Here is a 72,089-nt window from a genome sequence, read left to right on the forward strand (position 1 = left end):
AGCGATTAGTAATCTTCGCTGATTTTGATATCTTGCCTTTAATCACAACTTCTAGTATGATGACGTCATCAAATTAGAAAACATCGACATGAACTTGATAGACAATTGAAGGGGTCGATGCAATATAGTGCTAACCCACACAATGTTCATTTTGAGATAATCGCTGTTGAATGTTTGGAAAGTCCATACATTGTATATTGATAAAACATGAATGCATGCATTTTTTACCATCTTATTGGTTGAATTCAAATATGATATTTTCACGGAGGTTAGAGTGAAGGATAAGGATTATGAAAATGCTTAATCGTGTCATTAATTCCCAATCAATGACATCCCTACTATAGGCATATCATAATTTCTCATCTAAAATCAATGGTCTATAGGATTCATGCACCATTACTTGTATAGTGCATAAACTTTGCTTTTTAAGCTTTGAGTGAAACGTGTCATAGCATAATTCTGTAATTCCATCAGCAGTGATTGACATAATGAAGAAGAAATATATATCACATTGAACGCTTAGAACCTAACGGGGGGGGGGGGGGTATTATAGCATGATACTCGGTTTTTTACTGCCCAGCTAGATGCCAACAACATCCATCACTCACGGCTACGCATAGAGAAACAGCCATGGCGAAAATAAAACTTTGCTTTCTCATAGGCACAATGACACAGAACCCCGTCAAACACACTTTTCTTGGCAGGGATGGACATGAAAAAGTTCATTACTAATACTAAACAGCGTATGCATTCCATTCATGTGGAGCTAGATACCTCTATAGCAACATAAAGCCTGTCTTCAACTCCGTTGATAGAACAATGACAACCTGAAATTTCAAAGAGATGAGCGAGACGCTATATACACCTGGCCTAGAGTTAATTTATTCAGTTCTCATTCCTACTTCAAGTTGGGTTATGTTATTGTAATCATTCCCATCTGCAGTATAACAAAACCAAAGTGAGGGAAAAGGGGAGAGAAAAACGAGAGGTGGCAAAAGGAAAACTGCATGCACAACTGCAATCCATAGCATTGCGTGTGACAAGTGAAACAAATGTTTTAGTTGTTATAGCAGTGTTTTATGAGCATAAACAGACAAATAGACAGACAATGTCAAATTTAAAAACCATCAATTTAATGTCAGAGAAGATGGTAAACAAGATGCATTGAAACCGTAACTAAATCGAACATATTCAGATATAACATTCTTGAATTAAAAACAAGATAAAGAAAAATAATGTCCACGTCAGGATTAAAAAAAAAAAACGCCGCACGAACATGCATTATATTCTTGATGCAAAGATCCAAGGATTGTCTCATTAATTTAAAAGCAATGATTCCCTTACCACCACCAGCACCACACCACAATGACGTCTCTAAAATCAATGGTAGCACATATCATTGTATCTTGCATTGAATTAGCTCCCTTTTCCTAAACTACCAGTGAAACGTGCCATATTATATGGTGTAATTCGATCAGTAGTGATTGACTTTAAAGAAGAAAGATAATGCAACAAATTGAATGCTTACCACATTGCTTATAGGGCTATTCCAGTTTGGTACTGATCTGTTCTATTCTCCCAGATGCCAACAACACATATCACCTATGGCTAAACTAGTGAAACAGCCATGACGAAAATAAACGACAGAGAACCCTGTCAAAATCACTACACTAATTGGAAAGGTATTGCCCGAAATTCCTCATATAATATGAAGCAATATCAAGTCACTTCCTTCCCTGCCTGTCTTTAACTCCGTTTTTGTCAAACAATAACAACCTGGAATTCTAAACAGATAAGCGAGACGCCATACACCTGGACTAGAGTTAATTAATTCAGTTCCCCATTCCTGTTAGTTATGTAAACGTACACGTTCCTAAATATCCTGCTACAGTATAACAAGAACAAAATCTAAATGAAGAGAAAAGGAAAGAGAAAAAGAATGATAGCAAGCGTGGCACTGTTTCAAGGGGCAATTTACAACATTACGCGTGACAAAATTAATGAAGCAAACCCAACCTCCAAACTCCAATACAAAACAAGGGAAATAGAGTAGCTGTGTTCATGACATCAGAGTGAAGCTGAACTGCTGAAAAAAAGAAAAGAAAAAAGAAATAAAAGGAAAAAGTCCTGCGGGACTCGATTAACTTCTCTCCTTCCGGTCGGGCATTATAAACACGCAGCGTGCTAAGCGATTCTGCCACACGGAAGATCCGAAGATCCTGTGCGAAACTTAAATCTATCTATGTATGCTATACACAACACAAATTTACATTGATATTCAGTTTTTTGGCGATATACGTCAAGTGACTGATAGCGCTGTTCAACTTCCCACGAGTGGCCGCGTGGATTCGATCAATATACAGTTACAAAGATAAATCGGGAATCGTTTCGACCAGATTCCATTCTCATTTTCAGTGATCGACAACGAAAATAATGTTAAGTAGCGACTTGAAGTATAATATAATATTGAGAAATATTCGTGAAGTCCAATTCTTTATGCAGTCCTACATAATTCAGATGAAATTGTTTCTGTCATGCAACCAATTGAAAATTTCGTGTGGTGTCGGCGTGTCCAAGTAAGTTGATTGGAAAGGATATGTGAATGAATATTTACCAATAGGTCTTTATATTGTAAAAAAAAAATCAAACATGGCCATGCGGTCTTTTAAGAGCCATCTTCACTTTAACATTTGTAATTTCAAGTCCAAGTTGCCAGTCAAAGCAATGTGGTCTCCAACACAAAACAAAGGGATATTGTGTGTGTGTGTGTGTGTGTGTGTGTGTGTGTGTGTACGTTTACATGAAAACGTGATTTCTACATGGACGAAGGTGAATACTCCATAAAAGAAAAAAAGCAAAAGATGTAAGTATTTTGTTTCGTGTTCTTATGGGGTTCGAACCCGTACGTGTGCAACCTCACGTATCTTGTGAAGTCGCCTTTATCCTCTCGGCCATACGTCTCGACGAGAAAATATGAGGAATGTAAACTTATGTATGTGAAAGATGAATCAGGAATCGTTTCGTCCACATTCCATTCGCATTTTCAGTTTTTAGCTGCAAAATTATCAACCTGATGAGGAGATTTGAAAAAATAAAATGCATGATTACTGCAGCTTATTGTCTGAGCTACCACATACTTAAGTTTCAGAGGAAATGGAGCAAAATCAGCTGAAATAAAGGTGGTGAAACGTTGTCAAGTCAATGCATGGTTTAAAAAAAAAAATCACCTCCCTTAGACATAACACGTCAACTTGTCTGATTTTGAGTCTTTACCTTTAATCACAATTTGAAGTATGATGGTAAGTCTTCTCGAACTAAGAGTGTGGAACGGAAGCTTCTACGTGAAAGATGAATCATGACGATCACCCGTGACCGACACATCTTTAAAGGGATCAGTTATTAGAGGTGGAAGACCTCGTGCCAAGATATTGTTTCAGCAATTCCAAAGCAATGATACCCTTACATTTAGGTATACCATAATTTCCCTCTGAAATCATTGGTATTATTCATGTACAATTGCTTGCCTTGTCCATAAACTTTGCTTTATAAACTTTCAGTGAAAGGTGTTATAACATAATTCTGTAACGCCATTAGCAGTGATTGACTACATAAATAAAGATATATCAAATTGAACGCTTAGCGCGTATAAAAGGGGGATTTTAGCCTGATGTTGTGTTATTCACTGCTCAGATACCAACAACACTCATCACCTACGGTTACGTATAGAGAAATAGCCATGGCGAAAATAAGGTTTTCCTTTTCTTTGGCAGATAGACACACAACCCCTTTGAACACACTATAATTGACATGGAGGGACATGAAAAAGTTCATTACTACTACTAAACAGTGATGCCTTCTACTCATGTGGCACAAGATACCTCTATAGCAGCATAAAACCTGTCTACAATTCCGTTATTGGGTCAAACAATAGCAACCTGGAATTTCAAAGAGACGAGCGAGACGCCATACACCTGTCCTAGAGTTAATTTATTCAGTTGCCATTCCTGCTCCAGTTGAGTTATGTAAATTATTTTCCGACCTGTCTTGTGCAGTGTAACAGGAACAAACGTAGAGAAAAGGAAAGAGAAAACGAAAGGTGGCAAGCGGGGCACTGTATATCAAGGGCAATTTACAACATTACGTATGATAAATGAAGCAAATCCAACCTCCAGCCTCCGACAAAAAAAAAAAAAAAAAAAAAAAAGGGAACTTGAGTGACTGTGTGTCGTGGGGTAATGACATCGGAATGAGGCTGAACTGCCAAAAGAGAGAGAGAGAAAAAAAAATAATAGCGTCCTGCGGGTCCCGAACATCTCGTCCTAAGGTAGTGCATAATGACCATGCAGCGCGCTAAGCGACTATAAAGCCACACGGCTGTCCCGAAGATTGGATGTGAAATTCATATCTTTATATCATTTACAACATGAAAAAGTTCATTACTACTACTAAACAGTGATGCCTTCCATTCATGTGGCACAAGATACCTCTATAGCAACATAAAACCTGTCTACAACTCCGTTATTGGGTCAAACAATAACAACCTGGAATTTCAAAGAGATGAGCGAGACGCCATACACCTGGACTAGAGTTAATCAATTCAGCTCCCATTCCTGCCAGTTATCTAAACGTACATGTTCCTACCTATCCTGTTACAATATTACAAGAACCAATGAAGAGAAAAGGAAAGAGCAAAGGAAAGGTGGCAAGCGGGACACTGTAACAAGGGGCAATTTACAACATTAAGTGTGACAAAATTAATGAAGCAAACCCAATCTCCAAACTCCAATACAAAACGAGGGAAATAGAGCAGCCGTGTTCACGGGTTACGTATACTTGGTAAAATAATACGATAAATGACATCGGAGTAAAGCTGAATTGCCGGAAAAAAAAAAAAAAAAAGAAAGAGAAAACTTCCGCGGGAGTCGAACTTCTCGCCTTCCGGTATGGCGTTATGAACACCCAGCGCGCTAAGCGATTACGCCATATGGCTGTCCTGGAGATTCTATGCGAAACTTAAATGTATGATTATACTGTCGTGACAGTGCTGACTGAGATGGCGCTATTCAACTTCCCACAAGTGGCCGCGTGGATTCGACCAATATACAGTTGCAAAGAACAATCGGGAATCATTCCGTACAGATTGCATTCTCATTTTCAGTTTTTAACTACAAAATTGTCGACCTGATGAGGAGATTTGAAAATATAAAATGCATGATGACTGCAGCTTATTGTCTCAGCTACAACATATTTATGTTTCAGAGGAAATGGAGCAAAATCAGATGAGGTAAAGGTGCTTAAACGTTGTCAAGTCAATGCATGGTTTGAAAAAAAATCACCTCCCATAGACATAACACGTAAACTTGTCTGATTTTGAGTCTTTACCTTTAATCACAATTTCTAGTATGATGACGTCATCATATATCAAAACCATCACATGGACTTGAGAGGCAAATGTTCAAAGTACAACATATCTGAATTTGGGATAATATTGAGCTTAAACAACAGAGATACGAGCAAATGAATGTCAGAAACAGTACCTCAAAAAAATCAATTCCACTTTTTTTATATAAAATGACGATTTGATGACGTCATCGCGTTTCTCTGGCAATATTGATACTTGGAATGTTATTTACAATTCATATGCTTTTGTAATATGCAATAGAAATATAGGGTCAACGGACGATTTAAAGAGCTATGACGAAATAAACAAAGACATGTTTTTTCACTATATTTGCAGAAAGACGCGCGTGCGGAATTTCAACTTTGACGCCTGTGCATTCCTTTGTTATGGGTCGAAATCGATCGGAAATCAATGGATACTGTTACTCAAAGTATCAGGAATCCAAATCAGTCAAAAAAATTGCATTTCCATGTTTCTTAAGCGCTCTGCGCGCGAAATTGCGCGGACGGACGCGCACGCGAGAAAATGTTTGAAACGCTTATAATTGTCTGAAACTTCGAGATTTCCCATTGGGAAGTCGTTTTGAGCCTTTTAAAATTTTGACGCGCGCTTACGCGCGCCTAATGATGACCTGAGTAACTAGCGTTAGAAAGTAAGATAGAGCGTGACCTGAACTTTATGTCCAGCGAAAATGATACAGAAATGATATCTAGTTATGAAGTTATGATTGATCATGTGACAAGGTCCGAAAATCACAAAATGGCGCCTAGATGACGTCATAGATATGTTACTGTCATGAAAACCTTATTGTGGCTAGATATTGTTATGAGACATGTTGACTGAAAATGTCATGTCATTCCGTGATGTCATTGTTGAGATATTGACGACACAAAATGTGGCAGAAAGAAAGAAGAATAAAAAACGAGACATGAAAACTCGTCACATTGAGGACGAGTTAGGTGATACGCTTGGGGTCATCAGATGAAAGTTATCTGTGATCGACAAAGAAAAGAATGTGATATAGGCACCTTGAAGTTATATTGAGCGTGCATGCGAAACCGTTTCTGTAACCACTCGGCCACGGGTCATCCACGGAAATGGTAAGACAAAAAAAAAAAAAAAACAATGTATAGATATAACAGGGGGAAAGTCAATGCCCACTCAACTAACGTGGCCGTGTGAACATCTATTGCATTGCTAGACGGAAAAGCGGCCTTGTAACGACTGAGGTCGCTATGCTATTTCTGGCAACTTGGGAAAAATACGTCCCGCAGACATAAAGCCTATAATCGGCTGGTTTTGATACCATGGCTTTAATCACAATTTTCAGTGTAATGACGTCATCAAATTACAAAACAATGACATCGTCTTGAAAGACAATTGTTCAAAGTACAACACCTCAGTCGTCGTCATTACATACTATGATCGGTTTGACAAAGTCAACCAGCAAAATTTTGCTGCAGTCGAAGCAATGTGGTCTCCAACACATACAAAAGAGGGATATGGCGTGTGTGTGTGTCTGTGTGTGTGTATAGGTGCGTTTATATACGAACGTGATTTCTACATGGACGAATATGTAATACAAAATTGAAGAAAAAAAAGTAAAATAGCTAAGTATTTTGTTTCGTGATCTTGTGGGGGTTCGAACCCGTAACCTCACGTCTCTGAGACGTCGCCTTTAACCACTCGGCCAGACGTCTCGACGAGAAAATATGGGGAACGTAAATTTATGTATGTGAAAGATACATGAGGAATCGTTTTGTCCACATTCCATTTTCATTTTCAGTTTTTAGCTGCAAAATTGTCAAACTGATGAGGAGATTTCAAAGAATAAAATGCATGATTACTGCAGCTTATTGTCTCAGCTACAACATACTAAAGTTTCAGAGGAAATGAAGCAAAATCAGCTGAGATAAAGGTGCTTAAACGTTGTCAAGTCAATGCACATTAAAAAAAATCACCTCCCATAGACATAACACATAAACTTGTCTGATTTTGAGTCTTTACCTTTAATAACAATTTGAAGTATGATGGTAAGTCTTCTCGAACCAAGAGTGTGGAACTGAAGCTTCTACGTGAAAGATGAATCATGACGATCACCCGTGACCGACACATCTTCAAAGGGATCAATTATTAGAAGTGGAAGCCCTCGTGCCAACATTATTGTCTCAGCAATTCCAAAGCAATGATACCCTTACATTTAGGTATACCATAATTTCCCTCTGAAATGATTGGTATCATTCATGTACAATTGCTTGCCTTGTCCATAAACTTTGCTTTACAAACTTTCAGTGAAAGGTGTCATAACATAATTCTGTAACTCCATTAGCAGTGATTGACTACAAAAAATAATAAAGATATATCAAATTGAACGCTTAGCGCGTATAACTAAGGGGGATTTTAGCCTGATGCTGTGTTATTCACTGCTCAGATACCAACAACACTCATTACCTACGGCTACGTATAGAGAAACAGCCATGACTAAAATAAGGTTTTCCTTTTCTTTGGCAGATAGACACACAACCCCTTTGAACACACTATAATTGACAAGGAGGGGCATGAAAAAGTTCATTACTACTACTAAACAGTGATGCTTTCTCCTCATGTGGCACAAGATACCTCTATAGCGAAATAAAACCTGTCTACAATTCCGTTATTGGGTCAAACAATAACAACCTGGAATTTCAAAGAGACGAGCGAGACGCCATACACCTGGCCTAGAATTAATTTATTCAGTTGCCATTCCTGCTCCAGTTGAGTTATGTAAATTATTTTCCGACCTGTCTTGTGCAGTGTAACAGGAACAAACGTAGAGAAAAGGAAAGAGAACACGAAAGGTGGCAAGCGGGACATTGTATACCAAGGGCAATTTACAACATTACGTATGATAAATGAAGCAAATCCAACCTCCAGCCTCCGACAAAAAAAGGGAACTTGAGTGACTGTGTGTCGTGGGGTAATGACATCGGAATGAAGCTGAACTGCCACAAGAAAAACAAAGAAAGAGAGAGAGAAAAAAAAATAATAGCGTCCTGCGGGTCCCGAACATCTCGTCCTAAGGTGGTGCATAATTACCATGCAGGGCGCTAAGCGACTATAAAGCCACACGGCTGTCCCGAAGATTGGATATGAAATTCATATCTTTATATCATTTAAAACATGAAAAAGTTCATTACTACTACTAAACAGTGATGCCTTCTATTCATGTTGCACAAGATACCTCTATAGCAACATAAAACCTGTCTACAACTCCGTTATTGGGTCAAACAATAACAACCTGGAATTTCAAAGAGATGAGCGAGACGCCATACACCTGGACTAGAGTTAATCAATTCAGCTCCCATTCCTGCCAGTTATTTAAAAGTACATGTTCCTACCACCTATCCTGTTACAGTATAACAATAACCAATGAAGAGAAAAGGAAAGAGCAAACGAAAGGTGGTAAGCGGGACACAGTAACAAGGGGCAATTTACAACATTAAGTGTGACAAAATTAATGAAGCAAACCCAATCTCCAAACTCCAATACAAAACAAGGGAAATAGAGCAGCCGTGTTCACGGGTTACGTACACTTGATAAAATAATACGATAAATGACATCGGAGTAAAGCTGAACTGCCGAAAAAAAGAGAAAAAAAGAAAGAACGGATAAAAATCCTGCGGGAGTCGAACCTCTCGCCTTCCGGTATGGCGTTATGAACAACCAGCGCGCTAACCGATTCTGCCACATGGCTGTCCTGAAGACCGAGTGCAAAACTTAAATTTAAATACCATCGCGAGTTTGTTGCCTTGTGATGGCGCTATTCAACTTCCCACAAGTGGCAGTGTGGATTCGATCAATGTATAGTTGCAAAAAAAAATTGAGAATCGTTCCATACAGATTGCATTCTCATTTTCAGTTTTAAACTACAAAATTATCAACCTGATGAGGAGATTTGAAAACATAAAATGCATGATTACTAAAGCTTATTGTGTCAGCTACAACATATGTATGTTTCAGAGGAAATGAAGCAAAATCAGATGAGATAAAGGTGCTTAAACGTTGTTAAGTCAATGCATGCTTTAAAAAAAAATCACCTCCCATAGACATAACACGTAAACTTGTCCGATTTTGCATCTTTACTTTTAATCACAATTTAAAGTATGATGACGTCATCAAATTTCAAAACCATGACATGGACTTGAAAGGCAAATGTTTAAAGGACAATATATGTGAATTTGGGATAATATTGAGCTTAAACAACAGAGATACGAGCAAATGAATGTCAGAAACAGTACCTCAAAAAAATCAATTCCACTTTTTTTATTCAAAATGACGATATGATCACTTCATCGCGTTTTCCTGGCAATATTGATACTAGGAATGTTATTTACAATTCATATGCTTTTGTAATATGCAATAGAAATATCGGGTCAACGGACGATTTAAAGAGCTATGGCGAAATAAACAAAGACATGTTTTTTCACTATATTTGCAGAAAGACGCGCGCGCGGAATTTCAACTTTGACGCCAGTGCATTCCTTTGTTATAGGTCAACATCGATCGGAAATCAGTGGATATTGTTACTCAAAGTATCAGGAATCCAAATCAGTCAAAAAAATTGCATTTTCATGTTGGTTACGCCCTCTGCGCGCGAAATTGCGCGGACGGACGCGCACGCGAGAAAATGTTTGAAACGCTTAAAATTGTCTGAAACTTCGAGATTTCCCATTGGGAAGTCGTTTTGAGCCTTTTAAAATTTTGACGCGCCCGTACGCGCGCGTAATGAAGACCTGGGTAACTAGCGTTAAAAAGTAAGATAGAACGTGACCTGAACTTTTTGTCCACCGAAAATGATGCAGAAATGACATCTAGTTATGAAGTTATGATCGATCATGTGACAAGGTCCGAAAATCACAAAATGGCGCCTAGATGACGTCATAGATATGTTACTGTCATGAAAACCTTATTGTGGCTAGATATTGTTATGAGACATGTCGACTGAAAATTTCATGTCATTCCGTAATGTCATTGTTGAGATATTGACGACACAAAATTGTCCAGAAAGAAAGAAGAATAAAAAACGAGACATGAAAACTCGTCACATTGAGGACGAGTTAGGTGATACGCTTGTGGTCATCAGATGACGGTCATCTGTGATCGACAAAGAAAAGAATGTGATATAGGCACCTTGAACTTATATTGAGCGTGCATGCGAAACCGTTTCTGTAACCACTCGGCCACGGGTCATCCACGGAAATGGTAAGACAAAAAAAAAAACAATGTATAGATATAACAGGGGGAAAGTCAATGCCCACTCAACTAACGTGGCCTGGTGAACATCTATTGCATTGCTAGACGGAGAAGCGGCCCTGTAACGACTGAGGTCACTATGCCATTTCTGGCAACTTGGGAAAAATACGTCCCGCAGACATAAAACCTATAATCGGCTGGTTTTGATACCTTGCCTTTAATCACAATTTTCAGTGTAATGACGTCATCAAATTACAAAACAATGACATCGTCTTGAAAGACAATTGTTCAAAGTACAACACCTCAGTCGTCGTCATTACATACTATGATCGGTTTGACAAAGTCAACCTGCAAAATGTTGCTGCAGTCGAAGCAATGTGGTCTCCAACACACAAAAAAGAGGGATATGGCGTGTGTGTGTCTGTGTGTGTGTATAGGTGCGTTTATATACGAACGTGATTTCTACATGGACGAATATGAAATACAAAATTGAAGAAAAAAAGTAAAATAAAAAAAAAAATGTTTCGTGATCTTGTGGGGTTCGAACCCGCAATCTCACGTCTCTGAGACGGCGCCTTTAACCACTCGGCCATACGTCTCGACGAGAAAATATGGGGAACGTAAACTTATGTATGTGAAAGATACATGGAGAATCGTTTTGTCCACATTCCATTTTCATTTTCAGTTTTAAACTGCAAAATTGTCAATCTGATGAGGAGATTTCAAAGAATAAAATGCATGATTACTGCAGCTTATTGTCTCAGCTACAACATATTAAAGTTTCAGAGGAAATGAAGCAAAATCAGCTGAGATAGAGGTGCTTAAACGTTGTTAAGTCAATTGATGCTTTTAAAAAAATCACCTCCCATAGACAATACACGTAAACTTGTCCGATTTTGCGTCTTTACCTTTAATCACAATTTAAGGTATGATGACGTCATCAAATATCAAAAGCATGACATGGACTTAAAAGGCAAATGTTCAAAGTACAACATATCTGAATTTGGGATAATATTGAGCTTAAACAAGAGAGATACGAGCAAATGAATGTCAGAAACAGTACCTTAAAAAAATTAATTCCACTTTTTTGATTTCAGATGACGATATGATGACGTCATATTTTAATTATGGAAATAATGATACTTGAAACGTTATTTTCAATTCATATGCTTTTGTAATATGCAATAAAAACATAGGGTCACCTGACGTTTTAAAGAGCTATGGCGAAATAAACAAAGACATGTTTTTTCACTATATTTGCACATAGATGCGCACGCGAAATTTCAACTTTGACGCCAGTGCATTGCTTTGTTATTTGTCAAAATCTATCAGAAATCAATGGATATTGTTACTCAAAGTATCAGGAATCCAGATCAGTCAAAAAATGTGCATTTTCATGTTACTGACGCGCTGTGCGCGCGAAAATGCGCGGACGGACGCGCACGCGCAAAATTGTTTGAAACGCTTAAAATTGTCTGAAACTTCGAGATTTCCCATTGGAAAGTTGTTTTGAGCCTTTTAAATGTTTGACGCGCGCTTACGCGACCTAGATGACGTCCTAGGTAATTAGCATCTGAGAAAGAAAGATAGAGCGTGACCTGAACTTTATGTCCACAAAAACTGATACAGAAAGGACCTTTAGTTATGAAGTTATGATCGATCATGTAACATGGTCCGAAAATCACAAAATGGCGCCTAGATGACGTCATAGATACGTTACTGTCATGAAAACCTTATTGTGGCTAGATATTGTCATGAGACATGTTGACTGAAAATGTCATGTTACTCCGTAATGTCATTCTTGAGATATTGACGACACAAAATAGGCCAGAAAGAAAGAAGAATAAGAAACGAGACATGAAAACTCGTCACATTGAGGACGAGTTAGGTGATACGCTTGTGGTCATCAGATGGCGGTCATCTGTGATCGACAAGAAACGAATGTGATATAGGCACCTTGAAGTTATATTGAGCGTGCATGCGAAACTGTTTCTGTAACCACTCGGCCACGGGTCATCCACGGAAATGGTAAGACAAAAAACAACAACAATGTATAGATATAACAGGGGGAAAGTCAATGCCCACTCAACACAAAAAAGAGGGATATGGCGTGTGTGTGTGTGTCTGTGTGTGTGTATAGGTGCGTTTATATACGAACGTGATTTTTACATAGACGAATATGTAATACAAAATTGAAGAAAAAAAAAACAGTAAAATAGCTAAGTATATTGTTTCGTGATCTTGTGAGGTTCGAACCCGCAACCTTACGTCTCTGAGACGTCGCCTTTAACCACTCGGCCATACGTCTCGACGAGAAAATATGGGGAACGTTATGGACTTGAAAGACAGTTGTTCAATATATAACACATTCATCGTACGTTGTCAGTTTGCTATTGACATGACAATCTATCGCACGAATATGAGGCAGATATTAGTACCTGTATGAAATTATTATAGGCATGGTTATCAAATTCCCCTAAAATTTCCTTATAATTGCCTTATTTTTACACACAGTTATGCTATCCCTTTAAACTCGTCACAGTTTAATTAGAATCATTAACATCATACATCAGTACCATATTCAGTTCCATAGCTGATCACGTTTGCTAATTAATTAAGATTATTTGTCTAGAATGTGTCATATGGCCAACCTGTATACACACGTATATACACACACAATGCTAAATGCATGTATCAAACATCTGTAACACAACTTTGAACTAACTGTAGGAATTATCGCTGCACTTATTATCCATACTTTTTATCACTATCTGAAACTCCACAAAAACCACTAATTGACAAATAATCATCAATACAGAAGACTGACTTAAAGGAACAATGCAAATACCTTTTTTACAATGTATAGCTTGTTACATGTATAAATCAGCACAAAGTAACCACGACTACATTGTGTTACTGAATTGGTATGAACAAATTTCATTTTGTTACAATATACTATATCAGTTTAAAAAGCCCAGCCTCCAAAATTTTGCAGCAGTCGAAGTAATGCAGTCTCCAACGCAAAACAAAGGTATACTGTGTGAGTGTGTGCGTATAGGTGTGTTTACATGCAAATGTGATTTCTACATGGACGAAAAGCCCAGCCTGCAAAATTTTGCAGCAGTCGAAGTAATGCAGTCTCCAACGCAAAACAAAGGTATACTGTGTGAGTGTGTGCGTATAGGTGTGTTTACATGCAAATGTGATTTCTACATGGACGAAGGTGTAGTACTCCATTGAAGAAAAAAAAAAGTAAAAAAAAATAATAATTATTTTCTTTCGTGCTCTTGTGAGGATCGAACCCGTACGTGTGCAACCTCACGTTTCTGAGACGACGCCTCTAACCACTCGGCCATATGTCTCGACGAGAAAATTAGAGGAACGTAAACTTATGTACGTGAAAGACGAATCAGGAATCATTTCGTCCGCATTCCATTCTCATTTTCAGTTTTAAATTGCAAAATTGTCAACCTCATGAGGAGATTTCAAAGAATAAAATGCATGATTACTGCAGCTTATTGTCACAGCTACAACATACTTAAGTTTCAGAGGAAATGAAGCAAAATCAGCTGAGATAAAGGTGCTTAAACGTTGTCAAGTCAATGCATGGTTTCTAAAAAAATCACCTCCCATAGACATAACACGTAAACTTGTCCGATTTTGCGTCTTTACCTTTAAACACAATTTAAAGCATGATGACGTCATCAAGTTTCAAATCTATGACATGGACTTGAAAGGTAAATGTTCAAAGTACAACATATCTGAATTTGGGATAATATTGAGCTTAAACAACAGAGATACGAGCAAATGAATGTCAGAAACAGTACCTTAAAAAAATCAATTCCACTTTTTTGATTTCAGATGATGATATGATGACGTCATAATGTATTCATGGAGATATTGATACTTGAAACGTTATTTCCAATTTATATGTTTTTGTAATATGCAATAAAAACATAGGGTAACCAGACGTTTTAAAGAGCTATGGCGAAATAAACAAAGACATGTTTTTCGCTATATTTGCACATAGACGCGCACACGAAATTTCAAATTTGACGCCAACGCATTCCTTTGTTATAGGTCAAAATTGATCGGAAATCAAAGGATATTATTGCTTAATGTATCAGGAATCCAAATCTGTCAAAAAATGTGCATTTTCATTTTGTCTACGCGCACTACGCGCGAAAATGTGCGGACGGACGCGAACGCGCGAAACGCTTAAAATTGTCTGAAACTTCGAGATTTCCCATTGGTAAGTTGTTTTGAGCCTTTTAAAAGTTTGACGCGCGCGTACGCGCCCGTAATAATGTCCTAGGTAATTAGCATTAGAATGTAAGATAGAGCGTGACCTGAACTTAATGTCCACCGAAAATGATACAGAAATGACCTTTAGTTATGAAGTTATGATCGATCATGTAACATGGTCCGAAAATCACAAAATGGCGCCTAGATGACGTCATAGATATGTTACTGTCATGAAAACCTTATTGTGGCTAGATTTTGTCATGAGACATGTTCCCTGAAAATGTCATGTTATTCCGTAATGTCATTCTTGAGATATTGATGACACAAAATTGTCCAGAAAGAAAGAAGAATAAAAAGAAATAAAGAGAGATTTTGACAATCACAATAGGTGATACGCTGATAGCGTATCACCTAAAAAGACAGATTTTGACAATCACAATAGGTGATACGCTAAAAGCGTATCACCTAAAAATAAAGAGAGATTTTGACAATCACAATAGGTGATACGCTGATAGCGTATCACCTAAAAAGAGAAATTTTGACAATTACAATAGGTGATACGCTAATAGCGTATCACCTAAAAATAAAGAGAGATTTTGACAATCACAATAGGTGATACGCTGATAGCGTATCACCTAATAAACTTAGGGAGAAATTAAGTTCAGAAGATTGGTCCACTGTATACTCTCAAAGCGATACTGATTTAGCATTTGAAAATTTTATGAATATTTTGACCACTAACTATGAATCTAGTGTTCCTCTTCAAAGACCTCACCATTCAAATTATAAAAAAGTACCTCGACAACCATGGGTAACAAAATCTCTACTCAGGTCTATTAACCGCAAGAATAGTCTTTTTCATAAATATCGCAAAGATCCATGCCCTCAAAATAAATCAAGATATACTCGATATCGGAATATATTGACATCCTTAATACGTGTTGCTAAGCGGAATTATTTTTCGCGACAGTTTGTTAAATATAAACACGATGTGAAGAGTACGTGGAAGGTAATTAACGAGACACTCAAATACAAAACCAATACTGATCTTCCCAAATATATTTCGGCGGACGGCCGGCAGATTAACGATCCGGTTAGCATGGCGGAATCTTTTAATAATTATTTCGCAAGTCTTGGTCCACATCTTGCCAGTAAAATCCCGAAATCCCCAACTGAATATCATAGATATTTAGGTAATAGGAATCCTCAATCAATATTTTTTGAACCTATTGTTGAAGAAGAAATTGTTGATATCGTCAAGAATCTAAACGATAAAAAAAGTTCAGGATATGATGGAATTACAAATTTTCTCTTAAAAAATGTTTTGAATCAAATCATTTCTCCTTTAACATACATTTTTAATCAATCTCTAGTTAATGGTAAAGTCCCCAATAAAATGAAAGTTGCAAAAGTTGTCCCTATCTTTAAGAAGGGACAGAAAGATTTGGTGAATAATTACCGACCAATTTCTCTATTGACTTCGATCTCTAAAATCCTTGAAAGGTTAGTTTACACGCGATTATTGAAATTTCTCACAAATCATAATATTTTATCAGATTCTCAGTTTGGTTTCAGAAAACATTATAATACAACCCATGCTTTACTCACTTTTATAGACAAGGTAGCTCATGCTATAGATAATTTTGAGCATACAATTGGAGTTTTTCTTGATTTCTCTAAAGCTTTTGATACGATAGATCACGAAATTTTATTTTCTAAACTGTATCATTATGGAATTCGCGGGCCACCTCTCGAATGGTTTAAGAGTTACTTAACTGATAGAAAGCAATTTGTTAACATTAACGGCTATGATTCGCAGTTAAAACTTATTTCATGTGGAGTCCCACAGGGCTCCCTCTTGGGCCCACTTTTATTTATTTTATACATAAATGACCTTCAAAAATCATCGCCAATTTTATCATTTATTTGTTTTGCTGATGACACAAGTTTGTTTTGTTCTCATCGAGACCCTAATACATTAATTGATATGATGAATACTGAGCTTAGGTCTGTGCAATCCTGGATTTATGCCAACAAATTATCCCTGAATATAGAAAAAACTTATTATATGGTATTCAGTAATTCTTTGAATGTTGTCCCACATGAGATCAAAATAAATGATATATGTTTAACGCAGGTCAATAACGCAAAGTTTTTAGGGCTTTGGATTGACCGAGAATTATCCTGGAAAACCCATATTAATTTCGTAAGTAAAATTTTGTCCAGAAATATTGGAATTTTAAACAAGCTTAAACATTTGTTCCCTGTTTATATTTTGCAGAGTATATATTCTTCTTTAATATCTCCACACTTTAATTATGGAATTTTGGCGTGGGGAAATGCAATCAATTTACTATTAGATTCCCTTCTTCGTATTCAAAAGCGTGCAATAAGAATTATAAACCACGCCGGATATTTTGCTCATACCAACTGTTTTTTTCATCAAAACAGAATTCTGAAAATTCCAGACCTATTTCAGTATAATCTTGGAATTTTCATGTATAAACTAACAACTAATGAGTTACCATCCGTTTTTATTCACATGTTCAAAAGAAATCGCTCTATTCATTGCTACCTCACTCGTCAGAGTGACGCTTATCACCTTCCTCGTACTCGCACTATTTTTGCAAAGAAAACAATTATGTTTACTGGACCCAGATACTGGAATGACCTCCCTCAAGATATTACTTCTTCCTTATCCTTATTCACCTTCAAACGCAAACTAAAACGGCTATTACTTAGTGGATACACACTACCCGGCTCTTAGCAACATTTTTTTTTTTTTTTTTTAATACCCCCAGTCTTTTGTCTTTGTCTGCAGCTCCAAGTTATTTGACGATACCGTTATAGCACTTTTTGTGTGAGTGTGTGTGTGTAAACACGGCGAAATATGTACAGTCTCGTTTAAGCGATACTAAAGTATTCATGTGGTTCGATAGTTCGTTTTTAATACTGATTTTGCACTGGTACAATTTAAGTTGGTCGAGATAAACATGTCCGTTCTCCGTATAATTTCACGCCTATAAACTCGGGAACCTACAGTTTTTACAAGCATCTTTGCTTTTATGTAGGCCCCATCATATTTCTGACATTTATTTGTGATATCCTCAGATGAAAATGACCATTTATATTTGTGTGTAATGTTTGTTTGTCTTTTTTTTTTCTTCAAACATAAGATATGGTTGTATATGTTTTGTACTTTTGTTTTATTGTCAATCATTTTGTAATCCCATCACTTAGAAATGGAAATATGAAAATAAACTTGAAACTTGAAACTTGAAATGTCAAAACTCATTGCTTGCATTACAGGGCCGGATCCAGGAATTCCGTAAAGGGGAGGCGCTTTTACAAAATTAAAGCTGCCGCAACCCGCCCCCATTTTTCCCTTGTTAGTTTTATTGTCTAAACTAAAGAGAGAGAGAGAGAGAGAGAGAGAGAGAGGGGGGGGGGGGGGTACCAGAGGGGGATGCGCCCCCTTTTTGATCCGCGATTGCGTCAACCACAAATGTCAAAACTCATTGCTTGTAATGCAAGGGCGGATCCAGGAATTACGTAAAGGGAGGGGGGGGGGGGGCACCTTTACATAATTAAAGCCTGGCGCATCCCCCATCCTTTTCTTATTATTTATCTTGTTTTGAAGAAAATAAAGAGAGGGAGCACCAGAGGGGGATGCGCCCGTCTCGATCCGCGATTGCGTTAACCACAAATGTCAAAACTAATTGCTTGCATTACAGGGGCGGATCCAGGAATTCCGTAAAGGGGAGTCGCCTTTACAAAATTAAAACATGCCGCTCCCCCTATTTTTTTTTTTTCATTTCATTTCTGTTGTTTTAACAACAACAAAAAATAGATAGGGGCACCAGACGGAGATGCTCCCCCTCTCGATACGCAATTGCGTCAACGACAAATGTCAAAATTAATTGCTTGCATTACAGGGGCCGCGGCGGCGGGTCCAGGAATTCAATAAAAATAAAAATAAATAAATAAGTTGAGGGGGGTTGCGCCAGCATTTCATTTTGAATAGACGTCTTTGCGGAATTCCTGGACCCGCCCCTGTAATGCAAGCAATGAGTTTTGACATTTGTGGTTGACGCAATCGCGAATCGAGAGGGGACTCATACCTCTCTGGTGCCCCCTTTCTATTTTTTTTTTTTTTGGTTGTTGTTGTTGTTGTTGTTGTTAAAACAACAGAAATAAAAAGAAAAAAAATAGGGGTCCGGTAGCTATTTTGTTTTTGTTGGAGGCGCCTTTACAAAATTAAAGCTGCCGTTCCCACCCCCATTTTCCCCCTTTTAAGTTTTATTGTTTTAACTAAAGAGAGAGAGGGGGGGGGGCACCAGAGGGGGATGCGCCCCCTTTTTGATCCGCGATTGAGCAAACCACAAGTGTCAAAACTCACTGCTTGTAATACAGGGGCGGATCCAGGAATTACGTAAAGGGGGAGGAGGAGCACCTTTACTAAAGCCTGCCGCATCCCCCCCCCCCATCTTTTTGTTATTATTCATGTTGTTTTGAAGATTTTTTTCTTTTCATCTATGTTGGGTTGTTGTTGTTTTTTTAAAGAAAGGGGGCACATGAGGATGCGCCCCCTCACGATCCATGATTGAATCAACCACAAATATCATAATTCCTGGATCCAGGAATTCCGTAAAGGGGAGGCGCCTTTACAAAATTAAAGCTGCCGCACCCCCTCCCCATTTCCCCATTTTTAGTTTTATTGTTTTAACTGAAAGAGAGAGAGAGAAGGGGGGCACCAGAGAGGATGCGCCCCCTTCTCGTTCCGCGATTGCGTCAACCACAGATGTCAAAACTCATTGCTTGTAAAACATGGGCGGATCCAGGAATTACGTAAAGGAGGGGGGTGGGGGCATCTTTACATAATAAAAGCCTGGCCCACCCCCCATCTTTTTGTTATTATTTATGTTGTTTTGAAGAAAAAAAAAGAGGGGGCACCAGAGGGGGATGCGGCCGTCTCGATCCCCCATTGCCTCAACCACAATGTCAAAACTCATTGCTTGCATTACAGAGGCGGATCCAGGAATTCCGTAAAGGGGAGTCGCCTTTACAAAATTAAAACATGCCGCTCCCCCCTATTTTTTTTTCATTTCATTTCTGTTGTTTTAACAACAACAAAAAAAAAAAAATAGATAGGGGCACCAGACGGAGATGCTCCCCCTCTCGATACGCAATTGCGTCAACGACAAATGTCAAAATTAATTGCTTGCATTACAGGGGCCGCGGCGGCGGGTCCAGGAATTCCGTAAAAATAAAAAGAAATTAATAAGTTGAGGGGGGTTGCGCCAGCATTTCATTTTGAATAGACGTCTTTGCGGAATTCCTGGACCCGCCCCTGTAATGCAAGCAATGAGTTTTGACATTTGTGGTTGACGCAATCGCTGATCGAGAGGGGATTCATACCTCTCTGGTGCCCCCTTTCTATCTTTTTTTTTTTTGGTTGTTGTTGTTGTTGTTAAAACAACAGAAAAAAAATAGGGGTCCGGTAGCTATTTTGTTGTTGTTGTAGAAACAACACAAATGAAATGAAAAAAAAATAGGGCGTGCGGCAGGTTTTAATTTTGTAAAGGCGCCTCCCCTTTACGGAATTCCTGGATCCGCCCCTGTAATGCAAGCAATGAGTTCTGACATTTTGTGGTTGACGCAATCGCGGATCGAGACGGCGCATCCCCCTCTGGTGCCCCCCCCCCCCTTAAAAAACAACATGAATAAAAAGAAAAACATTCTTCAAAACAACATAAATAATAACAAAAAGATGGGGATGTGCCACTCTTTAGTTAAGGTGCCCCCTCCCCCTTTACGCAATTCCTGGATCCGCCCCTGTATTACAAGCAATGCGTTTTGACATTTGTGGTTTACACAGTCGTGGGTCGAGAAGGGGGCGCCCATCCCCCTCTGGTACCCCCCCTTCTCTCTCTCTCTCTCTCTCTCTCTCTCTCTTTAGTTAAAACAATAAAACTAAAAAGGGGAAATATGGGGGTGGGGTGCGGCAGCTTTAATTTTGTAAAGGCGCCTCCCCTTTACGGAAATCCTGAATCCGCCCCTGTAATGCAAGCAATGAGTTTTGACATTTGTGGTTGACGTAATCGCGGATCGAGACGGGCGCATCCCCCTCTCGTGCCCCTCTCTTTTTTTTCCCCTTCAAAACAACATAAATAATAACAAAAAGATGGGGGGATGCGCCAGGCTTTAATTATGTAAAGGTGCCCCCCCCCCCTTTACGCAATTCCTGGATCCGCCCCTGTATTACAAGCAATGAGTTTTGACATTTGTGGTTGACGCAATGGCGGATCGAGAAGGGGGCGCATCCTCTCTGGTGCCCCCCCCCCCTCACTCTCTCTCTCTCTCTTTCAGTTAAAACAATAAAACTAAAAAGGGGAAAATGGGAAGGGGGTACGGCAGCTTCAATTTTGTAAAGGCGCCTCCCCTTTACGGAATTCCTGGATCCGCCCCATTAATGCAAGAATTGAGTTTTGACATTTGTGGTTAACGCAATCATAGATGGAGAGGGCACGCATCCCCTTATGGTGCCCTCCCCCCACTTCTATTTTTTTTAAGAACATAAATAAAAAGAAAAAATGGGGAGGTGGTGTGGAAGCCTTTGACTTTGTAAAGGCGCCTCCCCTTGACGGAATTCCTGGATATGCCCCTGTGACGCGTTATGACATTTGCAGTAAAATTTGGAAATTTTGACATTGACTTGAGGTTGACGCAGTGGCGGATCTAGAGGGGGCGCTGCTGTCCCTCCTCGTCTCTGTTTTTGTTAAAACAAAAGAAAGAAAAAAGAAAAAAGAAAGGGGAGGGGTTTTGCTGGCCTTTGAGTTTGTAAAGGCACCTCCCCTCTACGGAATTCCTTGATCTGCCCCTGTGACGCGTTATGACATTTGTGGTCGACGTGTTATGACATTAGTGATTAACCCAATTTTGACATTTGCGGTTGACGCAATCGCGGATCGAGATGGGGCGCATCCCCCTCTGGTGCCCTCTCTCTATATTATGTTAACGCAACAGAAATGAAAATAAGAAAATGGGGGGGGGGGGGGGTCTCGCCAGCCTTTGATTTTGTAAAGGCGCCTCCCCTTGACGGAATTCCTGGATATGCCCCTGTGACGCGTTATGACATTTGCAGTAAAATTTGGAAATTTTGACATTTGTCGTCGATGTGTTATGACATTAGTGGTTAATCCGATTTTGACATTTGTCGTCGACGTGTTATGACATTTGCAGTAAAAATGGAAATTTTGACATTTGTCGTCGATGTGTTATGACATTAGTGGTTAATCCGATTTTGACATTTGTCGTCGACGTGTTATGACATTTGCAGTAAAAATGGAAATTTTGACATTTGTCGTCGACGTGTTATGACCTTAGGCACAACAGAAAAACTTTGTTAGGGAGATATCTTCGTCGCGACGATATGAGACAAAAGATCGTCCCCGACGATCCAAATTTTGGGCCTCATGTGCTCATTACTGCGCTCTTTTTGGCTCATTATAAATATCAACAAAAGATGGTTCCGACGAGTCGGAACGAAGTCGTCTCTTTTCGTCGCGACTAATCAATTAAGGCGGTCTTTTGTCGATCGGCGAAGCGTTTCAGTGATTGTTCAAACGTCGCACATCGTCCCCGACGACTGCGTATTCAACTTGACTAACCGTTTTGTAAAGGTTTTGGTGATGGTTTCGCGTCGCTCATCGTCCCGACGATTGACCATTGAATTTAAATCACCGTTCCGTGGCGAGTTTGTTAATCCATAATTGTTCAAACGTCGCACTTATCGTCCCGACGATTGTCCATTCAACTTGAATCACTGGTCAGAGACGCGTTTAGTAATATTGTTAAAGCGTCGCGCATCGTCCCTAGGCTTGCCCATTGAACTTAAATCACCGTTTGATATGAGTTTGAAACGTCGCAAATCGTCCCGACGATTGCTCATTCAATAATAAAAATTGTTCGATGCTGAGGTGTTTATTTTTTCTAACATCGCGAGTGGTCCCGACGAATTGCCCATTGAATTGAAATTGTCGTTCAATGATTGCCACCAGGGTAATTCATCTTCTATGAAGCCTTGCTCTCATGTTTGCCATACTTGTCTGTAAACAATACAAAAACATCGTAACGAGATGCGATGGCTGTCAGACTCCTGAAATTCTTGAATGAATCATGAAAAAAAAAGTGATGAACGTACATTTATCTTTCCACAAGTCCAGAGCTTGAAAGAAAACATCCGGCATTTATTTTATCATCGTACGGAGTTGAATATCATTGTTATTCATTTTCGAACGTCAAAGCAAATTTCCGACACTTATATTAACATCTTTCAGAGCTGAATGTTATTGCTATTTACTTTCGAACGCATAAGCAAATATCCGGCATTTATTTTATCATCGTACGGAGTTGTATATCATTAGTAGTCATTTCCGAACGTCAAAGCAAACATGCGATATTTATTTAATCACCGTACGGAGTCGAATATTACTGTTATTCATTTCCGAACGCAAAATCGAATTTCTGATATTAATTTTAGCACCGTACGGAGCTGAATCTTACCGTTATTCAAATCCAAAAGTATAAGCATCCTTGGTATAAGCAAACATCCGACATTTATTTTAGTACCGTACGGAGTCGCATATTACCGTTATTCATTTCCAAAAATAAAAACAACATCTGACATTTATTTTAGCATCTTATACGGAGTCGACTGTTACCGCTGTCCATTTCCAAAAGTAAAGGCAAACATCCGACTTTTTTTGGGTGGCCCGACGTGCGTTTTTGGTGGCCCCGGTCCACCGAGCCACCGTTAGCGTCGAGCCCTGGTGTATACCTCACTAACCTCAGCTTGCTGGGGAAACTTATACTGCCATACGAGGGGAGATGCTTTCATCTCTTCTAGAGAGCTTCCCTATGAGCGAATGAAAATCTTTGTTTGGCATTTTCATTTCTATACTCCATAATCATTCAATTTCAATATCATAATATTTTTCTTAATGTATTCCATTTTCATTCCTTGACCAAAGTCAGTAAGTCCGCCACAAGTACGGTAATCGCTACGTTTCGCGCGGTGCAATATGTACCGAAGTGCGAAACACGTGGTTATCAAGTTCAATAAAACGCGCCGTCCATGCGTGCTTCTTGTTTGGTTTCATAGTAGCTCCATGGTTACGGCAAAGACAATAAACGGAGGAGGCACTCCGTGTAATGTTTTTCGTTTACGGTAAACAGTTTACATTCGATACAAATAAATAAATAGTCACGTCTTTTACTGTATGATGATCGCCAAGTCGGGAAGAAGTATCTAGAGGAACTTCTCAGTTGATATGTCCGTGATGTTCATTCTAATTTTCACACGCAGTGGTACGCAGATTTTATGAGTTTGAGATCGAAAGAAGTTTCAATATATGTTGCCATGATAATAGGCCTACTGATGTGTAATTGGGTAGGTATAGCTCTTACACTATAAACTTCAGCTTGTTGCAGCGGCATCTGGGAAAGCGATATTTTCTTCGGCATTCGGGACCTTTTTTATATTATCATTATTTTTTTTTGACACGTGATTCGATTGTAAGTATGAAGCGACGAATAACCCCTTTGTTTTGTTTTAGTGTTAACATTAATGTGTAATACACCAATACTGTTCAACGTGTGTGTGTGTGTTTTTTTTTTTTTTTTTTTTTTACTGTTAAAGAAGCCAAGATAAGGCTACATTTTAATAGAATTATGCCGTCCGTTCGTTCGGTTTACAGACTGCTTATAACCTGCAATAGTTGCAGTGCGCGCATTTTTTTTTTACCACCTGTTTTCGCAGAAATTTACACTAGAAAGGTTGTCAGTTTTTTTTTTTTTCTTCTGCCATCATTTCCTCTGATATGATTTGTCGTGGCCATTAAGTTAGTTTCAACTAAAAGACACGTGTCACGTAGGTCTATTGGTTGCCAGCACGCATTTATCTGACTTGTTGTGCGGTTAAGTCTGTTGTTGTTGTTGTTGTTTTCATCATTCATGGGAGGGGGCAAACAAGAGTGAGAAATGAGGGAGAGGTGAAATCAGAACAAGGGAACATCTGTTCATTTAGCTGTCACTTATGCCTGCAGTAGTAATTGTCATCACCATTGCTATTCAGATCAGTTTTAGTCATATCCTATAACATTCAATACACGACTATCATCATCATGACATGAGAGAAGAGAGAGAGAGAGAGAGAGAGAATGAGGAAAAAAAAAAAAAAAAAAAAAAAAAACGTCACCCGTTCCGTTCAAGGCGTAAACAAAGCAAACGAATCGCAAAGTAGATCAACCGGGGGGGGGGGGGGGGGGGGCGTTTCATCAACGAGTTCGTCGGAGGTTTTCATCGACAAATTTGCTATCAGCCAATCAGAGCAAGGATTTCAGTATCTTTTAACAGTTGTCAGTGTAAATCACAGACAAAAAGTTTCATGAAACGGTCCCCAGGAAGGTGGATTCATGTACAATATTCCGTATGGCATACCAGCAATACAAACAGACACGTTACTGCAAAATAAATGATAGAACACAGCAAGCGAGCAGGCTAGAATCAAACCTCCTTTTGTAGGAAAAGTCCAACAAAAGTCTTACAACATACCTGTAATAGGGTGTTCACACGTACACAAATTGGCATGTTACAGGACTTATTTTTTGTTCCCCTTTAGCAAACTCCAGTCTTTTGCACATGTGGACACACACACACACACACGCACACACACACACACACACACACCCACCCACACACACACACACACAACAGAAAATGGTGCGAACCAGTAGCGCGATGCATAACCTCAGAAATCTTGCTGATACAGTTGAACCTCTCGTATCCGGACAAGTCGGGACCGGGGCTCATCCGGATATGGGATTTGGCCGGATACGGGAGACTCAATGCTTTATACATGTACATACCGTATAATAGAGCTCTATGGTACATACACATACACATGTACTGATGTAGCCCATTGTAGTACCACATGTAGTAATGTGTATACTGCGACCTTTTCATTGTTACACTCAGTAACAGACCCCAAAATAGAGGTTCGTGTTTGCAAACGGAAATCATTTTCTTTTATAAATTCTTGGGATGATTAACTAAATAATTATTAAGAAATGTATCAAGTATATGTAATTCATGTGTGTTTCCTCCCGTAATTATTAAAAAAAGATAAAAAATCACGGCGAGATTGTGTCCGGATAATAGAGAGATCCGGATAAAGGGAGGCCGGATAATAGAGGTTCAACTGTATTCCATTTTCTGAATGAGCGCGGTATTTGCCCCGGCAGTACTTGAACGGTCGGGTTTTAGAAACTTGATTGAGTTCTTTTATTCCCATCATTAACAACAGCGTGCTCTCCATACCACTGTGAGGCACAAGAACAATAGTTTCATCGATTGGCAATTAGCGGGTTATTTTCTGTACGTGTGAACGGTTGCAAAAAAACAAACTCAAGTTTCCGAGGGTGGCTGGAGCGTCTGAGCCAAAAAGTGTACAATCCTCACGTGTACGCTCTTTTGTCTGAGAAGTTGGAAAAAAAAAAAAAAAACTCGAGTATTGGAGCATGTTTAGTAACGCGCTATTTTGCACATGTGAAGGCGGGTATTTGATATATCAGACTCAGCATGGGGTGGGGGGGGGGGGGGGGGGCTGATGAAATCTAGCATTAAAAGAATGAACTACACTGACATACTAAAAATGATAAAACTGGACGTTCATGACCTCTATCCGGGTGCCTCAGACACGGGAAGTACTATGCATGTATCTACAAGCTACATTAAAGTAAAGCATAATCATAAACGCTGCGATTCGAAGTGTTCTTCTGTTTTGCTTTCAGCAATAACCAAAACTGTATTTTTACGCTCGATTCACAGTGGAGCACTGAATAAATTGAGCGTATAATATCAATACTAACTCTTTAAGAAGCAGACCTGTGATTTCTCTATTTAGTCTGTTGAAGTATCTCATTGATATGTTGTTGTTTTTTCAGTCAATTGTGCTCCCCTGACTAAGCTATCAAGAGTATAGCTTTTGTGTTCGGAAACTGGATTCACGCAAAGCATACATTCACCATGTATATGCTCCAATATTGATGAAAGCGGTTTCGTGTGTGATACGTATTCCTCTTTCGGGTGAGTGTGCTGTGAAATCCGGTCATTTTGTTTTATTTTCAATTTTTGCAATAGTCGGGTAACGGGAAAACAAAACGTAAGGATTTGTGTTTGATTCGCACATATTCTCTTTATTTTACATATGTAGAGAAAGAAAGAAAGAAAGAAAGAAAGAAAGAAAGAAAGAAAGAAAGAAAGAAATGATCCCATGCTCGTCTAAAGAAGTTTAAGCTTTTCACGCTGCAACCTATTAGGTGACGTCTATTCGGTGCACATGGCGCTCTCTCAAAATGAGTACTATGGCGCACGTGGAGTTTTCCTGTAATGAGCCAGAGATGAAGGGGTGCACTACTCGGGTCAAATAGGGAAGTTATGTTATGACGGATAATGATTCCTTGGTGTTTTATTTATCTGTTCAGAAAATTTCAGTGTGAAAAAATAATTGTCCCAAATCACGGTTGCTTTGAGACATTTTTTTTTTTTTCCGTTACAATTTTTTTTTCCAACCATCGACTTTACGGTGCACTTTGCACCTATTGTTCTTGCCCGATCGTAGCCTTTTGTCAAGGCCCTCTCGCTGTAATGGGCGAGCGAAGCGAGCCCAGCCGACCGCGCCAGCGCGCAACCCCACTCAGCTACATTTGGGCTTTCTTCACCATACAGCGAGAGGGCCTTGACAAAAGGCTGGCCCGATCGAGACTCCGCTTCCGTTGTAGAGCATAAAGATGCTAATGAGCATTGCTCTTGACCCCATTGAAGACAAAAGGCATAGAGCGTGCAGCGGCGAGGGCTTTAGAATTGCGCAATACTGATGAGCTGAGCAAGACTCTGATCGGCGATATACACGCACCACATTTCATGAAGTGGTGATTGGCATGACGCACAATGGCGATTGAAATGTGTAGACACAAAGTACGATATGTATGTATATGTATACATATATATATATATATATATATATATATGAAGGGTTTGTTTGCAAAAACCGATAAGTCCATTTTTAAAGATTTTGAAGTACGATCTCTATCATAAAGTACAAAATAATACCTTTAAAATGATATATTGGTCACTACATATAAAGGTATATTTTTGAAGTTATGGTCTAAAGAAGCAAAAATTTTCTTATTATTCTCTTTATTTTTCTTGACCTTTAATTGCAAATATCTCCATTTGGCAAATATGGACTTATCGGTTTTTTCAAACAAACTCTTCATATATATATATATATATATATATATATATATATATAATGTGAGATATTTTATAACAGCTAAAACACAAAATAGCGAACTTACGACAACTCTCCGTGTGTACATTTACAAAGGTTATTGGCTTCATCAATAGATAATGCATTCAAATAATGAATAATCAGCTGTTCCCTACCATGTGACAGGCTGTTCAAAGTTTATCTTTGGAGATATACAAGGTTAATTTCCTTTTCGCAAAGACAAGTCGTGTAATAATTCATTCGCTGATTCGCCAAATGAATGTATGTGTACTTTTCCCAGTCCAAAGACTTATTGAATAAGTTATTGCCGGCAGGGAGAGAAATCGGAACAATAACTGATGCCCATTTTTAACTCGTGTTCTCTTTGTGAAATCTCTTCATCTGAACACTTTTAGAAGTAGGGCCTATTTGAGAAAATGACAGAAAGCTTTGTCGCTACACAAAATGTGTTTGTTCAATAAGAATGTTTTTCGTGTGTACGTGTACCTGACAGTTCAGAGGTTAAAGGCAGCCGGTCGTCGCAGGCGATTCGCAGCTCAGTAGAAAAGCACGACAAGCTGCTCCTCCCGTTATTGTACCCCCGTACGTACCAAATGCCGAACACGACGCTACGCAGCGCACCAGCGAAAACCTGATGGGGCACGAGCGCCGTGCGAGCTGTCCACTGTAATTTCAACATGGACGCCCGAATACCTACCGAATGGGGCCGAATGGGTGCATGCACAAAACCGCACAACAGCCATGCGCATGAAAATCTCTCCCGGTCCGCGACACAACAAGTAGTGAGAGCTGTGTAGGGTGTACGTACGTACGTATCTGGCTCCAGTCTCTGTTTATATGCACTATGGTGCCAATTTCAGCAATCTAGGCAATAATATTTAAAATTGTCTGAAAATATTATATAACAATATCATAAATTATTCATATATTACGTTGTTTAATATTTGGTATTTATAAATATGCTTTGATGAAGAAATATTAAAACTCTAAGCTTCATGTATAGCAAGTTGCAATGCATATGGCCATATGGCAGGTTGTTATGATCTCATCGTGCACTGTTGTCTGCTGCGTCAGCTGCATGTGTTATACGTACAGCTTACAGTACGTTGGGCCGGATCGTAACATAACAAAGTTGATAGAAAGTCGTCGGTACCGGTATGTCAGTATCAATATTGTGTGTGGTATGCGAGTACTGTTTGCAATAAAAAGTGCTGTACTGTTTCGGCTTAGCCTTGGCTTTGGTTTAGTAATGAAACCTCACAATGGAGATCAAACAGCCGTCCAACTCGAGGCAACGTATCTACTTGTTTGACGCTATCGACGAGTGAAGAACGCAGAGAGACGTGTTCTTAGCTGGAGGACAAGTAAGAGACCAGAGGGGGAGGCTCGCAGCGTCAGCGTGCCGATGAAAATTTTGCTTTCCACTTGCTGGAGTTGCATGAACAGTTTTGCAGGAATTTTTATTTAGAATGTGCAAATTCGTGTTACGACATGCACGGTGGAATTGTGTTGCCACGGCTTACGCCAATCAAGCAACCCCAGCTGGCCAAGTCAACAACTTCAAGGAATCCAGATCCAGATGATGTGTAAGTAGAAGTCTACACATGAATCAGTAATTGAAGTGGAATGACTTTTTCTAATCTAGTATCAGTAACTTTAGGGCATTTGCGTTTGACCGACAAGTACGCCTATTTTTCTATGTATAATTCCGCGTTCTCATTTATGTCAAATTATGATAATGCCGTAATTGAAATGACATTTGCTGGGTCAGTTTAATGTCATTAGTCCCATTAAATGAGAAGTTTTTCATATCAATCATGTTATGCAAATTCCCCAAGAATATGATTTAGGATTTGCAAATAAATTAAAAAAAAAATGAATAGATCTATCGCAAGCTCCATCATACATGTAGTCTAACCCAATAGATCTGGTAGAACTCTAACGTTTAAACAGGGGAACTAAAGGTTCAAAGATGATAGATCTAACAATAATAGATTCTAGTTTAGGCCCTACTTCGACTTGAAGGTATGTCGGTTGGTGCACGGCCCCCTTCTATCACGGCCACAGTTACACTGTGCAGTGCAACTGTGGTCGTTGGCCCTGCACGGGCACAGTCGCTTCCGGTCCCCGTCCTGAATTTACACACGCCAGGGCAAGTATGGTTGGACCTACTACTAATCGACCGCCTAATGTTTATCTGCTTGATAAGAATATTTAACACTGAAATTCACGTAAAAAAAAACTTGACCTACGTGATTGAGAAAATCCAGCTCTATCAAATGCCGTTGTTCCGTTTTCGATTCGAAGTTTCAGTGCAAAAATATCGCCGACGAACTTGCGTGGCCTCGTTTCAGCTCTCCGCGGTAAATCGCGTTAATAGGATCGACCGCTGTTTTTGCATTGACAATGCACGCAAACCGAGTTGTACTGAACACCGTGTTGTACGAAGCTTTTTAGAAGCCTTTTAGAAACTTCCATAGACATTACATTGTGCTGTCATTACGATTCGGTGAAAATATTCATTCGAAATTTTGTCCTTGATTAAAACCATTAATGAACAATGAATTATCGCGTTTTCCCACACCATCCTCATCTACATTCAAAGCCAATCCATTTTTATGTGCTTTGCGCGCAGAGAAGTGCGTACTAAGTGTTCAGTGCGCGAATTATACGCGGTCGGTTTCAATAAGGGTGGTATGGTCGATATGTAGTAGGGCTACACAAGACACAGGGTCTCCGACCCAATCGTCCGCGTTCAGAATGGACAACTCGGCGGTAATATCCGCTACCCATGACGATGTGTCATCGTCCATGATGGCCACCCTACCTATATATAATCTGATCTGACGATTACAGTGTAGTTAACGACTGACGACGATCGACGGTGCGATGAAGAGAAGGCGTAGGCCTACACTGTAGTCGTACAAGTATAGGCAGCTAGCTACTATAGCTCATGCGAACATTGCATCACACAGTACATACAGTATACCATACATTCAATTCACATTACACAAAACGTACTCCCCGCGCTCAGATCAATCAAGCGAGCAAACGAGATACTATAGCGCGATACATTGCTTTAGGGATGTCTTGCGCACACACACATTTCGCTTCGTAGCAACTTCGGAAGCGAGTTTACGTGCTGCCGCCCGCGGCTGAAATATGTCCATGTATCCTCGCGACTGGGTGTCTTTAAGTCTGCAAAGAATTTGCCTCAACAGCTTTGCGAAACTCGAATCAGTTGCCTGTATTGAAATGTGTAATCAAAATGAAAAGACTCGGACCTTCACGCCTTGTAACTGAGTACCACAGAACCACACACAACGAAATACACACACAAGAAAGGTGAGCTTCCTGCAATCTCAAGGAATGGATAATCAAGTAGCCATCATCCTTTCTTCGCCATTGATAGCAGGAAGTGACGTAATGGAACGATGCTGTTGGAGAATCGGCATAAATGTCTGCTACAAGTACTATGTAAAAAAAAAAAAAAAAAAAAAAAATTCAGACCCCCTTTGTGTTCATGTTTTGCCAAAACAAAAGAACCACAGTCAGTGAGACGCTAACTTACTTTATGTCCTATCATAAACTATGGTTACTATAAGTTGAACGTTGAAACTGCCTTTTGCCTCCAGGCTTTTATAATAGCATACAAAGCTTTTATTGTTTGCCTGTATAAAAAAGGCGGGAATACATGTACACCCTTCTTGCAATCATCCTGATCTGATAACAGAGTGATACATTTTTTTTTTATCTTTCCCCCGACCAAGACCGATGCCATTAAAAAAAAAACAAGATCAATGCCATTAAAATAATGACCAAACAAACAAATAAACAGATCCATGCATATAACGAACAAAATATGCGTGTGTTTCATGTTTGTATAGATTATCTCTTGATGTACAGTAGACAATTGTTTTTATACCGTTTCCTAATAAGTACCTCTAGCGAAAACCCGACTTTTTTGTTTCTTTTTCTGAAGGAGGGAAGTTAACTTCAACGTAAAGATAGCTTACAGCTACATGCAAATGGGGCAATCATACATTCGCATTGTCAATTGTAAATTTGTCGGATGACGCTTATAAACGTTTGATGATTTTTGTCTCCTACGGCATTTTGGTTATGATTACAGACGTATCTATTTACAAGACATAAGTGATGGTTTAAAGAATTGATCTTCAATTTAGCAAGGATTAGTCTTATAAAGTCATGAATTCCCTTTACCCATCATGGTTAATGGAACTGCGACATCGTTGAGGTGACCACACCTTTCAATTTTCATAGTTCAAACCTAAATCGTAACATAATCAAAACACAAGCAAAATATCTGAAAATGCTCAGAAGATGGCATGAATCAAAACTTTTTACGGAGATTGGATGTGGCAATTTTTATTGACCTATATTTAATACAGGTTTTCCGCAGCTATAATTTCCGCCTATAATAGCATTCTGATGATTTCCATTGCGTTTTGAACTCGTACCGAGCTATACTATCGAAACAGCTTTGACCTTTATACATGTAGTTCAATATGAACGAGTGTTTCGGACTCATAACCAACGTTCGAAATCGTAACCACACAGTAACAAATCAAACGAATATTGAGTAACGACTATCTTTATACATAGGCTGCCTAACTGATCACATGGTTTGACTACTACTTCAAGCAGGCTGAAAATAAAAGAAGAATGAATACACTTTTAATAATGATACGATGCTTTACAGCGTATTCACAGTATAATGTTTGCTTGCGTTTCTGTGTGCAATACGGACGGAAAATAAAATGCAGATGGATGCTATTAAATGCTAACACCCAACGCATCCCAGTGCTTTTGAAATACATTTCATTGTTTTACTATACTGTTTGAAACGTCGAATTTGCGAGTCCTTTAAAGGGTTACTACTCATATTATCAGGCAAAAATAAAAGTGTTAGGATTTCGATTTGCTCGCAAGACTAACGATGCTATGGCGATCGTTCGCAGCAGTGACATTCCGCTTCAATAGATCTATTCAATTATTCTGTTTTCATTGAAAGAGGAAGGAGAAGTCAACTTTAAACTTCATTAGCTTTCTCGCCTTTTAAACATGTTTTCATGTATCATGCGTGGTATCGCTATTCCTTCTCGTGGTAGTGCGTGAGATGGAGCGTGAACGTCGTCGCTAAGCAGGACTGCTATAGCGTTTCGTCCGAGAAAAGAATCAGGTTGTAAGCTTCTCTGATATACAATTCAATGCATGGTACGCGGCAGTTTCTTTTTGAATGGACTCCTTTATTATACTAACTACTTTCAGGAGATTAAGATGGCCACGCGCTTAACGTTTCACATAATAAAAGAACCTTCTTCATCCCCATCCCGACAATAGAAGGCGTCGCCTAAGCAACCACATCCTGTGTACCACCGATGCTTTTCGTCCCGTCTCTTTCGCGTATACTGTAGTACTGGGAATGTCTAGACCAAGACCAAGTCTTTATAGATCCGAGCATGAATCATAAGAGGGCTTGCTCCAGTCGATTTGAGCGACATCATTAGTCGTCTTTAAGATAACAATAGCCTTTCAAACACAAAGTTCAAAATTGATGCGCCCCTCTAGCCTGAAATAACTATCATTCTCATATTCTACACTGAGGTGTCCACCGCGTACAAAAAGGGGGAAATTTGGCTCTTGCATAAAAATTGGCAAATGGTGCAATTCTAAGCATACTAATTCTTAGTTGTAAACTTACTAGACATTTGATAGAATGCATGGTACTGAAGAAAAAAGCACTTTGAATATGTTTAATGTAACAAACCGTTGTCAAGAATAACTCTATTTAGTATCTAAAGTCAAGAATAACTCTATTTAATATCTGAAATGGCGCATGTCCATTTTGATACATAATATATATACTGAAAGTTAACGTAAAAGACGAAAATCGCAAAATTATAATTAAAGATTACAGGTAACAGTGTATCGTATAAGACTCGATAACTTATTATGATAACATCCATAAGTCGGCTTTCATTGCACACTATTCCGCTGTTATCAAAAAGAAACTAATCTAAACATGTAAAAAATACAGCCTCAGTATTGCAGTTTCATCAAATCAATGTGCTACATGCTGATAAACTGTCCGCATTTTTTTTTCGAGGGGCAGAGAAGCATATTCAAGGTGTTAAAGGGGATGGCTAGTAACTGATCAGTGGGAATCAGTGGGAATGCTGGAGGATGATTGTTCCAATCCTTGTGGGGTTCATTTAAGAGTACATTATATATCACATTTCTTGTGTGAAAATGATTTGCCTCAGAATGGTCTCATATTCAAGTAATGTGCAGTTTAATGTTTCCAGGTGAGCCTGGTCAGTGACGGGGCATTAATCTGCACATTACTTGAATATGAGACCATTCTCAGGTAAATAGTTTTCACACAAAAGTAGATATAATAATGTACTCTTAAATGAATCCCACAAGGATTGGAACAATCATCCCTCAGCATTCCCACTGATTCCCACTGATCGGTTACTAGCCATCCCCTAAGCATGAAATAGTATAATTGTTTGAGGTGAGGATTCAGCTATTAGCCTTTTTACAGATACAACGTACTTTGAAAAGAAAGAAATATTAAAGAGCATACAATTCTGACAGGAAATCAAATTTCATTTGGTGAAGATCGGTTCTGAAATGGTAGAGATATCCAGAAACAAAGTGAAACATCTCGATCCTTGTAAAAGGCGGGCACCTATATCTCAGCCATTTCAAATCGCACTTCTCTTTGGGTTTTGGATTCACGATGAGCCCTTCCTGTCATACTAAAAAAAATAATCACTGTCTGATTATGTCAATTACTATCGCAGTATTTCAAAGTGAAATGAATATCCCTACTAACTAGTTACTACCTGTAAAAGTGGAAATTTTCGCGGTGTTGAAATTTTCGCGAATTTCGAGGAACCAGAAACTAGCGTGAAAATAAAAGCACGTGAATATTTTTTGCTTGCTGTATGTTCCCGTGCGTGATGTCTTTATTCCGCGGAATTAAAAACACGCGAATCTCTTCTTACCCGGCCAAACACGAAAAATTAGTCGCGCGAAAATATCCACTTTTACAGTACATGACACAAACATAATGATGTCTTGAAATTTGTTGTGAAGATGATAGATGAATGTTACAAAGAGATAGGAGGTAGAACAATCCTAACCGCATTCATGCAAGACTAATGATATTGTAGCAATAGTACCCCCCCCCAAAAAAAAAAAACCGCAATAATCATAATAATAACAATAACGATAATAATGATGATAATTGCAAAAAAGTCTTCTCTATTTAGAGTAGCCTCTTCAATGCTATCAGTGCTCTAGCTGTCAGAGGGCCCGCCTGACATTATTGCCCTATATAGAGTTGCTATTTAGGACGGAATAGGACGTAATCGCTGCGGGGAGGGAATTGAACTCGGGTCCTTCGACTGGGAGTCGTGAAGCTTAAATATCCACCGTGCCACGGCGCCCTCGCCCCCCCCCCCCCAAAAAAAAAGAGGAAAACCAAAAAACACCCAAACAAAAAAAAAAAGAAAAAAGAAAGAAAACAATGTTATTTGGCATAAAACAGTCATGATTATGCTTGATTTTTATGGTTCATCCCTGCAATACTGAAGATTTGCGATTCTTAATATCATTAAAGTATCCGTGGCATAAATAATTATGCTTATTGTCACTGGCATGCAATGCATATAGTGTACGCAAAAACTTCCACTTGCATGCTAATCTCTTGGTTCTCGGGAAATTTGCAAAATTATCATGCACGCAATTATTCCTCATTTTACAGTAAACCTTGTGTTTGCATGCTGCAACTTAAGCCGTAAAACAATACAAAACCAAAGGCAAGGTTAAACTTCGTCTTCTTTACACATCATTCTTAGGATGATCACTGACATGACAATTTTGTGTGTCCATCGCTTCAGAAAGATTAACTGTCTTATAATTTGATCGACATTGTGGGATTAACATCTGCAGGAAGAGAACCTGAAGCATATTCCAAAATTCGGTTCAAATATATTAGGCGCCAAATCTTCAAATTTCATTCTATGTTGACGAATTCATATACACGGACGAAAGGAGAATGGTTAGCAATGTATACAAATTTCCGTCAAACTTCCAATGGCCCATTTAAAATATTACGCAACATGTAGGTTAATTGTCAGATCATCAAGTGATCAGTAACAGTGTGAATACCGCTGTGCCAGCGTGTAGCCATCACAACAAGCAAGAATAGCTTTTTCGTATAATGTACAAGCACGTCAACAGTACGCGGCAGTTTCTTTCAGGAGATTAAAGGGTGTGTACAGTTCTGGTCGAGGTGAAGATTTATAGCTTTTAACGTTTTGTGAGATATTCAGAAACCACTCTATGAGATATCAAAGAGCATGCAGTTTTAAGGGGTATCAAAAGTTTTTTTCGATGAAAATCGATTTTGAAATGGCTGAGATATCCAAAAACAAGGTGAAACAAAGAGATACTAATAAAGTTGGGGCATGTCGCCTTTTATGATTAGCACTTTTTTGGATATCTCAGCCATTTGAAAACCAATTTTCATCAAATAAACGTTGAATCCTTCTTAAAATTACATGCTCCTTCATATTTCATAAGAGGCTTTTCATTATCTCACTTAGGAATGTTCAAAACATGAATCCCTACCTCAACCAGTACTGTACAGTCCCTTTAAGTTTGCTACGCTGAACGTTTCACGTTATAAAAGAACCTTCTTCATCCCCATCCGGACAATAGAAAGCGTCGCCTACATCATCATCCCCATCCCGACAATAGAAAGCGTCGCCTAAACAACCACATCCTGTGTACCACCGATGCTGTTGTTGTTCTTTTAGTTTTGCGGAGCTCTCTGCCGGGTGTGCCGGGTGGGCAATTTACTCCAAAAAATATATTCAATTTAAATATACACTTAAATTCAATTATAGAAATCTACACTACTTCTAATTATTTACAAAATCTAATAATATTAATATTATTAATAGTAATAATAATAATAATAATAATAATAATAATAATAATAATAATAGTTGTTTTAATATATATATATATATATATATATGTATATATATATGTATATATATATATATATTATATATATGTATCAACATTTACAAACGAGATATTTACAGAGAAAGAAAGGGGACACGTTTTAAGAAAAGATATCGCCTGCCTATACTCCTGCACCGACATGCAGGGTTACGCCGTTCCCGTCGGCAAGCAGGTAGAGGACCCGCCCGCCGACGCCGGTGAAGTCTCGGCCTTTCCCGGGGGCAGGCGCCTCTAGTGTTAGCCTATATGATAGGCGGGGACATCATGGAAGAGGACGGGGATGATAGAAGAATAGAGGAAAGGGTGAGGACAGAACAGAGAAAACAGCCACCGATGCTTTTCGTCCCGTCTCTTTGTTGGGTATGTCGGAGCACTAGACCATAAAGTCTTTGTAGATCCGAGCATGCATCGTAAGAGGGCTTGCTCCATTCAGTCGATTTGAGCCGACATTATAAGTCGTCTTTAACCCGTTTAGGACGTGTCCCGAGTATACTCGGGCTGACGTTTTCCAGGCTGTGGACTGGTCCCGAGTATACTCGGGCTGAGAGAGTGAAATGAACACGCATTTTTAAACTTTGAATTTCACCAACAATACGATGCCTATGTTGAAAATGATTTATATTTTGTGGGACTACATACATCAAAGTTGCCATCTGTGAACATTTTGTGATGATTGGTCATATCTTATGTCTATAAACAAGCAAAATATTGACAAACATGAGTGCAATTTTCACGACATTCAGACCTTCGCAACGGTCGGGAAACTGACCAATGACGAGCGACCAGCCGCACGCTCTGGCGATCTCATTTGCATCGGTATGCAAATTGTCACACGGTCAAGACCGTTGCGTGCACGCACCTACCTTATTAGCACACATCTACATGATAAAGTATTGTAGCATACTACTTCGTGTTATATCAGGAATGCAATGTCGTACTTATGGATCTTCTATGAAAGCCATCTCGGCATGACAACCTGATTACCATTATTGGCATGAAATGTTGGCCTTCTTTCGCTGTCGAGTCCTGGGATTTACCAAAACTCGGCGAATTGAATAAATTCAAAAGTAAATCTTTTGCGTGTCCCTGCATGCATGTGATGTATGTGAATGTTTTTGTGTCTGTTTGTTATCATGACAGCGATGTTACTTGTAGTTGTTTGAAGAGTTTTACCGTCATGAATAATATTCTGATTATGTTATAAAATCGTAAAAAAAAAGAAACCACCTGGCCAAGAACAAACCGAGTAGGGGATGTACTGCATACAAACAACGCAGTCGATTGTGCTACTTCATCGAAGTCGTAAATTCATATAAATTGAATAGACCAGGTGGCCAGAGTATCAGGCTACATTGTACCTCCTTGAATAGACAGGATGTTGATACAAAAACATTCCTAAGACGCACTCGTAGACGCCATCTGAAAAGTCGGGGATTATGAGCATAATAGAGAAGTTCAAAGGCCGATTACAGACAGTCTCTTTTTTCTGCACCGGTCCATAGAATGCATTATAGTGATGTGCTTCGTATGTATTACGTAACCACTTTTACGGACCCCAATGATTATATGGTTGTTGGGAAGCGAATGTGCAAGTTCTCATGTGGTTGTAACCAACATATATGTATAGAATTTAAACTTCGACAACGAAATACGCTGCAATAAAGCGAGTAAACAAGACATATGGCATTTTTTTTCTTCTCATACGCTTAGCATTCGCCAAAAACTTGTAGATATAATTATGATGTTCGGTATTTGATGTTTGCAGCATTTCAAAGAAGCAGTCAAAATAAAATAATATCCCATATTTCGATGATACCGACGATGGTGATGTCGACTGTTTAGTCTTTTTTGTTCAAGTTCTGTATGAATTCCTCATAATATGCTAATATTCGGCTATAGTCGCTCTGTCAATTACTTATACATTTAGAAGTCTGAGGTGTTTCAGTCCACTTCTTTCGTAAGTTCACGAGTCAATTTTTTTTTCGATCATTGAGTTCAATCCATTTATAATCAGTCAAATATGACAACTTATACCGAAAAAAACCCCGATTTTTCTTTTTTTTTCTTTGTAGAAAAAGCGCTCCAAATTTGCGAAGTGGTGATTCAATTTTGCGAGAGACGGAGATGTGATAACCACATCGCTTCAATTGAACACTTTGTTTAGGAGCAAGGTATTTCGGGCAATAAAAACATGAAATTAATGTTCTTGTCTTATCTCATGTTTATCGATGAAATCATTTTTTTTTCATGTTGCTATTGAAGTAATTTATGCACTTATCGTGCCTGTGTATTTTTTTTTTTTATGTCTAGGTATATCTCTGCATTTAGGTATGCCTACATTCATTCATTCCATTAGACTTCGTGAAATCGCATTGAAGCATTTTCATATTCATAAACGATTGCAGCAAATGCTCGTTTCCCTTATACGTTATGCTTATTGAATGAGATTGTTAGTACTTCAGTTTTGTTTTTGTCTTTTATCGGGGGATGACTGGTATACACAATAAAAAAAAAAATATTGATTTACACTCATGACATAAGAGAAGATCATTTCAGCAAAATTAGCCGTCTGTTATGAGATATCAAAGAATGCCGGGAGAAATGTCGTTTATTTCTACAAAAATATTGTCTTTTCCTTATTTTCTGAAGTGATGTAATAATTGTAGGTCTTCAAGCCTGTTTGGCTTGTGCTTGCCATACTTCCATGATCATGTCGGCTTCTTCTACAGCTGCCGGATGGCCAACCTTTTTTGTTGCTAAATTGAATGAATTTCTCCGTCGAACTCGGGAATGCTCACCTGCGACCCTGTTTGAAAAGACGCTCTCTCATATTGAGACGAATTTGAATTCTCAATGGACATTCTAATTTGAATTGTGTTAAGGCTACGCAATTTGAAGTGATAGGATATAGTGAAAGGAAATTGAATGAACATCTTCATTGCGCGATCTTTTTTTTTAGGCGATTTTGAATTACCTAAGTAACTGTAAAATTAGAAGACAAACGTACGCACACACACACACACACAAATGACTGCAAAATCTTTGCATAATGTTGAACCATTTTGAACACTCGAATATGCCGTTTTGCTCTTCCTTTGTAATACATTTGCCTCGATTAGTGCTGCTTCGATTTATCTCATTGCATCTCATTACTTTCCTTTCCAGCTATCCACTTCTTCATTCCCATCATCTACAATTAATCGTTTAGATTGAATATCCTCATTGATGGTGGCGATCACCTTTCCAAGATACTTTGCCCGTATTATTATATATAATCTCATAAGATATCACCATAACACAGATTATAGGCAAACCTAGCCGTGTGTAATATTTCATTTCGTTTGCAAAAGTGTGTTCAGATTACCGTCCATGGAACTAAATTTAGAAGACCAGCCTATTTTTTTAACTCTTTATCTCTCAATCTTTCTTCTTATCGCATAGACTCCGATATATATATATATATATATATATATATATATATATATATATATATATACATATAACAATAATCTATCTCGTTTGCTGATGATTATCATATCACTGTGTGACATTTAATTTCAAGTGATGTGCAGTGAACAATACCTTCCCGCCATTACGGTAGAGTTGTAAGGGAATCATGATTGCACATAAAATTTGCAACATACAACCCGACAGTAAACTTACAAATGCGCTCGTTGATCTCCTTTATTCATCTCATGGAAAACTAAGTCATATAATTATGGTCGAAATCTGGAGGCAGTCATGATGGATAATTTCACAAAGCAAACGTCTTTATACAAAAATGCATGGAGTTCGCAGGTTTAGTCACCATTAGCTGTCAAAGATTGCAAGAAAGATGCAACGATTTATCTGAATATTGAACATCCCATCAGGCTCTTGTCAACATTATGACAATTGTTGAAACAAAACCAAGAAACAAACTCAAATGGAAGATTGGTTTGAGAAACTCAACTTCGATGTTGCTTGAAGCTTTTTTTTCTCTCTCTCATACTTATGAATGACAGCGTGATTATGTTATAAGATCGTTCAAAAAATCTACTCGGCCAACGAACCAAAATAATAGAGGATATACTGTATAATAGGGGCCTAGTCATCATTTTCATACAATGCAAGAGCCGATATTGCCACTATGGGGTCTTACAATTATATTCATCATGGTGAAACACAGCGTAACATGTGCACGTGTTATAGGCAAGAACACTTTGAATAGACCAGGTGGCCAGAGTATCAGGTTATATTGTACCTCCTTGAATAGACAGGATGTTGATACAAAAACATTATTAAGACGCACTCGTAGACGCCATCTGAAAAGTCGGGGATTATGAGCATAATAGAGAAGTTCAAAGGCCGATTACAGACAGTCTCTTTATTCTGCACCGGTCCATAGAATGCATTATAGGGATGTGCTTCATATGTATTACGTAACCGCTTTTACGGACCCCAATGATTTTATGGTTGTTGAAAATCCAATGTGCAAGTTCTCATGTACTTGTTACAAACATGTATTACAGAATTTAAACTTTGACAATGACATACGCTGCAATAAAGCGAGAAACAAGACATACGGCAGAAGTTGTCTTTTCTTTTTCTCTCTCTCTCTCTCATACGCTTAGAATTCACAAATAAAAATTATGATGTTTAGTATTTGATGTTTGCAGCATTTCAAAGAGGCAGTCAACAAAAAATTACGTCCCATATTACGACGATACCGAAAATGGTGATGTTGACTGTTTAGTCTTTTGTGGTTCTAGTTTTGTATGAATTCTTCATAATATGCTAATTTTCGGCTATAGTCGCTCTGTCAATTATTTATACGTTTAGAAGTCTGGGTTTTTTCAGTTCATCTCTTTCGGAAGTTCACAAGTCAAATGATTTCGCGATCATTGAGTTATAATGGTTTTAGCAACACACTACCGTTTTGTAGCTCAATCGATTTATAATCAGTAGAATATGGTAACTCATGCCTAAAAAAAAAAAAAAATAAACCTTTTTTTTAATGTAAATTTGTAGAAAGCACTCCAAATTTGCGAAGTGATGATTCAGTTTTGCGAGAGACGGAGATGTGATAACCCGTCGCTTCAATTGAACACTCTACTTTGTTTAGGAGCAAGGAATTTCGAGCAATAAAAGCATGAAATGTTCTTGTCCATCTCATTATATTGATGTGATCAAATGTTTTCATGCTGCTATTGAAGTGGTTTATGCACTTATCGTGGCTGCGTATTTTTTTTTATAATAATTGCATTATACATCTCTGTATTTACGTAGACCTACTTGCATTCATTCCTTTAGACTTCGTGAAATCGCATTGAAGCATTTTCATACTCATAAACGATTGCAGCAAATGCTCGTTTCCTTTATACATTATGCTTATTGAATGAGAATAATACTTCATTTTCTGTCTTTTACCGGGCGATGACTGGTATACACAATAAAACAAAATAATATTGATTTACACTCATGACATAAGAGAAGATCATTGCAGCAAAATTAACCGTCTGTTATGAGAGATCGAAGAATGTCGGGAGAAATGTCGTTTATTTCAACAAACATATCATCTTTTCGTTATTTTCTGAAGTGATGTAATGATTTTAGACCTTCAAGCTTGTGTGACATGTGCTCGCCGTTCTCCCATGGTCATGTCGTCTTCTTCTATCAGCTGGCGGGTGGTCAACCTTTTTGTTTCTAATATGTATGAACTTCTCCGACGAACTCGGAAATGCTCACCTGCGACCCTGTCTGAAAAGATACTCTCTTACATTGATGCGAATCTGAATTCTCGATGGGAATTCTAATTTGAATTGTGCTAATGCTACATTTTTTGAAGTGATAGGACATAGTGAAAGGCAAACGAGATTGAATGAGCATCTTCATGGCGCTATCTTTTTTTCTTTTTTTTGTTGGCTATTTTGAATTACGTAACTACGAAATTGGAAGGCAAACGTACACAAAAAATCACTGCAAAATCTTTGCATAATGTTGTACCCTTTTGCCCTTTTTTGCCGTTTTGCTCTTCCTTTGTAATACATTTGTCTCAATTAGTGTTCCTTCATTTTATCTCATTACATCTCATCACTTTCCTTTCCAGCTATCCCCTTCTTCATTCCCATATACAAACGTGTAGATTGAATATTATCATTGATGGTGATGATCGCTTCTCCAAGATACTCTGCCCATAAAATTTATATACGTATATATATATATATATATATATATATATATATATATTATATAAAACATAGAAAGATATTACCAAAACACAGGTTGTAGGCAAACCTCATCTTGTATAATTTTACATTACGTTTGAAAAATCTTTTCAGATTATCTACCGTCAATCAAACAAAATTTAGATGACCAGCCTATTTTTCTCTCCTTTTTCTCTTCTCATCGTATAGACTCCCCTGTTTCATCTAAAGAGCTCATACATGTTCTGTCAACTGGCTTAAACAGGACCGGTGTTTTATTCTTAGTTTTTTTTTTTCTATGTAAGAAATAACGATACTCATTTAGGTTGGTGATTACTTTTTATAATAATTAAATATATGTCTTGTATCACTGTGTGAAATCTCATTTCACTTGATACATAGTGAATAATCATTATCTTCCCGACATTACGTCGAAGTTGTAAAGGAATTGTAAGATCGCACAGAAAAATAGCAGCATCAAACCCCGACAATAAAGTACAAATCCACTCGGTGATATCTTGTATGCATCCAATGAAAACCTATTATAAGTCGCATGATCGAAATTTGTAGGTAGTCACGATTGATAATTTCAGGAAGCAAACTTCTTTATACAGACTTATTCAGGGGATGGCAGGTATCGCGCAAGCGTGGATTATGCATTTTTATTCGTCTCAAAGAAAGTTAGAAAGATGCAAAGATTTGTTTGAATATTGAACATATTCCAGGCTCTTGTCAATTTTATGGGAATTACTGAAACAGAACCAAGAAATAAACTCAAGTGGATGTTATTCTATTACGAAATTCGACTTTGATAAATCAGTATCACCAATTCTACACTTGTAATATTACATCATTGATGGTTTGCCTAGTGTTGAAATAAAGCCACGTGCTTCTGTTACAGACACGCGAGCTTTGTATTTGGATACAAGTAGCGGGGACACACAAGGTGTAACAGATTTTCAAATGTTGTATACAATGAATAAACTTCCTTCTGTTTCCAAAATTCATTGACTAGCTATGGTAAGGAATTTTGTGAACAACAGGAAGTCAAGAGTGGGTTCGTGTGCCTTTGATATCGCCACAATACGAGATTTACTTGGCGTGTCTTACAGTCGTGTAAATGGAAATACGCAAGCCTGTACATAATCCTCCGATCGATCGCTTTTCATTGAAAGACTTTGAAGGCTTGTGATCAACGGATTAGAGTTTCCATAAAAGATTGCCTCCATGAATCAGTAAATTCAAGACAATTATGTAGTAGAAATTTGCGACACCCTCGACATAGCCTGGTGCCCAATAATAAAAGACGCTATTCATTTGAGTTGACGAGGGAACGTAAATTGACGATCGTACAGTACGTGAAGTTCAAACCGCGCGCGCGAACCCAGATAGCGAAGGGAAGCGACATTATTATTCATGAGCGGTCGTTATTCATCCAATCAGAAAGCGGATTCCTACACCGCATACACGGCAATTTGATGATTGGGTAAAGCGGGACCGTAAGTCACACCCCCTTAGTAACCCTCGGTCCGGGCTCGATTTTGGAAAACCTGTCCGTCTGTGGGGGTGTTCGCTCGCCAAAGCAAACCGTCCTAAACGGGTTAAGATGACAATAGCCTTTCAAACACAAAGTTCAAAATTGATGCGCCTCTCTAGCCTGAAATAACTATTCTATATAGACACTGAGGTGTCCAAGATGTTCAAGAAAAGGAAAATTTGGCTCTTGCACAGAAATGGGCACATGGTGCAATTCAAAGCATAAGATACTCATTCATAATTGTAATCTTACCCCAACGTTTGAAAGAATGCATGTAACTGAAAGAAAATATCTTTAATATGTTAAATGAAACAAACCATTGGAAATCGGAGAAATCTCTCCACCTGAAGCTTAACAATATATTGTTATATCAATAACAGTCAAGTTTCTTTACAACTCGTCGTAGCTACCATCAACCTTCTTGGCGACCATTTCTTCGCACTCAGCCGGAAAAGGACAGCTGAAACAAGTTCTGCAGTCGAATTCCCGTTTGAAAGCTGGACAGAATCTCTCCTCCAGCTTAAGTATTACAGGACGACATAGATTTTAGCAATTATATTACAACCATCACGAAGGCCGACGACCAGTTGAAGTAAATGCCGCAACAGAATAAAAAGGTAAACCCGGTGTTAAAATACAAAGATTTGATTCAATGGTGTGTCAAAGAACACAAATATGAATGTATTCTACAGCAACAAATATGGCAGAAGTTAACGGAGTTTGACAAAGAACGACGACCAGCTGAAATAAGTATTAGAATGTTAGTCTAGTTCCCGTTTGGAAGTCGGACGAAATCTCACCACCTGATGCCAAACAATATTATATCAATAACAGTCAAGTTTCCTTACAACTCGTAGCTACCATCTTTTAATATCATCAAAAGCCCCTTTTTACACTTTCACGGATTGCTTCACGGATGACAACGGATCGTCATCCGTGGTGTTCCGGCATGCAAAATATCGATTTTCCTTTCAATGCCAGTGTGAATACGGTCCCAACTGGTTGTCTACACGGACAAGTACGGAAGCTACAAGGACAAGAACTGTGCCTACACGGACAGACAAGGAATGAACGAGGACCACAGCGGAAACGATACGGAGCTAACACGGATATCAAGGAAGAGCACGGATGCAACTGGGTCCCTTCGCGGTGTTTACGCGGATATCCCCAAAAAGTTGACACATTACATTTGCTTTTTCTTTTGATACTTTATCATTCTTGGGCGACATGCTTCCAGAGCTAAGTAATATGTAACAAGCACACCAGAAAATCTACAGCAGAGTACATACGCATCTGCTTGTCGACCTCATAAAGGCATATCTCTTTGTTGCAAAATCTCAGTTTGCGGGAACATAACAACATAAACAAAGCAAAACAAACTAAGACAAATCAACCCCCCCCCCCCCCGCTAAGAAAAAAAAAAACACAGCAAGAAGATGTGTGTGGGTCACTGAAGATTCTCATGCGATATAAACCTACTAGAGGAGTCGATTGGTTGTACTGATGGGTGAAGATGTGAGCAAATTTCATTGACTTTCTGAGCTTGTATTGGCAAAAGATACACGAATTTCTTATCCCGGACGGAGCCGATGCTAATACGGACGTTCCGATGTCTTCACGGAGGCAACACGGAGTAGCCGGTGCCTACAAGGAAGGAATACGGATGCAACACGGAGTAGACGGTGCCGACAAAAGTTAGGAAGAGTTTGTATTGATTTCCATCCGTGATGTCCGGGATGAAAAATTAAGCAAGCTCATTTTTTTTTTTTCCGGCGGACATGCCGGATGATCAAGGATAATGTCGGATGACTTCACGAAGTCAACACGGTCATGCCGGAAATAATACGGATGATCCCGGACCGACGATCCGTGGTCATCCGTGATTTTATGCAATCCGTGAAAGTGTAAAAGGGGCTTCTAGCGACCAATTCTTCGCACTCGGCCGTGAAAAAAAGAGTTCCGTGTGTGTGTGTGTGTGTGTGTGTGTATGTGGTTTATTTTGTATGTATGTGTGCGTGTTCCCGAAACCAAGACATCATCTCCCGAAACATAATGGCAAGTGAAAACATTTGCATAATTTTCCTTTGGTGCTAGTTTCTGGTTGCGGAAAGTGGGCGAAAAAAAAAATCCGCCTTTACAGTAAAGTTAAAAGGCGAACCCAGATGACATTCTATGGTATGTTGACAACATGAAATCAATTTTTTTCTTTGTTTCTCTTTCTAAGAATAACAAACAATAAGAACAGTTAACAGGGATCGACAAAAGCGGGATGGACAGCTGAAACAAGTTCTTCAGTCGAATTCCCGTTCGAAAGCTGGACGGAATATCTCCTCCCGCTCTAAAATTTTACAGGACGACATAAATTCTAACAATTATATTGCAACCATGACGGAGGCCAACGACCAGTTGAAGTAAATGCTGCAACAAAGTAAAAAGGTAAACCTGGTATTAAAATACACAGATTTGATTCAATGATGTGTCAAAGAACACAGAAATCAATGTATTCTATGCAGATACAAAAATGACAGAAGTCAACGGAGTTTAACAAAGAAAGACAACCAGCTGAAATAAGTATAAGAATGTTAGTCTAGTTCCCGTTTGGAAGTCGGACAAAATCTCTCCACCTGAAGCTTAGCAATTAATTCGATAACAGTCAAGTTTCCTTACAAGTCGTCGTAGCTACCATCAACCATCTTAGTGACCAATTCTTCGCACTCGGCCGTGAAAGAGAGTTTCGTATTTTACCGAAACCAAGACATCATCTCCTGAAACATAATGGCTAGTGAAAACATTTGCATAATTTTCTTTTTGCGCTAGTTTCTGGTTGCGCAAAGTGGGTGAAAAAAAAAAATCCGCCTTATACAGTAAGGTTAAAAGGCGAATGCAGCTGACATTTTTTGGTATGTTGACAACATGAAATCAATATCCCTTTTTTTAGCATAACAAACAATGAGAACAGTCAGCAGGGATTGGCAGCTGAAACAAGTTCTGCAGTCGAATTCCCGTTTGAACGCGGGACAGAATCTCTCCGCCCGCTCTAAAATTTTACAAGACGACATAAATGTTAACAATGATTACAACCACGCGAAGGCCAACGACCAGTTGAAGTAAATGCCGCAACAGAATAAATAGGTAAACACGTTGTTAAAATACAAATATTTGATTCAATGTTGTGTCAAATTAAAAAAAAAAAATCAATGTATTCTACAACAAAAAAAAAATATGACAGAAGTTGTCAGAGTTTGACAACGAACAGCGACCATCAAATAAGTTTTGCAACGATGGTCAAGTTTTCGTTTGTAAACCGGACAAAATCTCTCCGCCGTGTTTCCTACGCGTAAAGACAAGATAATACAAATTCAATGTCTATCGACTGCGGTCAAGTCTCCTTTCACATCGGCGTAACTACCACTTGCACAAAAGACGGAAAGTCAGCCTGTTATTCACAATTATCTATAGCAGCGAGAATACATTTTTTTTTTCTCGTGAAAACACAAAACTTCCCATTCATTATCGTACTCGGCATTGCGAATCATATCACCCAGCGGATTACCTGTAGCCACGCGTTTTGGACGTTGCTCGACGATGGAACAGAGACGGAATTTCGGTGGTACAGTAATGGTAATTCGTCGGGACGATATGCGACGTTTTAGATCACACGGATAACAGGCTTTATGCTGTGACAAGTAAAGCTGAACAAAACATAAACTTGAACACGAACGGCATTGAAACGAAGCCATATAGTCAGGACGTTTCCAGACGGTTGAACAATGATTCGTCGGGAACGATATGCGACGTTTTTAACAAAAGAAACGCAAGGCACAATAGAAGCCGAACTTTGAAAATAGCTAGTAAGTCGGGACGAAGAGCGACGATTAGTGAAAGGGAATCCTTTCTCTATCGTCGCTTATCGTCGGGACGAATAAACAAAGGTATGAATAGAAAGTACGTGTATTCATATGCACGGTTGCTTTTTCATATGCACGTGACGCCTGTTCATATGCAAATCATCAAACATGCACAATGCGACATCGTCGCGACGAAGATATCTCTCTATCAGGTTTTTCTGTGGTGCCTTAGTGGTTAATCCGATTTTGACATTTGTCGTCGACGTGTTATGACATTAGTGGTCATTATGACATTTGTCGTCGACGTGTTATGACATTAGTGGTTGTTATGACATTTGTCGTCGACGTGTTATGACATTAGTGGTTGTTATGACATTTGTCGTCGACGTGTTATGACATTAGTGGTTGTTTTGACATTAGTGGTCGATTTTGACATTAGTGGGCTCTACACGGGGACAGGATTGCCCGACTGGCTGGCTGGCTCAATCCTGCCCAGCATCGGGGTCGAACGCTATTTTGGCCGAGTGCCGTACTCGTTTTTTCCCAGGACGGGACGTTTCTCAGATTTGATCATGCGCAGAAGCAAATTTTGCACACGGCACGCGCAACTTCCCACCGCGTCGTGCTTGCGAAAACTCCCTGCTGAATGAAACGGCAGGCGGAGAACTTCGTCTGTGACACTATGCCCCATCTATTGTTGGACTTTACAACATCTTGAGTTCGCAGCTCAAGAACACACCTCATTTCCACTGAATCTTTCCGCGTTTATATACCACTGCGCTTTGTCTGGGTATACATCAAAAGCATGGCCTATCATATCGGTTTCAGTGGTTTTGTTCTTCTCGGTAAGTAAATACGTAGAAATTTGCTGATTCGAATCTAGTGGCATGATGCAGATAAGATTCATCATATTCTTGTTCAGCTGAAGTGTATTTCATTTTCCTCGTTTACTTTCCTCATTTTCGTTTGAAGCAAGTAACCTGGATAAGGAAACGTAATCAATGTCTCAAAAACGCTGCCTGCTGCAGTATGTATGTTGCTTCATGATTGATGATTGTATCCCATAGTGCAGGCATTATTTTACCAAAAGAGATCATCTCATTTTTAATTATTATGGTGTTGACATGATTAGTATCTTTTGTCATTACATAAAATGTTACATGGACTCAGTCCAACATATTGATCAAATGTTAAAAGAGGAAACAAATAGCTGAAGACTATTAAGGTCAACACGTCTTACAGTCCTCACGCTAAATTTTTAAACTCATTTACTGCACGAGGGAAGTTTGTCAGTGCTTTATTGACAGAGAAACTTCATAGTTCACTTTCGTCGCTAATAACAATCTTCACATTCAACATGTTCAAGCAGATTATTGCTCCTGTTGTGTGACGATTTTTATTTTCTTTGTGTTAATTGCATGCTTCATCGTTTGTATACTTTTCAAAGTATTGAAACTGGTTTCATGTAAAAAAATATCCGCAACTTAGCCTGTAGGCTGCCGTGGATTTTTTTTCGTAAAGTTGCACGTCTCATTCAATCAATCAATCAATCAATCAATCAATCAATCAATCAATCAATCAATCAATCAAGCAAGCAAGCAAACAAGCAATCCACTATTCAATTAATGAAGCGTTGTGCATCGTTGGAGACAACTTGTTGCGTGTTTTATTATTCGCAAACATTTATCGTTATTTCTTCAGATAAGAATTCAAATCGAAATTAAATAAAACTAGATTTGTTTGTTGAAATTAATATTTGACGTTTCCATTGTTGTCTTGTTTTCGTTATCGCCTTTGTCATTACAGTCCTTGATATTAACACTTAAAACTGAACAAATGCAGTCTTTTGTTTGTAATCTTGCAAAAAAAAGAATATCACCGATATATATAACTTCAAAATTTATGAAGGGTTATTGTTAGAAACCATCTGTTTTCATTCTGCTGAAAATGGTTAGCCTGTAACAAAGGCCCTACCAACGTAAATTTTAATATCTTCCAAATCAAAAGGAGGTTTCGTTGGTTCTTTCTGTTAAGTTGTAGTACCAGTAAAGAAATAAGAAAAAAAATATTGACTGACATTGCGCAGTGTCACACATAAACCGACATATTGACATAGATATTAAGCCATGTCCTCATCTTTGCAAATATAAAACGATGGTTAATAATAAAGCATTTGCACGTGTAAAAATAAACACCACAATCATATGAAAGAACAACTGGCTTAAATCCTCTCATTAACACTTAAAGTTAGGGGATACCTTTTACAGACCTCCCAAAAATGCAGCAAAACATTAAATATGAACCTCAGGGGACTTGTTTAGGCCACTGCTGAGAAATTTGGAAGTCAACAGTTATCTACAATTTGAATAATGCACAAAACTCAACTACTCAGTAGTTCTGTGTGTCAGCCACACTTAAGCCTTTTTGTTGCAGTCTTCTGTATTTTTTATCTATAAACACAAATCTAAAAGTATAAGAGCTGATGTAATAACATATAGAGTGTGTGGCAAGAATGTATATAGAAATGTTTGTAAGTTTTGATGAACTTTCTTCACAAAATATACATGATGGACACACATGGAGTGCATGGGTCTGCAAAGGTAGCCTAGTAATGTACTGGAATTTACGGTGAGCCCCGAAAAAAATTCAGTTCAAAATCTAACGGTCAATAAAAATGTACTAAATGTTACCTTCCACTTTCAATACTTTATGGGAGTTTCTAAAATGATACTCTCTTCAACATACCACTGTATTTATACAACTTTTCATTTGAGGCATGCAAATGGGATTCCCTACCTTTAAAGTGCAAAATAACAATCCTACTTGGCATGTTAGTGCTATCGTGTTTTGCTTTAAACCGTAGGAAGGTTTGAGTAGATTGCTGCTGTATCAAGTTGCTGCCATCAAGTCCTGTATGAATTTTAAACTGATAGCATTAAACCGTTTACTCCGAAATCGTAATGCAGAAATGAAAAAAAAAAATCTCCAGCCATGGCCAGCCTTATTCCTAAGAGGTCATTCTGTTGCTGTGCAAAAGGATCATCTGTGTGTTCGTGTGTGTGTGTGTGTGTGTGTGTGTGTGTGTGTGTGTGTGTTGTGTGTATGCGTGTGTGTGTCTTCAAGTAGGTGTTATGATCATTACATCTTTGCTTTTTACTCCGTTTCCCCGAAATGCAAACAGAATATCATAAAAAGTCGGATAAGTTAGCAATCAAAGCAAGGCACAAAGTGCACTGAAACCTTGTGAGACCTTGTGTTAGAATTGGAAGCAGGAAGGCTTTACAAACCGTTCTTATATGAAAAAAAGGCACGGAACTTGAGGTATTAAATATGATTATGGAAACCGCACTTTACAGGAAATGAGGGTAATGGTTGAGATAACTTTGAGCGTGCGTCTGTATACTCTGCCTGCTATGTGTAATTATATCGGATTCATGAATTATAACAAAGTTTGCTGTGTGATATCAAAACAATGCAATGTAGATGAGGTAAAACTAACCTTGATTTCAACTTACAAATTAGGGTCTTGAATAGAAGCAAAAGTATAGTGCTTGGTATTGAACCCATTTTCGTTGAATATAATATACCCCATGTGTAGACGTATGTGAGGTAGTCCGCGTGTTGGCCAAACAATATCGATGCCCACCGCACACTATGCGACTTTCGGTCGCACGACTTTGGATCCGACATTAATCACAATATCTTGAGAATAGATGTGATTGTTTATTTCGGATCCAAAGTCGCTTTTATCCCCGTTGAACACAAACACACAAATTATTTAACCTACTTAAATAATAATTTTTTACGGTCTTTCTACTTGTCTACTTAAGTCAAGCAATGTATGTACACTTGCATATGATAAAAACCTAAACTCGCATATAATTTATGTATGTATTTAAACAGTTATGTTCTACGATCTTTCTGCTTGTCTACTTAAGTCAAGCAATGTATGTACACTTACATATGATAAAAACCTAAACTCGCATATAATTTATGTATGTATTTAAATAGTTATGTTCTACGATCTTTCTGCTTGTCTACTTAAGTCAAGCAATGTATTTTCACTTACATATATATATATATATATATATATATATATATATATATATAAGTGTGTGTGTGTGTGTGTGTGTGTGTGTGCATTCTAGTCAATATCCATAAATTTGTCTGCCTGCCATGGTCTCCTAATTGGTCTACATCTCTCAATTTTATGGTTGATACCCGACAAAACCACCAAACAGTTTTGTACGCTTTCGTTTCTGTCATTAAGTAATTATGGACATGAAAATTTATGGGTGAGTGGATATTTCACATTGGATATTTCACATTCGCATATTTCACGCTAATTACTTTACTACAGTACACACACACACACACACACACACACACAAAAGAAACGATAGAATTAGACAAACTCAGTGAAAGTATCGGGATATTGATGTAACAAAGAAATACTTGGAATGTTTAGAATGAGTATAGATATATATATATATTTTTTAATGTAGAATGAGCAATTTGTAAGAATCCGGTGTTACAATTGTTGTTAATATTATCATCTTGATTATAAAGATTACTAATTAGTTGATCCGATCCGATCCTCTTGGATCACCTTCTGTATCTGTACTGATTCTTTGTTCTTCTTTTTCTTCTTCTTTCTCCGCAAAAGTTGTGCAGAGGTTAGCTTAGAAAGTCCTCTTCCTATCAATGTCAAAATTTTACCATACATGTATCATGTCCCAATATAAAGACGACAGATCTAATAAAATCATAGTGGTCAGTCGACCGTGACGTCACTATGACGTCATTATATGAAAACATATTCTCATTCATATCTCATTAATGGAATAGAATTTTTCAATGAAATTTACGTCACATATATTTGAAGTCAAGCGCATTCTATACGTATTCTCAAAATTCAAAGTTACCCTTGGAACGTGCGTTGTGCAGAGGTTAGCTAAGAAAGTCTTCTTCCAGTCAATGTCAAATTTATACCATACATGTATCATGTCCAAAAGACGACAGATTTAATAAAATCACAGTGATCAGTCGACCGTGACGTCACTATGACGTCATTATATGAAAACACATTCTCATTCATATCTCATTAATGGAATAGAATGTTTCAATGAAATTTACGTCACATATATTTCAAGTCAAGCGCATTACTATTCATATTCTCAAAATTCATATTTACCCTTGGAACGTGAGCGTACGCGCGCGTTGAAATATTTACATGCTCCAATCGAGCTCAAATTTTTTGTTTGCACACGTTTCAGACCATTTGGAGCATTTTTTGAAAAATTGAAAAACATTGGACGGACGCTTACGCGCGCGCATATACGCACGCACAGCTAATATTCAATAAAAATTTCCCGTTTTTTCACACTGATCGGATGTCTGAAATGTCAAGGAATAATTCTACCAAGTTTTAAGTCAATCCGACTCAATATGACGTCATATGGGCCTGTCAAAGTTGAAATTTCGCGCGCGCGTCAACGGCGATATACAGTGCAACTATGCCAAAAACTGCCAATTTTAAATCCGATTTTACTCGTCAGGATGGACGGTGACACCCCCCCCCCCCCCATTTTCTATATTCTGAAAGCTGATGAGTTGTACATGTCATTTCATGGGTTGGCGACGCTGGAAAAATAAAAGATCTCAAATTTCTTGATAAAATAAAAAAGTAAATTTTCAAAATGACGTCATCAAATTTCAAGTTCACTCGAGCGTATCTCACTTATCCTTTGCCAATTTTCACCCAGATTTCAGTATGTTGTAGCTTATTAAATGTTCTTTCATTAATGTTGAACAACATTTTGATTGCATGACGGCATCACTTCGTAAAAATGGATTGAAAGTAATCTTGTCAAATTTGACCAGTTTACGTGTTATCTCTGTATTGGAGTGCAGGTTTTCCGGAAATGAAAATTGACATCACTGTCTTTTTCGAGCACTAGCTCACTTATGCTTCGGTGAATTTCTCCCAGATTTCAATATGATGTAGCTGAGACTTTGGGCTATCGTTAATGTACCTCTGTTTTTTCATACAACGTCGGTATTACGTCGAAAAACTTGGTTGAAATTAAAGCTTATCTTCGATGTATTGAGATATTGCTTTCTTCCTGCAGCTTTCTTTGCAATAACTCAAGGAAAACAGGCCCTATCACCCCCATATTTTGCACATGTTTAGTTCATGCCACGTACATTATTTCATAAAATAACAACTACTTGATCGGACACCATCTTCGGTATGTAAATTATGCTCAAAGGTCATACATGTTTCATCTTGTATCTTGGTGAATACCTGTCCTATCTTTGCCATATTTTGCACACGTATAGACGATGTCGCAAGGATCATTTCAAGAAATAACCACTTTTTCCTCAGATGCCATCTTGGGTGTGCAAAATGGGGTCAAAGGTCAAATATACTTCATTCTGTATCTTCGTTAGTGTATACGGAATTCGGTACCAAAGATGGCAGGTCTGACTCCCTTTTCTAAATGAGAAGCCAAACATCACACGGCCAATGTCCCTAAAAATAGATGAAACCTGTATGGTCATGCCTATTGGGATCAGGACTCAAATCATTGATTTCCGAATAGGTCGGATCACCTAATTTTTCAGTGTTGACAAATTCCAAGTCTAGTTATTACTATGGAATTGCATTACGAGAAAAGCTGAGAGACCAAAAAGGGGAGACAAATTAAGTGAAAAAATGTAAAATCTGGCTAGTGTAGGTGATAATAAACTAATCCATTCGAATAGCAGTGTAGTCTCACAAGAAGGGACCGCGAGGAGACAGGAGAAAATTGATGAATGTTAAAATCAGTGTAAACAAATACTTTTTCTTACAATCTGTCCCTTATGTCCCCAGCCCTGTTTTCTGTGGCATCTGCGCAGGTGGACTGTTATGACTGCAGCTTCCGATATTACGACAGTAACAGCCTGGACTCGGGATACTGTGGCACGGTCAATTCTTCCTTGACATACGTCGACTCATGTTCCGGGATGTGCTACGTAAGTCACTAATATCCCCCAACGAGCTGTGGCATCTGGGGGGTGTTTCATCAACGTTTGTCAGCACTGACAACTTCAATCACCATAGTAACAGTCAGTGACCAGAGCATCTCAGCCAATCAAAACCAAGGATTTGTGCTGAAATTGTCAGCGCTGACAAACGTTGACAAAACACCCCCATGATTGTATACATTGCATTGCATAATGAACTGCATTTTAATCTTTATGTTTTTTTTTATAAACACACGCACTCATACACAAACACACACACAGACGGAAATCACCTTACGCGATAGCAGTATCGAGATCGACCGCGGCTGTGACAGCACCCCTTACGACTGCAACAACTGCACGGACCCAGGCGACTGCAAGATCTGTTGCAACAACACCAACAACTGCAACGGCGAATCTCTGCTGACTATCCTGTCTAGTAATTCCCTAACTCAGACCTGCTACAAGTGTCAGTACAGTGAGATCCCCGGAGTGTCGTGGAAAGACGCTGGGTGCGGCCTTAACTTTGACGCTTCGTCTCCTGACGTTTACTCGGTAGAATGTCCCGGGATGTGCTACGTGAGTACTAGGCCCACAAAAATGAGACTGAATTCGTCCCAAGCTAGGTAGTATGTAAATATGAACTTAGCTCACATGTTTGGACCTGTGTTCTGCGGGTCTATGACTTTGAGAATTCATGTGAAAACGAGTAATGATGCAAAAAAATAATTACTGGGTTCATAGTTCAAATCTATTTCTCGTTTGAAATGCCAAGATAAAAGCAAAACTACACTAACGTTGCCTTATTCCAGCGTAAAACTACTTTGATAGTTTGATGAGAGTTGTGAATGAATTAAAATATCTTATTACAAAGTAGCAGAGCGTTTCCAAGTATATAAACAAGATCTGAGGAGAGTTATACTTAAGCAATGTTTTGAAGAAGTGAATATATTCGCTGTTGCCTGTAGCGTCTTGGAGCGAACACAAAAGGTTTTACTTAAAGGGACATTTCAGACGATTTTCATAATTTCACATCATGTAGTACATAAATCGACAACTCCATGTATAGATTCAAGGAATTTATTGTGGTTCTTGAGCAGAGAAACGATAGTTTGAAAAGACTTAAACAAATTACACTGAACAAAATGATGACATAGGAGGTTCACATATTTCAGAAATGTAGCAGTGTTATTCCATTTCAATACCGCTTGCTTGCGAGTTCACTTGTGTATAATCTATGCATGCATTCTTCTTTTGTTGAGCCCCAACTCTTGCATTCTTATGGTGACTCTGCCATGTCATCATCCTTGTTCATTGCAATTTGTTCTAAACTTTGAAAATATTCTTTTTCTTCATCCCAATTATCACATATTCTGAAACTCTGTCCTCAGTAATTTATAATTTATAGTTGTTCAAATGTAAAAATCTGAAAATCATCCGGAGGTCTCCTTTACTTTCTTGTTCAATTTCGAAATTAGAATAGCGGTCAGACGAAGCGAATAGAGCTGGGGAAATGTCATCAATACTATTATATATGTATACAATCATGACAGTTTTCTCTAAACCGAAATTGGACCGGTATTTTACTTGCTTGTTCTTTAATACACAGAGCTCCAGGTCACTAATTCCAGGGGTGGATGATGTATCTCGGGGATGTTCCTACTATGGCAACGAGTGCGATTATGAGGACGACAAAGAGGTAGTCAGGATTGCACGAAACTCGGTGCAGCACCGCTACAGCTGCTGTATGGGTGACAACTGCAACCATTCGACATCGCTCTCTGTGGGACTAGCCACAATCTTCATCGGTGTCATTCTCGGAATCATGTTCTAAACCGCAATTTTTCAGTATCATAACTTCTATTTAATGAATTTGTGATACTCGACAAAGTGCACAAAGATCCATAGCATTTTCTTGTACCTAATTCAAAGTAAAAATCTTTTCCACTTAGTTTCTCATTACAGATGAGTGTTTTGACGGCAGTTAGGATTATAACGATATTTCCAGGGAACCTTCTGACTCTTTGATTATAGTCTGTTCAATGATTATGGTTAGTTTCTTTTTTCTTTTAGTAGTCAAAAACATGAAGTCGTGGTACAATTAAATCAGGCATGAGGTTATAATCATAAAAATGTATTTCTGTATGGTAGGGTTACTCTTCGATTGACCGTGCATACAATGTGAATAAGGTACGTAGACAGTGGATTGGGTGTATGGGGTACTCCATTGAAACTTGTTACTTGTTATTATAATCTATTTCATTTGATTAGCTTTTCTTTGAGAAGTTCAAAATACGCAATCATGGCACAATCAAAGCAGACATGTGATTGAGTTGACATAAGAACTCACTATACTCACTGTTTGGAATGCCACAGCAATAGACTGAAAAAAAAAAAAACCAAGAACTCTGACACTGGTGTATTACCATATTATTGCCTCGTATAAGGCTACATGGCGATTACGGATGTACAGCTATAACCAGTAAACGAGCAATCAAAATTGCTGAATATTAGTTTTAAAGATGAAACTTTCTTACTCTCGATATCATGATGCGTTGCAAGTATCAGTGGCTTAAAATTTTATGAATTCCGAAATAAAAGCTTTGCAGTCTGTCAGTCTGCAAAATGCATTCTCAACCCTATTCGCACTGATTTACATTTGCCAAACATTCGCATTGTTTTGAATTGATCGTTACAATCTTGATGTGTTCAGTATTGTTTTTACGTGGTTTTTTTTTTTTTGAAGAAAAAGAAATAAATGGAATGAAATGAAACAGTGAACCAAGAGTGACAATATACGCACGGTAGGGGCTGTTGGTTAACATGCTATGACGAGTGACAAACCGATGCAAAGTACATGACAGTTCAATTAACTATCACAGTCAAGTTCAAGTTTAAGTTCAAATTATTTCGTTTTTCCCACAATATACAAACATAAATCTCATTTTCTTGAGTGACAGAAACAATGCATACAATTGTACAGAGAACACAACTATAATGAAAAGAATAATGAACATTCTGCGTAATATTATGCTCCATGCCTCATTCTTAACTGATATCTGCGTCTGATATACAGCGTGTCCCAGAAAAAACGAAACCGGGCTTCCATGCACTTTTTTTTACTATCGAAATCATACATGTCCTTTATGACATATACATCAATGGACAGATAAACTTTTCTTCTTTCATTTGATATACCACTTAACGTTCATCGTTCATGCATCACTGACTTAGAACAATGAACAGTGGTGCTACCAAATTTTCATTTGCACGCGCAAATGGTGAATTGAAGTAAAATTTTGAGACTTTTAACGTTACGTTTTCGAAAAACAAAGTTCGTAACCCAAATATTCATATTCTCTTCTTTCATATGAGACCCTACGCGTCAAATATGAATAGCGCATGCTTGACAAAAATTTGCATGAAAACATGCTTCATTTCTACCGATTCCATACGGCATTCAGCTCTCCCGACTTAGCATTAGATAATAGGCTCATGTGCACCATTGAATTCACACAAAACAACCGCAGTGCTACAGTGAATGTTGTGGGGGGGGGGGGTATTTACGGAGAATGCTGTATGAGACGGAAAGCCCTTTGTTGTCATTTATTTAGAATAAGCTATGAGATATAACCAATAATTGGAGATTAATGTCGTGCGTATTTTCAGGCTCCACGTAGTCCAAGAGAGAAAGAGAGAGCACATCACTTTATTTATCACTGAACTTGCGCTTCTAACATTTCAAAGGTACTAGTGCAGGGCAGAAAGTCGTCTTCTTTTTTTTTTTTTGGGGGGGGGGGGGCTTGGAAGGTTTTTTCGGTCCGTTACTCCCACCCCACCTTCCCAAACATTCCGCTGATGAACACCTTTTGCTCTGTAGTTAGCTGCATGGTCAGGCAAGCTCATGAGCATGTGCTAATTAACGACCCTATTCACAACCGAACCGTCTGTAACAATCTTTTTTACCCCTCCCTTGGGCAGGTGTCGGGAAAGCTAACTGGCTCCTTATTTACTATCTATCGAATATCTGGGTAAAATGGGGAATATTTTCAAATTAAGTTATCTGGAGCAGGCGTTGATCATTTTTTTATGCCTGAGATATCATATGAAAGGAAAAAGAAAGGATATTAAGGCTATGATTTCATTTTTTGCAACAGACTGCTGAAAAAGTCTGAAAACTTCATCCAAAGTCACTGTTTGCTCTTGCAAATGAAAATTTAGTAGCATTGCTGTCTATTGTTCTAACTCAGTCATGCACGAATTTTGAACAATGAGTTGTGCATCAAATGAAAGAATAAAAGTTATCTTTCCATTGATGTAATTCTCATAAATAAAATGTATGATTTCGATAGTAAAAAAGTGCATTGAAACCCGGTTTCGTTTTTGCTGGGACACGCTGTACATCAGTGATTATAAGGATTTTATTCTGAATAAAAAAAAAATACAAGTGTGTGCATAAATACAGATGTAGTTAATTATTCTAAGAACTTTTTTTCTGCATTAATAAAATTGTATTGAGTAATGTTGATGAGGCATTTACCCAAGCTAAAATACCATAGTTTAGATACAGAGAAATCAACGTAGAATAAAGCATTAATAAATTTGCTGTTGGCAAAACACAATATCAAAAGAGGATGGCAATAGAGCAAATAATGATATGCAGGTAATAATAAAACAACTGAACATGTAACAGACTTGAATGTTTTCTTTGACACTACATGTAAACGAAATATTACTTGGCGTATTTACTCTTTATGTGCATTTTGCTTTGAAACAAAATGAGATATTATTAGTTACCCCCTGCTTGTTCAGGAAATACGGACAAATATTTACGGTCTGGTGCCATATTCCAAGAGGCCGGAGGCCGAATGCAATATGGCACCAAACCGTAGATATTTTCCATAGGCCTATTTTGTAAGAACAAGCAGGGGGTAACGATTTTATCTTTTAAAGTGTAGGGCCTATTCACCGTGCTAACCTTCTTCTCTCTGCTTTCCTGAATGGTGTTGTACACGCTGTGTAATATCATGAATTCATATCACGGAATACGGAAAATATTCAGTGGCAGATTTAGCGCATGCGCACAATATGACCTTATTCACTGAATACGGGGAAAGAGATTACAGAATTCATGATCACTAAAGGATAAAGGGCGATATTCCTGTTCACTACAGACATTCCAAATATTCTTTGTTGTTGTTTTCATGTTTGCTGGTGCAATTATCTGTCAAGTCCAAAATATCACAAACTGCGCACTCTCATCCGATTTTCCTCAAGATCGCCATGCGGTAAAAATGAACCAACACAAAACAAACCTGAAGTAACGGGATCGCCTGTCATGTCCATCAGCACTTAATAATGAGGATAATTTGTCCCTTACACTGTCGTCAACGGACCTTCTTTCTTCATAGTGTTCCTCGCTACTGTTAAAGATGAAATCTTGATAAAAAAACACGAATCCCAACATATTATACCTCTATGGAAAGGTGATTTAATGGATATTATGTTTAAATAACGCTTTTACATCAAATTCAATCACGTAAAACAGAAAACCTGATTTTAGGACTCGTTTCTGCAGCGCACGTTTATATCGGTTTCGGAACAGTCCTGTAGATTTTTTTCAGTTCAAATTGCAGTTCAAATTTATTTCATATTTCCATTTCCCTTTCCATTTCTCAATGAGATTACAAAATTATTGACAACAAAACAAGACTACAAAATATATACAATCCTGTCTTTTGATTGTAGAAGAAAAAGAAAAAAGAAAATACTTGACACAAATGTACATGGTCATATCGTGTGAAAATGTAACTAGTCAGTATAAGAAATATGATGGGGCCTACATAAAAGCTTTAAAGCTTGTAAAATTGTACGTTCCCGAGTTCATAGGCGTATGATTTTACACGGAGAACGGATATTTTTGTCTTGACCAACTAAAATTACACTAGTACAAAAAAAAATCGATGAGTAATAAACTCATGAACCACATAGATATCGCACAAACCAGACTGCATACAAATCTCGCAGTGTTTGAATAACAAAAATGCTGTATAATTAAAAGATGTATCGGTACCATGAAATAACTTGGTGCTGCGGACAAGGACAAAAGACTGGGAGCATAAAAAGGTTGCTAAAAGCTTGGTAGTGTGTATCCACTAAGTAATAACTGTTTTAATTTGCGTTTGAAGGTAAATAAAGATAAGGAAGAAGTGATATCTAGAGGGAGATCATTCCAATATCTGGGTCCAGTAAATATAATTGTTTTCTTTGCAAAAATAGTGCGAGTACGGGGAAGGTGATAGGCGTCACTCTGGCGAGTGGGATAACAGTGGATAGAGCGATTCCTTTTGAACATGTGGATAAAAACAGATGGTAATTCATTAGTTGTTACTTTATACATGAAAATTCCGAGATTGTAATAAAATAGGTCTGGAATTTTCAGAATTCTGTTTTGAAGGAAAATACAATTGGTATGAGCAAAATATCCGGCGTGGTTTATGATTCTTATTGCACGCTTTTGAATACGGAGAAGGGAATCTAGTAATGAGTGAATTGCATTTTCCCACGCCAAAATTCCATAATTAAAGTGTGGAGATATTAAACAAGAATATATACTCTGCAAAATATGAACAGGACAGAAATGTTTGAGCTTATTCAAAATTCCAATATTTCTAGACAAAATTTTACTTACAAAATTAACATGAGTTTTCCAGGATAATTCTTGGTCAATCCAAAGCCCTAAAAACTTTGTGTTATTAACCTGCTTTAAACATAAATCATTTATTTTGATATCATATGGAACAGCATTCAAAGAATTACTGAATACCATATAATGAGTTTTTTCTATGTTCAAGGATAATTTGTTCGCATAAATCCAGGAGTGCACGGACCTGAGCTCAGTATTCATCATATTTATTAATGCATTAGGGTCTCGATGTGAAAAAAACAAGCTTGTGTCATCGGCAAAACAAATGAATGACAAAATTTGCGATGATTTTGGAAGATCGTTTATGTATAAGATAAATAAAAGTGGGCCCAAGAGGGAGCCCTGCGGGACTCCACATGAAATAGGCTTTAATTGCGAATCATGGCTTTGATATTTACAAATTGCTTTCTTTCTGTTAAATAACTCTTAAACCACTCTAAGGGGGTCCCGCGGATTCCATGGTGACACAATTTATAAAACAAGATTTCGTGATCTATCGTGTCGAAAGCTTTAGAAAAATGAAGAAAAACTCCAATTGTATGTTCAAAACTATCTATAGCATGAGCTACCTTGTCTATAAAAGTAAGTAAAGCATGGGTTGTGTTGTAATGTTTTCTAAAACCAAACTGACAATCGACAGAATGTTATGATTTGTGAGAAATTTTAATAATTGTGTGTAAACCACCCTCAAGAATTTTAGAGATTGAAGTCAACAAAGAAATTGGTCGGTAATTATTCACCAAATCTTTCTGTCCCTTCTTAAAGATAGGGACAACTTTTGCGACCTTCATCTTATTGGGGACTTTGCCATTAGATAAGGATTGATTAAAATGTATGTAAGAGGTGTAATGATTTGGCTTAAAACATTTTTTAAAAGAAAATTTGTAATTCCATCATATCCTGAACTTTTTTTAATTGTTCAAATTCTTAATAATATCTATAATTTCTTCTTCAGCAATACTACGAGGTTCAAAAAATATTGATTGAGAAGTCCTATTACCTAAGTATCTATAGAATTCAGTTGATGATTTCGGGATTTTACTGGCAAGATGTGGACCAAGAGTTGCAAAATAATCATTGAAAGATTCCGCCATGATGACTGGGTCGTTAATCTGAATCCACTGAAATATATTTGGATGGATTGGTATTGTTTTTGTGTTTGAACGCCTCGTATAATCACCTTCCACGTACTCTTCACATCAGATTTATATTTAACAAACTGCCGGGAAAAATAATTTCGCTTGGCTATACGTATCATGGATGTCAATATATTCCGATAACGAGCATATCTTAATTTGTTTAAAGGGGATGGATCTTTACGATACTTATGAAAAAATTTATTCTTGCGGTTAATGGACCTGAGAAGAGATTTTGTAACCCATGGTTGTCGTGGTACTTTTTTATAATTAGAATGGTGAGGTCTTCGGAGAGGAACACAAGAATCATAATTAGCAATTAAAATATTCCTAAAATTTTCAAAGGCTAAATCAATGTCGCTTTGACTGTATACGGTGGACCAATCCTCTGAACTTAATTTCTCCCTAAGTTTATTAAGGTTGGATTCAGACATTATACGAATACCTTGGTTGTGGGTGTGAGAAACATTAGCAGTCATAAAACTGGACACAAGGGCGTAAATTGGGAAATGATCAGTGACGTCAGAAACTATTATGCCAGATGTGATGTCAGAAAATGAGTCATTTACAAAAATGTTGTCAATAAGAGTAGATACATCATCAGTTATTCGAGTCGGTTTTCTTGTAAGGGGAATAAATGATTTCGACAACATAAGGTTAAGAAAATCTGCGCATAAGGGATTATCACTGTAATTAAGGAGATTGAGATTAAAATCACCCATGACAAAACATGTCTTACTGTCAAAATAAGTGTTCGAGATAAGGCCGCAGAATAGCTCTAAAAATTCAGCAGGGTTTGAGCTTGGGGGTCGATAAATCTCCCCAATTATAATATTACCTTTGTTTGGAATTTTGACCTCGATAAATACACTCTCAAATGTATCTGACATCACGCTGTATTTTTCTAAGAAGACACAGTCTAAATTGTGTGACACATAAAATTCGACTCCCTCACCTTTCTTCCATGTTCTATTATTTGTTATGAGTTTAAAACCGTCTATAGTAAGCAGCGAAGAGCGTGATGTCTCCTTCAACCAAGTTTCACTAAGCCCGATAATATTATATTTGGATTTTAATATACTCACAAAAGAAAAAAATTGATCAAAGTTTTTATTTAATCTTCTGATATTAAAATGTGAAATAAAGAGTTGATTTGCGTCGGTATGAGTGAGTGAAGTAAGCTCATCCTCTGTGTGGTAGTGAGTGAATACATTTTGGACATTTTAATGACGTCACTGAAGGGAACTGTGCAGAACACGACGTCATTACACTACATGCTGATCTCAGTAAATCCATCGAAATCCCTACTTTCAACACGTGTTCAAAGATCAGCTTTTTGAACATATATCTCCAGAAGAAAAAAAAATAGTTACTGGTCGATTATCATATTTCAATTGAAGTGCACCTTGGATATTTCCTCATTTCCTTCCCTCCATGCCCTCTAAACTATCCAATTATTGACTTAAAATGACCTAAATTGTCCTAGCTGACGACGGCGAGAGGACGACCGCCGCGCGCCCAGCCATTCACAGCCTGCTCAATCTCATTTGTTTTTCTCATGCAAGTGCATTGTTTTTCGTAAATCAAGTCAATGTCAGCTCACTTAGTGTTTGCATTTGCGTTTAATTTCATTAATTATTTCTGAGAACTGACAATTTGCCACACGCCAGCAGTTGTATTGTTTATGGTGACATTTCATCCCTTGGACGTGTTCATTTGCCAGTGTTTGCTGAATTTTGCGGTATTCTTAGTGTTTTCGGTCTCATTCTGCGACTCCGATATCGACGAACCTGCACTGACTAGGATAAGCTGCATTTGTTGGGGACAGCCAGAATTCAAGAGCCGAGTTTGTTAGTCATTTGGAATTTATGGAAGGAAGAACTATACCAAGGTAAATTAAATTTGATTGTTGATATTTTTTGCGTCATTGATGTGCTTCCTGTTTGTCAGTATCACGGGCACAAGTAACTTCAACATTTCGTGTCTGGCTCGAGAGTGTGTGTCTGATTTTGTTTTCGTGATCGCCGTGCCGCGGAGGCCGGGTCCTCACGGCTCGCCGCTGAGGTGATGGTTAGGGAAAGGACAACGTTCAGCACAGTACTTGTGTGACGAAGAACGAGAATATCTCATCATCAGGCATCGTTTAGACTGACAGTATCTGACGTCTGATTACTTATTGCTTTTATTATCCATTATATGTGACCGTGCACCTCAAAACGAACATAAAGTCGCACACACTGATTTTGCGTAAGGACTGAAAATAAGTGAAATGTGTCAACCTAGTCGAACTTGACTTTTTCATATTTTCTGAAAGAGCGGGTCTTCTTTTACATCATGCTAAAATTTGGTATCATAAAACGGGCAGAAAAGTGTGTGTTTTTTAAGCAGTTTATCTCAAACATTTTTCAGTGTTTTTGGTAGAATAGTGTGAATAGGTGTGTCTTCAGAATCCCTTTCTCATTTCTGAAAAACCTTGTCCACACTCTTCACTTTCAACTCTAATAACTTTTGACAGGATAGTGCTACTGCTTTGAAAGTCTGCATTAATTATGGACAGAATGTGTTAATAAGGCATGCCTAATTTCAGTTTAATCAGATAATCCCTTCATTGTTGTTACTCTGGTGGTTTACTTCCTGTTTTTTGTCCCATTCATCGCACAGCCAGCACGGTTTGGTAAAGATTATAAAGCGCTTGAATAAACACTGTACTTCAGAGCCTCTTTTTCTCATTTCACACTTTTCCTGAGTTTGTGCTTTCTTTCCAATATTTAGATAGGTTAGGAGAGTCCATTTGACTTGAGTCATACATCATTTTAAAGCTTAAAGTCTGCTCTTTCAGAATATGGTCTTAACTAAAAAACTCATGTCTGGCGACTTTTTGTTTGTTTTGAGGTGCAGGGTCACATATTGTCATTGTAGTCATAAAACAAATCACGGTAGACATAGAATTTGACAACATTTAGATTGCCAATCAACGTGTACTTGATTTGATGATAAAAACAGTAAAATAACTCGAGCAAGCTATAGTATGATGAACTGAGTGGAAGCAAGTTGACTCGTCCTACTCGGTGTTAGAGTCGAAGCTGCTCACGTCCATTCACAAATCACAGCTTATTGATTGCTTTTTAATGAGTTTTGTCTAAAAAAAAATGCAGCACACATCCGAACTAAAAATTTTACTAGAATAAACAAACAACAGTATCGGTATTAGGGGCTTGAAACTGACATTTTCAAAAGTGGTTTATTGAATTACTTACCAATTCGTCGAATCTAACCAGGAGATGTCTACCATTGCCGCTTGAGCATCACCGTCACCGCCATCTCCGCCCGCTCTACGGGGCGGTCCCGAGGCGCAGGTTCGTCCTGGTAAGCAAGAGCTGCAGCTGTGCTTCGTCTTCAGCTTCCTCATCTTCGCGGTCTAAAAACCTCTCCTCCATGGTCGTTGTCCAAGTCACCAGATTCTGACCGCCTCTATCTCGAATTCAACGTGAAGGGGATCGACAGGCTCGGTCATTTTCACTGTGATTTGTGCAGTTAATCATTAACGATCGCCCCGTCACTGTACAGGCATGCTAACCTGGAAACATTAAACTGCACAATACTTGAAAATGAGACCATTCTGAAGCAAACAATAATATTCACACAACAAAAGATATGTAATGTACTGTTAAATGAATCCCACAAGGATTGGAACAATCAGTTACTAGCCATCCCCTTTAAATCTTTCACTCCGGGTTTTATCTTAAATTAATCAATTAATTAATTAATCAAGTAATACATGATTAAGATTCTATTGCGCATATAACAAATCAATTATCACTATGCGCTGTATCTCTTACCGTCTCACACCCCACAATAGGATATTTGGTAAAATAATGACATGAAAAAAAATAATAAAAAATAAATGTAATCACACAACACACAACGTAAACTGTACGCATTAGTATTTGTATTTTAAACACACAAAAACGCTTTACAAATAAATCTTTATGGCGAATTAAATCCTATTTAAAGAATAGTAAGGTAGAAAAAGAGGTATTTGTTTAATTTGCATACAGAATTTTATGTTTTAATGTCCTCACATACTGTTAGTACTGGGCTGGTAAGCCTCGCTGTCTTGATTGTTGAGGTTGAATTAGAAGCATCCTAGACCTCGTTGCCCTGTCAGATGGAAAACAAAAGCGTGGTAGTTGATGGACAATACACATAGAATTATGTTATATACCAAGTTAAGTCGTGAGAAATTTCCGGCAGAGACCGACGGGCCGCCGCCGATACGCCTACGGGACATCGGTAGATGACCCATCGATCAACCTTTGGTCGCCGAGCGATTAAGTTAACATCGGTCGATGACCAGTTGGAAATCGTCTAGCTACCGATGGGACATAGCTTGGCGGCTGCTTATGGACTGTTCGCGGAAAAATCTCTATATTTTCCAACTTACACCTAAAATCGACCGGCCACCGACGGGAGATCGACAGGATATTGCTCGGGTATCGCTGGGGTTTTACAGCCCGCTCGATATCTGCAAAAACTGCTTGGCGGTGCCAAAATGTCAGCGGCGACCGAGCAGGCTACAAATCGGTCGGTCACCACTCTGAGTTGTGACCGTAGCCTAGGCAGCTGCGGTCTTCTGACTTCATGTGATTTTGGTGAGGGAAGATGAACTAGCTGGATAATATTAGATGAGTACTAGAAATTGTATCAGTCATCAACAACATTGCGGATAGACGCACTACCGAGCAGAGACTCGCAAATAATCATGAGAGAGTTTGTCTACATAATATTACATTATAAGGGAACTGCTCAAGGAGAAAAGGAAACAGCGTTGAGGGTCAGTGACCGAGAGAGAGAGAGAGAGAGAGAGGGAAAGAGGGGGAGTGCATGTGTGGAAGACGGAGAGGTCGGAGTGGAGAGAAGGAGATTGTGGAGGAGAGAGAACAGAGAAAAGTTGAGCTGCTACAGTAGCTCCCCCCTAGTGAGCTTCTCGAAAGGTGAAAGAGAGAGATGGGAACGATAGAAAACATAAAAGCATGCAGCGAGAGTAGAGTTCATACAAAATTATAAAATGTAAAAAAAAAAAAGTGGTTAGAAAAATGTACAAGCTATCATATTTGCTTATTTAACTTCGTGAACTTTTGTAAGGCATTAAACACATCATTTAATCGTAGGCCCTATACATGATAATGCCAGGAATGAAGGAGGTTCGTGAAATAATATGATGCGAAACTGAACAGATTGAAATCGAGCTATGAACGTCCATAGCAATTGCTCATCAAAATGCATGTGAGATGGTGAATGAGGTATATAAAGTACTGAAAAAAGTCACACAATAATAGGCCTAATTCCGCCGCTTTACACATCTTTCGTTTCGAGATGACGATAGGACAATAATCACTGTCAGATTGATGTGTATCGTTAAACAGTGATAATGAACGGTGATATCGCATATCGAAAGGCAACTTAAAATTACATGATATTCGGCCGTAGCACACTGCAAGTCAAAAGTGTAGACAAAGTGACAAAGTAGATGCAAGATCAAAGTAAAATGTAACTAATTGTCCACTCAGAGTCAAACATTTGAGTGCTATGTCCAGCAACAACAGCGTTATTGACAAACAAAATCAACAAGATGTTTCGGCCAATGTACTCGCCTCCCGCGTCGAGTGCAAGATTCGGAGTTCGAGGCGAGGTTAAGCGTAATAGTCGTGGTGGTCTGTGAAGCAACGGTGGGCGGCGATGTCGCGTAGTTGGGCGGAAGCTGGGCGGTTCGGGGTCAAGTCGTGCGGCTTTGAGGAAGTCAATGCTGACGGTGTCGGTGCGGCCCTTAATGTCGAGCGTGTAATGTTTGTCAGATTTGCTAATAACGCGGAATGGTCCGTCTCTAATAGGGAGGTCGTAGCAGTCGGCGGAAGGCATCACGTCGCACAAAAAAGTGTGTGCGTGCCAATAAGTCCGTGGGGATGTACGACGGCGAAGTCGGGTGCAGTCGGCGCGGAGTGTGACCTAAGGAGGTCATAAAATGGCGGAGACGATGCACATAATTGGTAGGGTCGTCTGCCGTCGTCGAAGCGGTCAGGAAGATGAATTCGCCTGGAAGTCGCAGAGTAATGCCGTACACTAGCTCGGATGGCGAATGTCCGATGTCGGGTTTGATGGTGGCGCTTAATGAGAGAAGGACAAGCGGCAAGGCTTCGGTCCAGTTGTCATTGTGGGGTGCGATAAGCGATTCTTTTAGTTGGCAATGGAAACGCTCCACTAAACCATTGGCGCACGGATGGTACGCGGTCGTATTGATGTGTTTCGCTCCAAGGAGATTCGTGAGGGCCGCGAAAAGCGCTGATTGGAATTGACCACGGTCAGTGGTGATCGTAGCAGGCGTTCCAAACTGCGCAATCCAGTGGTCGACGAAAGTTTTCGCTACGGTGTCAGCGGTGATGTTCGCGATAGGGACGGCGATGGGCCATCGGGTGAAACGGTCCGAACTAGTGAAAAGGAATGGAGATCCATCGGATGACGGCAACGGGCCGGCGAGGTCGATATGAACATGGCTGAAGCGACCATCGGGCGCGACGAAGGTACCGATTGGCGCCGTGGTATGGCGATGCACTTTCGCTCGTTGGCAAGAGGTGAACTCTCGAGTCCATTTACGAACATGGCGTTTCATACCAGGCCACACGTAGCGCTCAGCGATCAGGCGTTGGAAAGCGTGAACTCCTGGGTGGGCGAGGGTCGCATCGAAAACGGCTCGTCTACACTTGCGGGGAAGGGCATGCACGCAGGGCATGCCCAGTCGAAGTGTCACACACAAGCATAACATCGGTATTGGGATAGGGACGTGGTAGAGCTCAAGGGAAGTCGTTGTCGGATTATTTTACATGGCAGCTAGTTCCGGGCAATCACCTTGATGCTTAGCCACCTCAGTGAATGGCGTCGTTGAGGGCGAAGTGTCGCGGGCTTTTCGACGAGAGGAGCGAGGTGAGGGGATGGATGATATCCGCACATCGTGGAATGAATCGGCGGTAGAAGTTCGACATGCCGAGGAACTCACGCAACTTTTCAAACGATGACCGTGAGGGGAAATCGCGAGTTGTTGCGACTTTGCTGTCCAGAGGGCGAATACCAGCGTGATCAACGCCATTACCGAGGAAGTCGAGCTTGTCGACACCAAATTCGCACTTCACTATGTGAGAGAGTGAGCTAGTGAGAGAGTCGATCGAACAGCTGACGGAAATGACGCTTAAGATTATCGAGATCGGAGCTGGCGACGAGAAGGTCATCGATGTAAGCGTAGCAGAAATCGAGGCCACGGGCATTTCTCAGTCCGAAAGACCTTCGGACAAACTCAAAAAGACTGAATGGAGTCATGATCGCGGTCTTCTTTATGTCAGATGGTTCAAGCGGTATCTGGTGATATGCAAGAATAAGGTCAAATTTTGAGAACAATGTCTTACCGTATAGCGTCGACGTGAAATTGTGAATGTGGGGGATCGGGTAGCGGTCGGGAACAGTGATGTTGTTGAGGGCCAGATAATCCCCACACGGTCGCCAATTTCCCTCCGTGCGTGTCGGGACCATGTGGAGAGGTGACTTCCAGTTGCTCTCGTAGGGCGTACGATGCCGAGGTCGAGCATGTGGTCGAACTCCGCTCGTGCGATTGCAAGTTTGTCGGCAGCGAGGCGTCGTGGGCGAGACACCACGGGCTGACCTCTAGTTGTAATGACCTGCTACAAGTGTCGCTACAGCGAGATTCCCAGGGTGCACTGGAACCCTGGGTGCGGCCTGGACTTTGACGCAACGTCCCCTGCCGTCTACTCCGTAGAGTGTCCTGGGATGTGCTACATGAGTACTCCCAAAACTGTGATAAATCCATCCCAAGTTGTATAATGTTTGAATAGTGAACTTATGAAACTTTTTGACCTGTGACCTGCGACTTTGCCACTCAATGAAAGAACGAGCAGTCGCAGTACAAAAGTGGAATAGTTCAATTATATTTCTCGTTTTATAAGGTGCTTATATATACAGCGCAGAACTGTTCCAAGCGTGTCATATTGCAACAGAAAGCCATCAAGCGCTTAGAGTTTGATGAGAGTGATCCCTTCAATCGTTCTTTTTTTTTTTTGTTCCAGAGGGGGGGGGGGGGGAGGGGGGCTAGGGTTGGCTTCTAGAAGTTTTGAGGAAAGCTGCAAAAAAAAAAAAAAAAAAATCCACAAACAAGAAATATCTGTGTACAGTGATACGCCTCCTTGGAACGGACACATACAGTATTACTCAAGTCCATATTCAAGTTTGAAATTCCAGTCGGGCTCACAGCAAACTATCATAGCGGGCAAATCCAATATAATTAACACTGGACAGACAATAA

General features: G+C 38.8%; 1 protein-coding gene and 1 long non-coding RNA gene across 2 annotated transcripts; both read left to right on the forward strand.

Moving 5' to 3' along the window:
- Positions 1-29,795: 29,795 nt before the first annotated feature.
- On the forward strand, positions 29,796-56,275 carry LOC140238785 (uncharacterized). The gene is made up of 3 exons (XR_011901920.1): positions 29,796-29,818; positions 55,749-55,891; positions 56,165-56,275. It is a non-coding gene; the product is annotated as an uncharacterized lncRNA (long non-coding RNA).
- On the forward strand, positions 56,276-57,716 carry LOC140238638 (uncharacterized; the record flags this gene model as incomplete). The annotated part of the gene is made up of 2 exons (XM_072318538.1): positions 56,276-56,461; positions 57,492-57,716. Coding segments are annotated over 2 exons (411 nt in total), but the record flags the coding sequence as incomplete, so codon positions are not given.
- Between the last annotated feature and the right edge of the window lie 14,373 nt (positions 57,717-72,089).

Source organism: Diadema setosum, chromosome 15 (genome assembly GCF_964275005.1).
Source record: "Diadema setosum chromosome 15, eeDiaSeto1, whole genome shotgun sequence".
In the NCBI taxonomy this organism is placed as follows: domain Eukaryota; kingdom Metazoa; phylum Echinodermata; class Echinoidea; order Diadematoida; family Diadematidae; genus Diadema; species Diadema setosum.